Below are 70,752 nucleotides of genomic sequence, written 5' to 3' on the forward strand. Positions count from 1 at the left end.
CGTCACTTTTCTCTGCAAACCTGAGCGGAGTTTAAAAACACAGGTGCACTGTGAACCCAGGGGGTGAGCTGAGGACAGGTCAGAACCCTCTGTTCTCTTGCTGACCTCTCCTACTCTCCCAACAGGGCCACCACTAGGCACAGGGCAGACTGACAGGGAAAGAGGAACCTGGTGCAACCTCCGGTTTCACAGAGAGGCGTTTCCTCCTAAGCTTCGTGCACATTAGCCGGCACCTCATCCCGAAGGGCTGGCCAGTCTCAGTTCCAATTACACCATCCAATCAGCAAGTCAAGTAGTCTGATTTTTACTTTTGACAGTGTAACTCCCACAGTACTAATTTCTAGCGACCTACTTTGTGTTTTTTAAAGTATTGATCCAGAGACATTTGGAGTCACTTTCTGGAGGGGTTCTCCTGACCACTTCCATCTCAACCTGCAGCTACTTCAGAGTTTTCAGAATTTTCCCCAGGACAATCTCATAAAGAGCGAGTCCTGATTTTCTTCCCCTCTCCTTCCTCTCTGCCCATCCCCACCCCTGCTCATGTCCTGTGAATGTGGACACTGATTTAGCTTTGCTGCTGCTAGAAAATAATTCTTTCTCTTCAGGAAGCCAGCAGAATTGGGCTGGCCATCAAGGAGATTCCAGCCAGAAGCAAGGACCACCACCTCGTGCCTGTTTGTCAGATGTCAGAACTTCCTGCAGAAACAACTCCAATTTTTATTGTCCAGTTTTCAATACTCCTGAAAAAAGATAAGATTTTAAATATTATTTAACACTGAAATATGAAATAGAAGGAGAGCTTATTTAGATCATTTTCCATTTATTTGGCCTTTTGGAAGTCTCTGTGAATGAAGAGAGAAGTGACCTCATTTGTGTAGCAAACCTCTGTTAACATGCACTGATGGGACTTCGCAGTAAGAGAGAAAGGAGAGGGAAATATTTTGAAGCGTTGGTTCTATGAGCCAACAGCCAAAACAGGTATGGCATGCTGGGGTGCTTGTCCACTGTCGGCTTTGTGGGTCCCTCCATGTTGCTGTCACTGTCTGGTCTCAACTCTGCGCGAGCTCTGGCAAGGTCAGAACAAAGGCCAGGCTGAGAGCCACCTGCTCCACAAGCACCCCCACATGTTCCAGAACTTGAAACTAAACTCAGACCCAACGACTGCTTTCTTTTTTTTAATAAGGAAATTGTATATTTATTTATTTATTTATTTATTTATTTATTTATTTATTTATTTATTTTTAGAGAGAGGGGAAGGGAAGGAGAAAGAGAGGGAAAGAAATATCAATGTGTGGTTGCCTCTCAAGCGCCCCCTATTGGGAGCCCAACCTGGTGCACAACCCAGGCATGTGCCCTGACTGAAAATTGAACCAATGATCCTTTGGTTTGTAGGCCGGGCCCTCAATCCACTGAGCCACACCAGCCAGGGCAATGATTGCTTTATTTTCAAACACATTAAAATGTACCCGCTCTTAGAATGTGGAAATGAGACTGACGGTGGGGGCCTTTGTGCAGGTCACTCAATTCTGTGGCTCTGGCTAACCATTCTGGCAAACACGCTTCTGAGCACATTTGTTCAAATGCTGCTACTCTGCCCATGGTGCCAGGCAGACAACCGTGGCTGCATGTCAGTGCCCAGCAGGGCTGTCCTAAAGATACTGCCCCAGGACACCTGGCACCAGCTCCTCTCCTGCTCTGCCATCCTTAGTCCCGATAGTCTCAGAGAGCCAGGGCCGGACCCTGATGGACAGGCTGCCAACACAACGGACTTGCCCTGCCACCCTGGGCTCGGTCTAGAAGAGAAGAGAAGCGAACGTGACAGCAGGTGCTAGAGCAAAGGGGAAGTGCACTATGGAGAAGACGAGAGGCACTTGGGGAAGTCACCCTGAAACCAAAGTGGTGGCTAGAGGGGCAAGGGACGGAGCTGGGAGGAGCACTCTGACAGAGGAGCAGATTTGCTGGGTGGCCCAGCATGACAAGTTTTATCAGACAAAATCCAAAAGGCAAGATGGCTCAGGGTGCTGCTTCTAGAGGGACAAGGCACCACAGGCCAGGCTAAGGGAAACGCTGGGGTAAAGAGCATTTTCGAGCCACAAGGGGGGTTCATGGGGAAGTGATCTGACCCAACTGGTACTGAAAAACATCACTGTGTCTGCAGGTGGGACGAGAATGGGGGGTGTGATGAGTGGGGAACTGGAAACAAGGTGTGTAAAACAAGAAAGGTGAGCAAGCCAGAAAAGTGGGTGGTGCTGGAGCTTTCGGTCCGGTGGGCCTCGTGACCTTCCAGGCTTCCTTTGAGATCCTCCCAGCCATTTTTCTAGATTCGTCTGGGGGAGGTGGGTGACTGGAGAGAGAAACTGGGACAGGAACCAGGAGGCAAGGAGGTAGGCCTATCTCTGCCATGAGACCCATATACGCTCCAAGACCAGTCTCAGCCCCCTCTGGGCTTCTCATCTGTTAAACAGGGCATTTGCAGGGCCCCAGCATACATTAATTTCTCTTTAACAAAAAGAAAATGGCCAATGCTAAAAGGAGTAGCAGGTAGAGTGGGCCACAGTGCCACCTAGTGTCCATGAGGGGTGTGCCCCCGGTGCCCTGCAGTCTCAGTTCCCCAGGCTCAGGTCCTCCTTCACTGCTGGTCATTTCCCTCCTTCTTGCACTCTCTCTGACCATGTCTCCAGCTCCCTTCCTCCTCCCACGCCTCTGCCCTTGACCCCCTTTTTCTTCTTTCTCCCCTGTTTGCTATAATCTTCCTGGGAGATCAGCCACACCCATGGGTGAAACTACTCCCATTGTTACTGACTCTTCATTCTCATACCCAGGTCTGCAGTGGGGCCCCTCATCAAGTCTCCAGAGCCCCAGCCCACCATATCTACCTTCTTCGCCCCCTGCTAGCCACTAGCCTAGACCTCAGACTCCAAAGGCAGAAAACGCAGGGCTTCACGCGGAGCCGACACAGCGTTTCCACAGTGCACTTCTGATAGGACCAGCTCACAGGCACCACGACTTCGTTCTGGCAGGTCAGACGATTCTCCCTCTGCAATGTCTCTTACATCCAACTTTTCCACCTATTAAATGGATGGTTGGGAAGAGTGATTCTCCGAAAGCATGGAGCTCTCACAGATGCTGCGGGGCCCTTGACCTTCCTCCACCTGCTGGTCTCTGCCCAGCCACAGCCCCCAACTCCTTGGCCTGCCTTTGAAAACACTACTTGTGTTTTTTCTTTATAGTTAAAATAATACATGTCACTGGAGATACATTTAAACATACATTCTCACAGAAAGACAAAAATAACAAAATGAAAAATCACCCATGTTCCCATCCAGAGGTACCCATTATTAAAAGTTTCATATATTCTCTGAGGGTATTTTTCTATGCATGTGCATACATATAATTTAGACAGAATGATTACATATAGATCAGATTTTACAAATGGAATCATATGGGCTATGTTTGAAATCACCATAATTTATTAAACCAATTTCCTAAGAAAAGACAATTAGATTCTATTAATTTTAATATATGTTTTGGAATTCTTTTAATTTTCTTTTTTAAAAGATTTTATTTACCTATTTTTAGAGAGAGGGGAAGAGAGGGAGAAAGAGAGAAAGAGAAACAGGTGTGAAGGAGAAACATCAATAGACTGCCTCTCACATGCACCCTGCAACCCAGGCATGTGCCCTGACCAGGAATTGAACCAATGACCTTTCGCTTTGTGGTATGATGCCCAGCCAACTGAGCCACACCATCAGGGCTAGATAATTTTCTTAAGAAAAATTTCTTGTAATACAATTATTAGATTAAAGGAATACTTTTTAAAATAAATCTTGGTACATTTATCAAATTGTCCTCCAAAATGGTCATTGTCATTAATACTCCCCTCAACCCTGCAGGAAAGTGTCCCTTTACACGTGGCCTTGACAATGCTGGGTATTGACAACAATTTGATCACAGAAAAATGATACATTCTTTTGCGTTAAATGTATTTGACTCAAATGTTTTTGAGAGACTCAATATGTTTCTATTTTAGTTGACCATTTTTATTGCTTCTAAAGTAAATTGCCTATTGCACTTTGCACAGGTTTTTGTGGGGTGTTTATTTTTTTCCTAATAGTTTTATAAGACCATTTTATATGTTAAAAAAATTATTTGGTTCTACTTCCAAGATGAAAGCATGAGGAGCTCCACAGCCCCTCCCCAGTAAAACAAGCAAAACTGGTGAAAACTATAAAAGATTTTCAAGTGTCTGTCTTGAAATTGTCCTAAGGCAGCGATTTTCAACCAATGCACCACAAGAATTTTTAAAACATGCAGTACCTGACTTTTAGTCAGAGGCACTGATCTCTTTTCCCTTAGATTAACAAATATAAAAAATGACAACAGCCAACACAACAATAGCCATGTGGTGTGAATTAATCAAAATTATACCTATTTTTTTGTCAGATCAACAAAAAGTGTTGTTTTTTTTCTGGTGTGCCACAGAATTTAAGTAATTAGTTTGTGTGCCATGAGATCAAAAAGGTTGAAAATTGCTGTCCTCAAGGCATACAGCAAATGAAGAAACATTTATTCAAGAAAATCTACTAAACTTAGGTAAGGACAGTATAGACCGTGTGGTATTTGAGACACTAACCCGCCCTCAGTCATCTCAGTTTGATGAAAGCTCCATCCAGGTGAGTGAAGCCAAGACAGGTTTCTTCCCCCTCAGCAACTGATCAAGAGTTACTGCATCTCACTAGCAGCGACAGGCTACCAGTGTTTCTCGTCCCCTACAAGGGCAAATTGAAGAGGTGTCACCAGGAGGTTGGGGATTCCTTTCTTCCACCCAACCCCTGCCCATAGAATGGAGGCTGTACCCCCAGACACGGTAGGTGAAGAATACTGGGGCCTCAATCGCCTTCACATGCAGGCTGTAAGAGAGAAATCAGCAGTTCAACAATAGCACCTGGAGACTTTAGTACCCACTTCCAGTCTTGGATAGAAAACTGGGCAGAAGGTCAACAAGGAAATAAGGCTTGCACAACGCTCTACACAGCCTGGTGTAACAGGTGTCTGTAGAATGCTCCACCCAACGAGAGCAAGATATTCATTCTTCTCAAGCCCACATGGAGGATTCTCCAGGATAAAACATATACCGGGTCATAAAACAAATCTTGATAAACTTGAAAGGATTGAATGATACAAAGAATGTTCTCCAATCACAGTGGAATGAAATTAGAAATTAGTAAAAGAAAGAAACTGGGGAAGTTCACAATGATGAGGAAATTAAATAACACTATTGAGTAGCCAAAGAGTCAAAGAAAAAATTATAAGGGAAATTAGAAATACTTAAAATTAATTAAAATGGAGACACATCGTACCAAAACTTGCAGGATGCAACTAAAGCAGTGCATAGAAGATTTATAGCTGTAAATGCCCCCATCAAAACAGGTCTCGAATCAGCAACCTAAACCAAAAAGCAGAAAGAAGGAAATTATGAGAATGAGAGTAGAAATTAATAACACAAAGAATAAAAAAATAATAGAACCAACAAAACCAAAAGATGTTTTTTTGAAACCTAAAACACTATGTTCATTGCAGCATTATTTACAGTAGCCAAGATTTGGAAGCAGCCCAAGTGCCCATCGGCAGATAAGTAGGTAAAAATGTGGTGGTACATTTACACAATGAAATACTACTTGGCTGTGAAAAAGAAATAAATCTTACCCTTTGTGCCGGTATGGATGGACCTGGAGAGCATTATGCTAAGTGAAATAAGCCAGTCAAGTCAGAGAAAGACAAATACAATATGATATCACTTATACATGTAATCTAATGAGCAAAATAAACAAAATAGAAACAGACTCATAGATAGAGAACAGACTGACAGCTGTCAAAGTGGCAGGGGGAGTTGCCCGGCTGGGTGAAAAAATGAAGGGATTAGTCCATGTGCACTTGAAGACAATGAATATTCCGCTGCTCTGGGGTGAATGTTCTGAAGGTATCAATTAAATCCATCTGATCTAGTTTGTCATTGAAGGCCTCCATTACCTTGTTGGTTGTCTGTCTAGAAGATCTATCCATTGATGTCAATGGGGTGTTAAAATCCCTTACTATGACTGTATTACTGCTGCTCTCTCACTTTATGTCCATCAAGATTTGCTTTATATATTTAGGTGCTACTGTGTTTGGTGCATGAATGTTTAAGAGAGTTATATCCTCTTGTTGGGTTACTCCTTTTATCATGATGTAGTGTTCTTCTTTGTCTTTTTCTATAGCCTTTGTTTTAAAGTCTATTAAGTATTGCTATCCCAGCTTTCTTTGTTCATTTTTATGTGCATAAATGTCTTTTTCCATCCCTTTACTTTTAGTCTGCATGTATGTTTTGTTCTGAGGTGGGTCTCTTTTCTTTTTTTTATCCTTACCCAAGGACATGCTTACTGATTTTAAAGAAAGTGGAAGGGAAGGAGAAGAGAAGGAGAAAAACATTGTTGTAAGAGAGAAACATAGATTGGTCCTTTCCTGTATACACCCTGACCAGGTACCGGACCTGCAACCTAGATGTGTTCCCTGACTGGGAATCGAACCTGCTTGCAGGACGACACTCCAACCAACTGAGCCACAATGGCCAGGGCTCAGGTGGGTCTCTTGTAGATAACATATATATGGGTCTATCCACTTTCCTATCTTTCAGCTACCCTATGTTTTTTACCCCATTTATGGTGCATTTAAGCCATTTACATTTAAAGTGATTATTGCTAGGTTTGTATTTATTACCATTTTATTCTTTAAACTATGGTCCTCTGCTTTTTTTGTTTTTGTTTTTGTTTTGCCTTCTTCTTAAAGAAAACCCTTCAACATTTCTTGGAATACTGGCTTGGTGGTAACAAATTCCTTCAGCTTTTCCTTGTCTGGGAAGGTCTTTATTTCTCCTTCAATTTTAAATGATAGTCTTGCTGGGTAAAGTAGCCTTGGTTGTAGGCCCTTGCTCTTCATCACCTTAAATATTTCATACCATTTCCTTCTGGCCTGAAATGTTTCTGTTGAGAAATCAGCTGACAGTCTTTTGATAGCTCTCTTGTAGGTAACTGTCTTTCTTTTGCTGCTTTTAAGATTCTCTCTTTGTATTTAAACTTTGCCACTTTGATTATTTTGTGGCAAATTTGATTATCTTAGTGGGCCTCTTTGGGTTCATCTTGTTTGGGACTCTCTGCACTGCCTGGATGTGTATCTTTTTCCTTCACCAGGCTAGGAAAGTTTTCAGTCATTATTTCTTCAAACAAGTTCTAGATCCCTTGTTCTCTTTCTTCTCCTTCTGGTACCCCTATGGTGTGGATACTGTTACACTTTCTTTATGTTGTCCCAAAGGTCACTTAAGCTATTCTCATTTTTTACTTATTTTTCCTTTTTGCTTCTCTGATTGGTTGTTTTCTGCTACCTTGTCTTTCAAATTTGATATAGTCATATACATAGAAAATCCTACTGAATCCACTTTAAATGATTAAACTCATAGATGAGTTCAGCAAGTTTGCAGGATACAAGATCAATATATCAATGTCAATTGCATTTCAATACAGTAGCTATGAACAAATCAAAAATAAAGAAAACAATTCCATTTATAATAGCATCAACAATAAAAAAAATTTATGAATACAAAAGTACTCTTTTAAGAAAAGAAGGGCAAAACTCACCCTCTTAAACAAAACTTACTTCAAAGTGATGGTAATCATGACAATGTGGTCCTGGCATAAGGACAGACATATAGACCAACGGAATAGAACTTAAAGTCCAGAAATACAGTCGTACATCGACAGCCAACTGACTTTCAATGAGCATTCCAAGTCCATTTAATGGAGCAAGAATAGTCTCTGCAATAAATGGCGTTGGGACAACAAGATTTCCACACGACAAAGAATAAAGTTGGATCCCTATCTCACACTGTGTACAAAAACTAACTCGAAATGAATCAATGGCATAAATATAAGAGTTAAAACTATATAAAACTCTCAAAAGAACACATAAAGGTAAATCTTCATGATCTTGGATTTGGCATTGTCTTCTCAGATATGACACCAAAAGCATAAGCAACAACAACAAATGAATAAACTAGACATCATAATTCAAAAGTTCTGTGCTTCAAAGGACACCGTCAAGAAAGTGAGAACACAACCCACAGGATGGGAGAAGATTTTTGCAAATCACGTATTTGAAAATGGACTTACATCTAAAATATATAAAGAACTATTACAACTAAAAGATGAAAAGACAAATAGCCCAATTTAAAAATAGGCAAAGGATCTGAATAGATACTTCTCAAGAAGATATGCAAATGGCCAATAAGCACATGAAGAGTTGCCCAGTATCATTAGCTATCATAGAAACACAAATCAGAACCATAATGAGATACCCCCTCACGCCTGCTAGGATGGCTATAATAATAATAAAAGGTAACAACAAATGTTGGTGAGGATGTGGAGAAACTGGAGCCCATGTACAGTGCTGGTGGGAATATAAAATGGTGCATCTCGTTTTGAAAACAATCTGGTAGTTCCTCAAATGGTTACACAGAGGGTTACCATATAATCAGCAATTCCATTAGAACTATATAACCAAAAGAAATGAAAACATTTCCACAACAAACTTCCATATATATGTTTATAGAAGCAATATCCATAATAGCCAGAACATGGAAACAACCCAAATTCTCTCAACTGATGAACAGATAAATAAAATGTGGCATTTCCATCCAATGGACTATTCTGTAGCTGTAAAAAGGAATGGAGTACTGATACAACATGGGTGAACCCTGGAAACATTGTGCTAAGTATAAGAAGCCAGTCAAAAAGGACCTTATACTTCACATAAATTATATGATTCAACTTATGTGAAATGTCTAGAATACACAAACCTAGAGAGACAAAAAGTAGATGAATGCTTCCCAGGGCTGGGGGTGATGGGAAGATTGGGGGTGATAGCTAAAGGGTACTGAGTTTTGTTTTGTTTTTGGAGCAGTGAAAATGCTCTATAATTAATTGTTATGATGAAGGAATACACAAATCTGTGAATATACTACCATTGAATTGTACACTCTAAATGGATGAAGTATAGGGTATGTGAATTATATCTCAGTAAAGATGTTCAAAATATGGTTCATGTTTTCTTCATCCTTCTTTTGGCTCAGTAGCCTCCTCAGAATACAGAGCAGCCGTTCATGGCGACTTAGGTGCTGCAGGCCAAAGAGCAGTGATACTCAGCCTCCTTTGCATCCAGCTGAAGCCAATCTCCCAGCCTCACACCCACCTCACCCCAAGGACGGGTCCAGCTGTTCTTTCTGCTGCCTGGATCAGACGGCACTTCTAAAAAGTATCCTGGAACCTCAAAGATTGCAAACAGCTAACCTTGCAGCTGTCACCACACAGCTGCCCATGGAAGACACTGGGAATGGCCTCCAATCTGGCCCAATGTTGTTGCTCTGAGACTCAGGGCACACTTCCCTACAGGCTGAAGAAGTCCAAAAGGTCAGTGGAGGTTACATCATCTCCGTAACCCATAAAAGGGCTCCAACACCTGCCTGTGTGGGGCTTCCAAGGCCAGAGGAAAGACTCTGATGCCTCCCCAGGACAACCCATGAGCCACGTTTCCACTTCTCTGCTTTCCTTGCTACAGAAATCTCCTGTTACCAGGTCACAGCCTTGGCTGGGCCCTGGAGGCTGGGTCAGCTGCCTCATTAGAGGCGGGGGGGTTGCAAAGGTCAGTCACACACAGACAGGCTGATCAGTCTTGCCTGAAGGGGGTCATCAGCAGAAGCAGACTTGCCTGAAGCCAGTGGAGCTTAAGCTCCAGGGGCCTCCAGGAGGCTCTTTCCAATTCCACTGTAGTCTTGTGAATTTATTTTATTGTTATTCTATTTTAGTTGTCCCAATTTTCCCCACTCTGTCCTCCTCCTTCCAGCCCACCTCCCCTCCCACAGTCAATCCCCACACTGTTGTCCGTGTCCATGAGTCATCCATACATGTTCTTTGACTAGGTCCTTCCCCTTCTTTCCACCATTATCCCCTTCCCCTCTGGCCACTGTCAGTCTGTTTCATGTTTCCATGCCTCTGGATCTATTTTTCTTGTTAGTTTATTTTGTTCATTAGATTCCTCTTACAAGTGAGATCATATGGTATTTGTCTTTCACCAACTGGCTTATTTCACTTAGCATAATTGTCTGCAGTTCCATCCATGCTGTCACAAAAGCTAAGAGTTCTTTCTTTCTGCTGAGTAGTATTCCATTGTGTAAATGTACCAGTTTTTGATCCACTCATTTACTGATGGGCACTTAGGCTGTTTCCAGCACTTGGCTATTGTAAATAATGCTGCCATGAACATAGGGGCACACAGGCTCTTTTGAACTGGTGATTTGGGATTCTTAGGGCATATTCCCAGCAGTGGAAATGCTGGGTCAAAAGGCAGTTCCATTTTTCATTTTTTGAGGAAATTTCATATTGCTTTCCACAGTGGCTGCACCAGTCTGCTTTCCCACCAACAGTGCACTAGGGTTCCCTTTTCTATACATCCTCACTAGCACTTGTTGATTTATTAATGATGGCCATTCTGATTAGTGTGAGGTGACATCTCATTGTGGTTTTAATTTGCACCTCTCTAATGGCTAGTGATGTTGAGCATCTTTTCGTATGTCTATGGGTCTCCTTATATGTCCTCCTTGGAGGAGTATTTATTCAGGTCCTTTGCCCATATTTGAACTGGATTGTTTGTCTTCCTTGTGTTGAGTCATTTGAGTTATTTATATATTTTAGAAATTAAACCTTGTCCGATATGTTCTCCCATACAGTCAATTCCTTTTTCATTTTGATGATGGTTTCTTTAGCTATGCAGAAGCTTTTTAATTTGTTGTAGTCCCATTTGTTTATTTTTTCCTTTATTTTCCTTGCCCTAGGAGACATATCAGCAAAAACATTGCTACATGGGATGTCTGAAATTTTCCTGCCTATGTTTTCCTCTAGGACTTTTAGTGTATCATGACTTATGTTTAAATCTTTTATCCATTTTGAGTTTATTCTGGTGTATGGTGAAAGTCAGTGGTCTAGTTTCTTTTTTTCTTTTTTGGCATGGACCAGTCCAGTCCTCCCAACACCATTTGCTGAAGAGGCTATTTTTACTCCATTTTATGATTCTGCCCCCTTTGTCGAATATTAATTGACCATAGAGACATGACCTTATTTCTGGGCTCTCTATTCTGTTCCATTGGTCTATGTGTCTGTTCTTATGTTATTACCAGACTGTTTTGATTACAGGGGCCTTGTAGTATAGTTTGATATCAGGTATTGTGATCCATCTTGCTATGTTTTTCTTTCTCAAGCTTGCTGAGGCTATTTGGGGTCTTTTTTGTTCCATATACATTTTAGAAATATTTGTTCTAGACCTGTGAAATATGGCGTTAAAACTATGGAACACTTCACGAATTTGCATGTCATCCTTGCACCACGGCCCTGCTAATCTTCTCCGTATTGTTCCTATTACAGTATATGTGCCGCTGAAGTGAGCACAATTCCACTGTAGTCTTAAGCTACGTTTTTATGGTTTCTATTTTGTTTTCACTTATTAAGGTGTGTTTTATTGCTCAGAATGTGTCTTGGTGTTCTAGTCTATGTGGGCTATTATAACAGAATGTCATAAATTTAATGACTTTAAGAAACAAAATTTATTTTTTCACAGTTCTGGAGACAGGAAGTCCAAGATCAAAGTGCCAGCAGAATGAGCGTCTGGTGTGGGCGGTCCCCTGGGCCTGCAGGCGGCTGTCTTCTTGCTGTGTGCTCACATGCTGTCTCTTATTATAAAGACACAAATTATATCAGATCAGGGCCCCACTGCTATGACCTCATTTAACCTTAATTACTTCCTTAGAGACCCCATCTCCAAATACAACTACACTGGGGTTAGGACTTCAACATATGAATTTGGAAGGACAGAGGCACTTGAAGAGGGTTCTGTGTGAGCTTGAGTAGAATGTGTGTGTTCAGTCCTCCTGTGTAATTCCTGATTTTCTGCCCTCTGGATCTGCCCATTTGCTCAGCTTTTCTCTTGTGAAGATGAGAGAAATCACCTCTAACATCTTTACATGTTGGAGCTGAAATACCCCTGATTTCCTTTTTTGAGCCAAAGGGAGTTACAAAGGTGAGAAAGTGTAGACGGCCCCTCCCGGCGCCCTTGAGAATGTATGCAGGTGCAATGTCTTCATCCATGTGTGTTGGAGAGGAAAACAGTTGCCTTTGGAATGTGAAAAATAAAGATAAGATGGTAGTAGGGATAGAGAAGAAGAAAGAAATTTCTATGGGGATCATGGGCCTGTGGCCTTGTAATCCACACTACCATTCTTTTAACATTGTTTCTGTAAATAATGACCTATTGACTAATATGTGACTGCAGATAAACAGCCTGTTTTCTTAAGAATTCTAGGAACTAACTTCAAACGTAACAGACTCAAACTTTCAGACATTCTGGCTCTGGGAGATTTGCTGACATTCGACCAGTTGCCTGAACAGACAGTGCTGACTTGCATGTAGTCCCCTCAGTGGAGAACTCTGAATCTCCTTTTGATTCCTTTGTTCTGGGTTTTGTTCTTCCTCCTCCCTCCTTATAAAAATCCCTGCCTGCATCAAATTGTTAAGATGATCCTTGTGACATTATTCCACTCTATTCTCAGACTTGCTAGCTCTTGAATAAACCTATTTTCCTTCCACCAGCTCTTGATTGTCTCTAAATTATTGACTTAAGTGGCTGGCAGCTGAACCTGGGTTTATTGGCCTCAGGACCAGGGACAGAAGGCAGCCTAGTGTTCCCACAAGGCATCCTGAAAGAGGATTTACAAACTCAGAGACTCTGGAGCATCAGCATCAAGGGCTATTGGGCCCTTATGTTCAGTGTGCAGGTTAGATGCCAACCAGTCAGAATTCATAGGGTATTTATAAGATCAGGCAGACAGAATACTCAGTATTGAACTTGTGCCTTATCAGACATAAAAATCTCTACCAGGCACTGGGCCAAGCAATTTGCAAACATCACTAATCCTTACAATAAACCTATAAAGGTGCGTGATATTCCCCACTTCACAGATAAGAAAACTCAGCCCCCAAGAAGAAAGATGACTTACCTAAGCCACACTGCTGACAAGTCTAGAAGCCAGGATTCGTTTCACAGGTGAGGCAACAAAGGTTCAAAGAGGTGACATGATTGCACAAGATCACACAACATGGCAAAGCCCTGGGATTTGATGCTGTCCCTCATGGCATGCAACTTTGCACATGCCCTCCCTCACCTGACCTGTGGTTGGCTCTCCGAGTCTCACCATCCTCAGGGAAGGACCTTGGATCTGCAGAAATCAGGAAATCACAGGAAGGGGGCTCCCAGCCACTGGCCTTGACCACACAGCGATGAGGCAGCCTGGAGAGATCCTATTACTTCCATAGAGATCCACCTGTCCCAAACCAAAAGTTTGTTGAATCTAAGCTGGAATTTGCTGCCAGAACATTAGTGCAGTAATCAGGCAGTCTGTTAAGAATCCCAAAATTGGATGGTAAATTTAATGTTATGTGTTTTTTACAACAACAACAACAATAATAATAAAAGAATTGGGACTTGCAGCCAAGATGGAGGCATAGGTAAATACACTTTGCCTCCTTGCACAACCAAAAGAAGGACAACAACAAATTTAAAAACAAAAAATAACCAGAACTGTCAGAAAACTGAACTGTATGGAGGCCCAACAACCAAGGAGTTAAAGAAGAAACATTCATCAAGACTGGTAGGAGGGGTGCAGATGGGCAGCCAGGGTGGAAAGGACTATGGCAAAGTGGCAGCTGGTGCACATTTGTGTGCAGATAAACTGGAGAACAACTGAGGAGCCAGACAGACCACTCAGGGTTTTAGCCTGGGGAAATAAAGCCTCAAAAACCTCTGCCTGAAAACACCTGTGGAGGTTGAGGCAGCAGCGGGAGAAACTCCCAGCCTCACAGGAGAATTTGTTGGAGAGACCCACGGGGTCCCAGAATGTATACAAACCCACCCACCTGGGAATCAGCACCAGAAAGGCCCGCTTTGCTTGTGGGTAGTGGGGGAAGTGACTGAAAGCTGGCAGAGTAAGCAGCACTGTTCCCTCTGGGATGCTTCCCCCACATACAGTGCCACAAAGCTACCACATGGGTTGCCCCGCCTTGGTGAACACTGAAGGCTCTGCCTCTTACTATGTAACAGGTGCGCTGAGACGAAGAAATATGGAAAGAACAGATCAAAGCTCCAAAAATAGAACTGAGTGAGGAAGAGATAGCCAACCTATCAGACGTACAGTTCAAAACACTGGTAATCAGCATGCTCACAGAAATGGTTGAGTATGGTCGCAAAATAGAGGAAAAAGTGAAGGCTATGAAAAGTGAAATAAAGGAAAATGTACAGAGAACAAACAGTGAAGGGACGGAAACCAGGACTCAAATCAACGATTTGAAATAGAAGGAAGAAATAAACATTCAACCATAATAGAATGAAGAATTCAAAAAAAATGAGGAGAGGCTTAGGAACCTCCAGGACAACTTTAAACATTCCAACATCTGAATCATAGGGGTGCCAGAAGGGGAAGAGGAAGAGCAAGAAATTGAAAATTATTTGAAAACATAATGTAGAACTTCCCCAATCTGGTGAAGGAAATAGACTTCCAGGAAGTCCAGGAAGCTCAGAGTCCCAAAAAAGTTGGACCCAAGGAAGCACACACCAAGGCACATCATAATTACATTCCCCAAGATGAAAGATAAGGAGAGAATCTTAAAAGCAGCAAGAGAAAAGGAGACACTTACCTAGAAAGGAGTTCCCATAAGACTATCAGTTGACTTCTCAAAAGAAACCTTGCGGGCAAGAAGGGGCTGGAAAGAATTATTTGAAGTCATGAAAGGCAAGGACCTACATCCAAGATTACTCTATCCAGCAAAGCTCTATCCAGCAAAGCTCTATCCAGCAAAGCACTTTATCTGCCCTTCCATTCCATTCATTTAGAATGGAAGGGCAGATAAAGTACTTCCAAGATAAGGTAAGGTTCAAGAAGTTCATCACCACCAAGCTCTTATTATATGAAAAGTTAAAGGGACTCATCTAAGAAAAAGAAGGTCAAAGATATGAACAGTGAAATGACAACAAACTCACAACTATCAACAACCAAACTTAAAAAATCAAAAACAAAAACAAACTAAGAAAACAACTAGAACAAGAACAGAATCACAGAAATGGAGATCACATGGAGGGTTATCAGCAGCAGTGGCCAGGGTGGGGAAGAATGGGGAAAAGGGTCAGGGAACAAGAAGCATAAATGGTAGATACAAAATAGACAGGGGGAGGCTAAGAATAGTATGGGAAATGGAGAAGCCAAAGAACTTATATGTATGGCCCATGGGCATTAACTAAGGTAGGGGAATGCTGGTGGGAGGGGGGGGTGCAAGGTGGAGGGGAATAAAGGGAAGGGAAAAAATGGGACAACTGTCATAGTATAATCAATAAAATATATTTAAAAATAAAAGAATTGTGAACTTCATTGCAGCATTGTTGGAAAATGGGGGTGGGGGGGAATTACCTAAATGTCAAAAAATAATAATAGCCAGTGTTCCTTGTATTCTTGCTAAATGACAGGAAATAATCTGAACATTTTTGAGCATTATCTCGCTTAATTCTCTAACATCCTAATGAGGTAGGTACTATTATTATGTCCATTTTTAAATGGGTAAACTGAGGCATGGGGAGGTTAAGCAACTGTCCCAAAGTCACACAGCTAGTGCACAGCAAAGCTGTGATTTGCAGTCTCATTCCAGAACCTGTTTTCCTAAACACTGAGTTGTTTTACTAGGAGTGGGTTATAGATCATGCCTTAAATTTTTTAAAAATTTACCACAGTTGGAATCGTAAAAGGTTTTGTCTTATGTAAAACGGGAGAAATCCAGTTACAAAACGGCATGTGTAAAATTACATTTCATGGAGGTGCAGCTATTCAGGAGCACAACCTTAGAGCACTTAGTCAGATGTGGTATGGGCATGCCTGTGGTCTATGGCGAACAACTTCACTCCTGAACATATATTTTTATCGCAGAGAAATTCTCACACAGGTGTGAAAGGGAGACGTGCATAAGAATGTTTAACACAGCACGGCGTGCGGTCCAGAAAGGACTACTTACAGTTACTTGGGTTTCCTTGACTCTGGCTGCAGTGTGGCCGATGCGCACCCTTTAGCGCGCTGGGCAGTCGTTCTAAGTGGCCGACCTAGTGTAGATGCTACAACAGGGATCTGTCTTAAAATCAAAGAGCTGAGCACAAAAAGCAAATGAAAGAATGAGATCTGTGTCAGCCAGTGTCTAAGGAACAAAGCGGAAAGCACTTTGTTAATTGTAAACATTTCAAACAGAGAGTTTAACACAGAGCATTAGTGATACAGGAGTTGGGATTGCTGTAGGAGCAAACGTGGAAGGTCAGGATGCCTACAGGTTTGTACCTGCAGGAAACAAAAAGGAACCTGAGTTACGAAGAGCCCACACTCTCCAGCTGTTGGCGGCTGTGGTCACTGCTGCCACCACTGCTACCATTGTAATGCAGAGAGTTGCTACCACATGCCCCGTCCCCCCAAAAAGCTTCTTCCATATCCCCCTTCCAAACTCCCACCTTTGCCTCTCATTGGCAGAACCTAAGAGGTCAAAGTCTAGGAATATAGTTTTCAGACTTGCAACCCCCACTTCAGAGGATGGTGTAGATGGGCAAGTGGGAGACACAGGCATGACCCAGCACAGTCCACAGCTTTAACTCCTCAGCATCCATGCCACGCATATTTAAACTTCCAAGTGACAGCCATCACTATGCCCCACGCTTCTGCCTAGCAAGAAGCAGCCATTGCTCTTATGAATGAGAACACACTCACCTTCTCCAAAAACATTGCACACAAATCCCACTAGTCCCTGCCTCTGTCTCTGGGCAATGTTAATTCCTCTTCTAGTTCAGTCGCCAATCCCACCCGAACTTTCTGTTACCTAGAAACCATATTGTTACATTATACACCATTAACGTTTCTTATGTAAATGATTAGGGAAAGACAGGAGGAAAAATAATTAAGGTATACAACAAGGAAGGAAATGTGCACACCTGTAACCGGTCACTAGGCCTCCTTGGATGTCAGAATTTCTGTGTTTGTAGGACACAGATATGTGGCAGTTCTACACATGTTACTTTGGGGCTCAGATCCAGACACTCCAGTCCCCCCCATTGCTGTTGAGAACCAAAGCTACGGGGCAGGTGGGCGTGCAACAAGACATCACTCACTGGTAGAATCAGGGAAACTGCAGTCCACTCCGCAGGGGCCTAAGTGCAGAAACCCAAGCCCCACACATCACCCAACACTGTGGTTAACGCCGTAGCTTCTGGAGCCAACGAGCCAACCCAAGTCCAGCTTGTCCTTCTTCCTAGAGGTGTGGGCCTGGCCAAGTTCCTGACCCCCCAGTGTCTCGCCTCTGTAACAGAGGACTAAAGGAGACCATCAGTGTCAAGCATTCCATAAATGTCAGCTATTAGGGTTAATAGCTGTCACTGTGAATATTTTTTATGTCTGAGGGCAGTCCAGAAAAGACTACTTACAGTTACTTGGGTTTTAAATTAATGTTCAATTCATTAAAATAGAAATAATCTAGTTATTCTTAGGCTGTTACGTCCAGTTCACGAATCTTCTGTTTATAAATATGGCAAGATAAGAACAGTGACCTTCAGTTTTCCTGGACTAATGTCCTATTACTCAACTTGAAGGCCATAAGCTTCAAGAATTATTTGCAAACTTAATTCATTAAATTCCCCTAAACACTTTGAACTGCATTTATAAATGTAATATATTATATTTCCTTTGTAAGTACTTCAGTTGCCTAACAAAGCAAACATTTGACTCTAACAAGCATATAATAAGATGTAACAATATCTCCAAGTAATAAATTCTTATTAGCCTAAGAAATAAAATGTGTTAAAGCGCCAGTTTTCTTTAAAATCCCATTAATATTCACTAAAAAAATGGAGTCAAATTTCTTTTTCTTCGTCCAACTTGAAGTCATAATATTAAATTCTACTATATATTTCAAACTAGAAGCATCAGGCTGAGCTGTTCGTCTTTAATATGTTAAATTCTCTTGACTACTACAATATTTTAAAAATACAAATATACACAGGGTACTCCTATACTTTTAACATAAAAGTTTGATCCTTAGAGCTTAATTTGTTTTGTCACCTGCATGTTTAAACCCAAACTTTCCCGGGTTAGAGAAGGGCCCTTGAAGAAGCAGATGCACCCTGTCTAGTAGGCCGAGGGCGCCGCCCTCAGGGGGCTGGGGGCACCAGACTGGCTGCTGATGGCCCGGTATGGATGGTTTGGGCCAGAGCTTCAAGACAGGGCTGAGAGCTCCAGAATCCAGAGAGCTGGACCCTCCAGTTCTTCTTCATTATACTTGGGATGACAACGGGACCCCAGCTTCATTCCTTTCAGATAGGATTGGCTTTGCAACCCATGCTCTGGGAACATTTAGCCCCTAATCCAACTTTCTGTGACTTCTTTGTCAACTTTTATTGATTCAGTTGGAGAGTTAGCATGCCCATTCCCCATGACCACCCCTCTGCTGCCCAACCCTATGCCTCCGCACATGCTGCTGCCTAGCGCAGTGTTTAGAGAAGGAACTTACCCAGAGATAGTCGTTTACTGTTTGATCTTGATTTTCCTCCCCCTGTTCAACCTACTTTCTTCCTTTTATTTTCAGGATCTTCGGCAATTTAAGGAGATTAGGATGGGGGTTGGTGAGAGGAGAAAGACGTGGTTTGGGGACAACTCAGTGGCCAGGAGTAGCAATGCCCACCAAGAAGGGGACAAGGCCTCAGGTGCAGGGCTGGGCTGGGGGCATCAGGGGAGGGAGTGGACCTGGCCCAAGGCCAGGGCTGCCAATCTTGACCAGGCGGCGGCAAAGCCCCTGACGCTTGGATGCGGAGCTCTCACAGTGGCCTTGACGCAGTGAGAATTTAAACAGCCTGCCCCCCACCCCAATTTTCTAGCATCACATTAGACTCCGGGGCTCTTGCACAGACCCAGGGAAGAAGAGCCCCACTCCCACCTCCAAGAGCAAGAAAGAATAAATTTTTCCACAGTCCTGGCAGAGGTGGGATCAGATCTAATCTGATTTTAGTGAAATAAAGAAGAGTGCTATTTCCAGTACACCCGACTTCTGTTATATTTGCATGAAGTGCTTCTGTCTGGAGGAGGAGGAAGAGCCCTGCAGGATGGGTCTGGCTCAGCCATTCAGTAGCTGCGGGACTCTGAGCAACTTCATTTCTCTGGCCTTCAGCTTTCTCATTTGTAAAATAGGATTGAGCTTTCCATCTACCAGGCTCCTTCCCAGTCTGGGCCCGGCTCTCTAGCCTGAGTCCAGGGCTGTGGAGGAGGGCTCCCCATGGGAATGTTAGAGTCACTCTCGCTCTGTGCGAAGGAGCAGCCTGTGCTGGCCCAGCATGGCCAGCAGAGGGCACTGCCACACCGTGCAGACTGCTCCCGACTGGGACTGAAGGAACAGGGCTGTATGGAAGCAGGATGTGGCATCCATCCCTCTTTCAGTGGAGCGGTCTAGATACCCAGACTCTCAGGTCTGGCCAGCCTGTAGGCATACAGTGACATGTCTCCAGGTTTCCTGTCCCCTGAGGCTCCCACTCACAGGTCCTCAAACCCCTCAGCTCTGTGACCTGTTTGGAAGTCTCTGGGGTCTCTCCCACGTGGTCACAAACCAGTCTTCACTTACAGGACCCCACTGCAGCTCTGCCTAGCATGTGGGGTGTTTCATATGGCACCTGTGGCACCCCAGACTTAAAGCATCTTCTACCTATACAAATGGTCCCCTCCCCCAGGGGTCAAAGTTGACAAATGGTCAAGGCAGAAAACACCCTCCCCCTCTGGGAGAAGGGTGAGCACTCAGCTCTGAGTCCTGTAGGGGCCGGACCAGGAAATGCTGGCCTTCTCATCATTAATTCCCGCCTGCTCGCAGCTGGGACTGAGTCACTGGGTCATTCCCGCAGGCCCAGCTCTCAAATGATCTCAAGAATCCAGGTCACCCCCAGTGTGTGACTCCCACGTAATGAAATGACACTTCAGCTCTGACAGTGTTCCAGGGCCTCTCGTGCCTCTCATGTCACTTAACCTTGAGAAAATGAGACAGCATCACCCCTGTGGGGAAACAGGCTCAGGAGCGGCTGAGTGACTGGCCCGAGACCTCACAGAACTGCAGTGTGAGGCCTCAAACCCAGACCCCCGTTTCCAAAAGCCGTGTGATTCCTACAATACTATCAAGTCCCTCGAGTGTGGGCACTGGGGGGTCGAGCTGCTTGGGGGAAGCCAGATGGGGGTGCTAACTACCCAGCAGAAGTTTGGAGGGTCCCCCCACACAGGTACAAGCTGGCACAGCTCAAGCTGAGGTTGGTGTCTGGTAGAGCACAGACAGGCCTGGAGAACAGATGCCCCCCGCAGGCTGCTGGTTTGAGGCAGCCCAGCCAGAAGGAGCTCATCCCTGTGAGGTGTCTGTCCTTCCCTGAGACTCAGCAAGGCTCCTGGGAGGCCCTGATGACAGGGCCACTAAGTGGGAGTTGGAGGCAGGGGCTGGCAGGGCCCCACAAGCACCCATGAGTGAGGGAGCCAAGGTAACATCTCACTGCGCTGGCTTTTTCCTGGGCTGGCAGCAGGTGTCAGGAACACCGGGCCGATGCCCACTTTGTCACCCAATTCCTTCAAGCAAGCTGGCGGGAGCCCCTCTTCTGCCTCCTTCACACAGGGATGTCACCCAACGCCCTAGATTTGTCATCAGTGAAAATTAATTTCCCCCAAGTCAGGGGTCCTGCCCTGCACAAGAGACTGGGCCAGACCTTCAGGGATCTTGATGAGGGACCAGAATGAGCAGGACAGACACATCCACAGACCAGAGTGGCCCAAGATCAAGGAGTTGGAAGACCTGAAGTTGCAGGGGGTGGGGAAGGTGTTGCAGCTCAGAGAAGAAATGAGCCTCCTTGGAGGGGGTGGCAAAGAAGGACCTAACGAACAAATAGTCAGAAGGCAGAGCTTTGCACCAAGGGAAGGGGCTGAGCCAAAGCCAAGAGGTGGGAGTGGGGATAGCAACTCAGACCCAGGGAGATGCACTGCTGGCTGCAGTAGGGTGTGCTTGGAGACACTGGCAGGAATGAAGCTGGGAAGGCAGGCTGGGGGCTGGGTGTGCGGATGCCACGGGCACATACAGCTGACCAGCAGTTCAGTGCCAGCAAAGCACCTAAGACTCTGAAACAGAGTACACGGGTTCAAATTCTGCCCCAGCCAATCACCACCTGTGTGACCTTGAGTAAGTCAGTCAATTTCTGTTGTTTTAGCTTCTCATCCATAAAATGTGGTTAAAGTACTACCTCATGGGGCTACTGTGAGGATTAAATAAATTAAGATGTATGCAGCACGGAGCATGCGCCTAGCATACACTGGTGCTATGGCTACTACTTCATAGGAATAATAGGAACAGCCATCATTTGGTGAGCACCTATGATGTGCCAGATTCAGAGCTGGTTCCCTCCCTACATCATCTCTTTAATGTTCCCAGAAAACCTGTGAAGTGGCTTTCCATTATTACACCCATTTTACAGACGCCCACAGTCACAGGGATGCACAGTAGTGAGTGGGGTCCCACCAGTCCTGCTCCGCTCCAAAGGCCGGGGCTTCTGACCCCTAAGTCACCGGAGATCCTGAGCCGCAGCTGTCTGTGGGGAGGAGGAGCCTAGGCCTGGGGGGCGTGAGGTTTATGGAGTATCGGGACCCTGCCCCAGCTTTGTGGGGGGAGGGGGGTCTGTTCCCCACACTCCTCCCTGTGTCCACACCCTGGACACTTGGTTTTGGGCGACACATCAATGTTTAAAACAGAGCCAGGCGAAAGGAGTGGAACCCTTAACAGTACAAACGTGTCCCTCGCCGCTCCCGACTCTCTGGCAGGCGCCCGCGCACAGACAGAAGTTGTGTACACAGGATTTTAGTGTTTCCTCTCCGGCTCCAGCCCCAATTTGAGGGCCTGTAAAAGCTTGAATGGCGTCCAGTGCGGCGTGGTTTGCCTGAGCGCGGCTCCAGCGCAGCCGGAGCGGCCCACACAGGGCCAGGCGCCCGCGGGGGCGCTGGGGGAGGGGCTCAGGGGGTGGGGAACGGGGTGGGAGGCGGAATTCGATGACCGCCTGACCCTGTCCTCCCCCTGTGCCCCGAGATAGAAAGGGTGGGCTGGAACCCTCTATCACTTTGGGTGGGGGGCGGGGAGCTCGGAGCACTCCCGGTACCCCCTGAGGCTTTTCTAGTTTGAGTTTCAAACGTGCCCTCAGCACCGCGGCCCCTGTCTGCAATCACCCAGTCTTGGTTCCCTGACTAGCGGCGTGAGTCTGTGCAGCTCACCCTCTTTGGTTCTCAGTCCCCTCATCTGCAAAAAGGGGTCGCTGGGGCTCCATCTCGGGCCCCCACTGGCTCCAGCTTCAGCTGCAGCTCCAGCTCTTACATCTTGGAGTCCAAGGAGACTGCGCCTGGGGCTGCCGGGCAGGGTTCTCTCGGAGGGAGGGAGGCCTGGCTGTCCGCACCAGTCAGTAAGGAGAGAAGTGTTTCAGGGCCAGGAACCTAGACCAGGGGAACCCTGTGTGCAAGGGACTGGTCAGGGCCTTCCAGGGGTCACCCACACTCCCAGCACAGCGCCCTCGGTGGAGACAGCTCAGGTCACACAGGGCCTGGGTCTCACACAGGGAAGTCACGGTAACCATATTCAACCTGAACTTGATACAATCGCTGCTCTGCAAACCCCAAAGCTCCAGAGACCAACCATGTGTGTCCACGCACGAGTGTCATTTTTGGGGGCTAAATCTGTCGTGAGCAGAACTCATTTGGTGACTTGAACTGACACTTAATTTGTGTTTATCCCTTTGACAGGGACTATTCATACATTGCATTAATAAATACTATTAATATTAATGTGTTTGATTACAGGGGACTGCCCTCCACACTACTGGTGAGGAGTTACATAATAAACACAATAGCACTATATTACTCTTCTAACGTGCCTTACAAAAAAAAAAAAAAAAAACACTTTAAAAGCTTCTAGCCCCAAGGGTTTCAGGTAAAAAATACTATGGATCACTGAAAACCACAAACCAAAAAGACAGAGTGAGAGAGAAATGGCAATAGCAATAATTCAAGTGGTTCTGTGATGCATTCCAAACAGTGACACACCCATCTCAGTTCCTGGAGGCCATGATATTGGGAACATCTTGTAAATGTAAGAATGACTTTGGTATTTAAACATATGGATGCTTAGGAAGTCTAAGCCACAGCAATCAGACAAGAAAAAGAAATAAAAGGCATCTAAATTGGAAAGGAAGAAGTAAAACCATCATTATTTATAGATGACATGATACTATATAGAGAGAAATCTAAAGATTCCAGAAAAAAAAATTATTGGAACCAATAGATGAATTCAGTAAAGTAGCAGGATATAAAATTAGTATTCAGAAATTGGTTGCATTTTCATATACCAATAACAAACTATCAGAAAGAGAAATTAAGAAAATAACTGCATTTACAATTGCATGAGAAAATGCCTAGGAATAAATTGGAATAAATTTAACTAAGGAGGTAAAAGACCTGTACTCAGAAAATTATAAGACATAAAAAAAGAAGAAATTGAAGAAGATACAAATGAATGAAGCACATACCATGCTCATGGTAAGAAGAACTAACATTGTTAAGCTGTCCATACCGCCCAAAGCAATCTATAGATTCAATGCAATCCTTTTCATTATACCAGTGGCATTTTTCACAGAACTAGAACTAAAATTTATACAGAACCACAAAAGACCCTGAATAGCCACAGCAATCTTGAGAAACAAGAACAAAGTAGGAGTTATTATGTTACCTAATATCAGACTATGCTACAAAGCTATAGTAATAAGAACAGCATGGTACTGGCATAAAAACAGACACATAGATCAATGCAACAGAATAGAGACACTAGAAAAAACATAAACCCATACCTATACAGTCAATTAATCTGTGACAAAGGAGGCAAGACTATGCAACGGGAATAAAAACAGTGTCTTCAACAAGTGATGCTGGGAAAACTGGTCAGATACATACAAAAAAAATGAAATGAGACTATTTTGTTATACCATATACAAGGATAAACTCAAAATGGATTAAAAGCTTAAATGTAAGACCCAAGACCATAATACTTCTACAAGAAAACATAGACAGTAAACCCTCTGACTTTGCTTTTATTTATATTTCTTTTAGCTATGTTTATTTGGGCAAAGGGTAGAAAAAGTTAAAACTAAACTGAACAAATGGGACTACATCACACTAAGAAGATTTTGCACAGCAAAGGAAGCCATCAACAAAATGAAAAGACAGCCTACCAATGGGAGAAGATATTCACCAATGGTACATCCGATATACCCAAAATATATGAAGAATTCATACAAGTTAACACCAAAAAGGCAATTCAATTTAAAAACAGGAAGAAGACCTGAATAGATATTTATCCAAAAAAAAAAAAAGACATGCAGATGGCCAATAGACATATGAAAAAATGCTCACTGTCACTAATCATCAGAGAAATGCAAGTTAAAACCACAATGAGGTATCACCTCACACGTCAGAACAGCTTTCACCAATAAATCAACAAACAACAAGTGTTGGTGAGGATGTGGAGAAAAGGGAGCCCCATGCACTGTGGGTGAGACTGCAAAGTAGTGCAGCCACTATAGAAAACAGTGTGGAGTTACCTCAAAACACTAAAAACAGAACAGCCTTATAACCCAGTTTAACTGCCTTAAAATTCTGCTTTTGGATATTTATCGGAAGAAGTCTAAAACACTAATTTGAAAAGATATATGCATCTCTATGTGTATTGTAGCTTTATTTACAATAGCCAAGGTGTGGTAGCAACCTGAGTATCCACTCACAGACAAATGAATAAAGAAGATGAGGTGCATGTATACAACAGAACAGTACTCGGCCATAAAAAGAACGAAATCTTACCATTTGCAACAAAATGGATAGACTAGATGATATTATGCTCAGTGAAATAAGTCATACAGAGAAAGACAAATACCATATGATTTCTCTTGTGTGTAGAATCTAAAGGACAAAATAAACAAACAAACAAAACAGAAATAGAGTCATAGGTACAGAGAACAAACTGACGGTTGCTCAAGGGGATGGGGATGGGGGGACAGGTAAAAAGGTGAAGGGATTAAGAAGTACAAACTGGCAGTTACAAAATAGTCAAGGGGATGGAAAGCACAGCTTAAGGAATACAATCAATAATGTTGTAAAACTATATATGGTGTCAGGTGGGCACTAGACTCATTGAGGTATCACTTTGTAAGTTGTATAAATGCCTGAACATTAGGCTGTACACCTGAAACAAATATATTGGATGCCAGCTGTAATTGAAAAATAAAAATAAACATAAAGCCACATTTTAAAAAAACAAATGATGTTAACCAAGCTTACAGAACATGGGAGTGGAGTGTAACAGTGAGTGCTTCTGCGCATCACCAAAGAGAAGGCTTTTTGTGCGTATCATTGGTGCCACTTCATCGGAGGACCCCTTCAGCCGATTACCTGGGTCAGGTGAACCTTACTAAGGTACCAAAATTGAGATTCTGCTGTTCTGAGTGGGTGAAAACAGGAAAGCCCCAGTCCCTTCCCTCTGAGTAGCCTTCTGTCCAAGTGAGGCCTGGTTCTGTCTGCATGTGTGACCATGGCTGTCTTCAGGGAGAAATGACATCATTAAACAGCATAGGACAAGATGATATGTGTCCATCTCAGCTCTGTTGCCACCTCTGTTCCTGAGGCGGGCAGATCCCAAGAAGGAAGGGAAGTTCAGGTTTGGACACAGCTTACGGGGGGAGGAGTAGGAGTCGAAGGCATCTAGATTGAAAGCAGCTCTGCTTCTCTGATGCTGGAGTAAAGAGCTCATCCCTGTTGTTTGCAGTCAGCCCGCTGTGCAGCAGGGTGAGTGAGGACCAGCGAGGCGGGGCCTCTTGGATGTGGGAAAATTCTGACCACCTGCAACACGCGCTAGCTTCATCCTGCCAAGCTCTGACAAACTCCTTCTGGGCATAACTACCCAGGTACAGTATTAAGGAGAGTAGCATGTGTTAAATTGTACTAAGGAAAATTTCATTTTGCAGGGTATATTTGTTAGGATAAAACTTGGCTGTTGTGACAGAGATCCAAAGCTTCCCGAATGTTCCTCTCATTATGGCACACAGAGAAAATGATAACAATTATATAGCTCACTCCGGTGAAAGCATAAGGCTGCTTGTGTGCACAGGCCACCGGCCCAGGGTTGGAGGTGACCAGTAGCTTCACACACCTGTAACCCATTTACACACACCAGGGAGGCCTAACATTGGCTGGGACGTTCTGCCTTAATTAATACAGATGTTTATTTTCCTCTCATATATTGTAGAAGATTGAGTTGTTAACTGACTCTGCTCCATGAAGCCATCAAGGGCCCAGACCCCACCTAGGTGGTTGCTCCTCCATCTCTAGCATTTTGCCCTCATCTGCAAGATCCATGTTGGCGCACAGCACATCCACCTTAGATCCAGACAGAGGGTAAAGGGGAAAGGCGGTCCCCTTCATCCTGTTAAGGGCATGTATTAGTTGTCTATTGCTGCATAATAAATTACCCCCAAACTTAGTTGCTTAAAATGATAAACATTAATATCTCAGTTTCTGTGAGTCAGGAATTCAGAGGTTGCCTGAAGATGTCAGTTGGGACCACAGCCATCTGAAGCCTAGACTGGGCCTTAAGGATTTGCTTCCAAAACGACACTCCCATGGCTGTTGGCAGAACGCCTCTGTTCCTTGCCATGTGGGCTTCTCCATAGGGCTTCTTCATTGTCTTCATGTATGGCAGCTGGCTTTCCCAGACTGGATGACAGGTTGAGAGAGAGAGAGAGAGCGAGAGAGAGCGAGGAGGAAGCCAACTCTTTCTTCTGCCCTAATCTCGGATGTCACACACAATGACATCATTCTATTCATGAGAAGCAAGGCACTAAATACAGTGCACACTTAAGGGGAAGGGAATTAGGCTTCACCATTAATGAAAGGAGTGTCAAAGACTCTGTGGAGCTACATAAAACACCACAGTGCATATATACCCAGGAGGTTCAATACTTACCTCTTTTGCTCACAGCCCATTGGCTAGAACTCAGTCACATGACCACAGAGTCCATGGAGAGCTGGGATATATTGTCTTTATTGTCCGTGGCTATGCACCCAACTGAAAATTGTTGATCTATTACTAGGAGACAGAATGAAGTCCCTGTCTCAGTAGAAGTAAAAATGAAGATATACTAGGAGAAAAAAAAATCCTGTGGAATATAATTTACGTTTTAGGAGAGGAAAAACATGTTTTTCATCATTGGCATTATTTAAGATGCTCATGACATGTGGGTGAGTGAACAACTCAGGTTGAATAACAGCATGATCACATTTAAGACCATTTGTAATGCACGTATCTCAATGGGTGTGGAGGCAGAGTGTGGAAGGATGTTCGCCAGCACAGTAAGTGCTGAAGTCAGGTTGTTGAATTAATGACAATATTTTCATACATTTCTATGTCATTTCCTATATCATCTACAGTTTTTACAAAAACGGAAAAAGCTATAGAAATATCTCTTTGTGTTCTTTCTAATCAACCCACCTCCCCAAGCTGGTCTAGAGAAGGTGGGTCTGTGAGGAATTCCTGAGCGTCCTACAGTGAGTCTCGCTGGTGAATCTGTCAGCTCTGAGACAAGCCAAGTACAAGGCAGGTAGGAGGGGCAGGGCCAGGGCCCTGGTCGGGCAGTCAGGACGTGCCGGTGGGTACCACACCCTGGCATGAAGTCACAGCTGGGACCGTGGGTTGGGGAGGGTCATGCCAGGAATCATGAGAGTAAAAGTCGGAGGCTAGAGAGTCAGGCCAGGGGGTGGTGCCTGAGGGGGTGCACCAGCATCTGGACACAGGCACACCTGGGCTGAGGACCGTGTTCCTGGTCCCGACAAGCCCCAAGGTCCAAGAAGAAAAGAGATTCCAGAAAGGGATGAGAGCCAGTGCAGGTTGAAAGGCCCCAGGTGCCCAGCCAGAGCACACTGCTAGGCAGGAGCACTAAGCATTCCAAGCGGAATGCAGCTGCAATGCAGCCACAACACAGCTGGGAAGCATGTCACTGCCCCAACAAGAGAGGCCTCTGCGGGGCCCACGCTGACAGCACTGCTTTCTGCCCATGGAGGATGGGTGATCTTGCCAGCCAGCTCTGATCTGTGACTAGTAGCTCCCTGGGCTACTTGGTTGAGAAAGGCTGAGTCTGGGCTTTGGCGTGATGGATTAGTGATGTCTGCCAAGGCACAGAGGCAAGGGTTGTAACCCGAGTGCCATTATCCCAACAGCTCATCCTTTTCCATTAGGGCTTCACAGTCACCTTCCTTGCCTGCCTCCCATAATACGAAAAAATTACCCACAATCCTCTCCCTGTGTTTTGTTTGATTCACTGCTAGAGTTTCTAGATACAGAGAGCCTTTTTATGTAGCTGTCATCAAAAGTACATCCGAACTGTAAATGCTTTTTCCATTGGGCATTACAGCACAAAGATTTTCTTATGATTGTTTTTAATATCTTTTCTTTTTTTAAATAACACCAGTTTATCATAGAAAATACAGAGAACCAACATTTTTCCTGGGGAAAAAACATTAAAATAGCTTTAGTTCTAAAACACGTGGGGGAACCCCAGGGCATGTCAGGCAGTGGCAAACCAAGAGTGTGCTCACTCTGGAGCAAGAGCTTTGGACCCGCCATAACTCTGAGAACTATCTGGGATTTTTGGTTAAGAAATGTAGATGCCCTGTGCACACTTGTAAGAAAAGCTCAGCTGTCCCACCCAACTCCCCCCAAAAGACCAAAACAAATTCACAGAAATAGAAATTCAAGTGGTCAATAAACAAGAAGCATGCTCTTCTCTAATTAGTCGGGGAAATGAGAATGAAAACAATGAGATGCCCTCCCCTTCCCCCAGCACACTGGCAAGGCTCCATGGGCCACGGCATCCAGCACAAGTGGGAAATGCGCATAAATTACTACAACTTCTGGAAAAACAATCTTGGAAAACAATCTAGAGTTGTTTATTAAAGTTAAAAACACTTTGTATGAACATTTGAAAGAACAACCTGACTTCCAGAACCTACTCTACAAAAGTGAAAACACCAGAACATGAAAATCTGTGTACAAGGACATCTATTGAAGAACCCATTCATTTGTTCAACAAATACTTGTTGATCAGCTACTAAGCCAGGCACTGTTCTAGACACCAGAGAGACAGTGAAAAATACAAACAAAAGCCTCTGATCCCGTGCAGCTTACCTTCCAGAGGAAAGACATAATCAATAAACAAATATATTTAAAAGACATAGCATGTCAGTGGATGATGAGTACTACAGAGAAAAATAAAGCAAGGAAGAGAGAATGCCGAGACAGTGGGGTGGGGTGCGGGTTGCAATTTAAAGGACAGTCATCAGGGAAGGCCTCACTGAGAAAGTGGCATTAGATCAAAGAACTGAATACATGCGGGACCAGCCATGGGATACTTATGGGCGGATGGAGGGAACAGGCAATGCAAAAGCCCAGAGGCAGCCTGGGTCTGGGTGTCAATGAACCACAAAGAGGACTATAGGAGACAGCGAGGTCACAGAGGTAACAGGGGCAGGGGATGCAGGCCTTGGAGGTCGTTGTAAGGACTTGGCTTTGCTCTGAGTGGGATCTAGCCATCTCTCAGCTGCAAATATGCATTTGTAAATCAACAGCCTACAAGGAGCATGACACCATGAGTGAGGAAAGAGACAGAACAGAGTCCTGAGGGCTGAGCCCCGGGGCATGCCAGCAAGCAAAGGAGGCTGAGGTGGAGCAGCCCTCCTTAGGAGCAACTAGGAGTAACCCAGAGAGATTGAATTCTAGTTGAGGGAGGGGGATGGGCTGTGCCAATTGTGCCGATAGGTCAAGTCTGATGAGAACCCTGATGGCCGTGGACTTGGCATCGTAGACCTCCTGAAGGAGAATGACTGAAAGATGCCAGCCCTGGGAAGGACTTCGATCATTGAGGGTGGATACGTGGACAAGCCCGCAAGGAGGGAAGTGCAAGGCCACTGAGAGTGAGGAGGAGCAAGAGGGCAGCAGCTGACAGACCCTGAGGAGCAGTTGCAGTGGGCAGCTGCGTTTCTCCAGAGAACAATAGAGTACCCTGTGTCCTTGAGCTCTGAGGAGGCGCCTCTCACCAGGGCCAGGAGGAAAGCAGATTCCTACCTTAATTAAGTCTCATCAACAGCAAGTAGGTGCTTGCCAAGCTGATCCAGGCCTGCCTCTGAGGAAGCATCCAGGCAGCAGGAACAGGCGCTGGCTCCTTGGGAAAGTGCTCAGACCCAGAGGAGGAAATGAGTCCCTGACCAAGCGCCGGGCCAGAGGAAGGCCACAGCCCTGGGAGGGGCCCCGAGGGCCTGGAGAGAGGACAGGCTGGCCAAGGTCAGTCCTGAGTGGAAAAGCAGATGGAATGAAATGCCTCTTCTCACTGTGGGTGATGCCTAGTGGGGCAGGGCAGCCTTAAAATGGTGAATCAAGAGTAGAAGTTAAGCAGATTTTTCACTCAGCCTGGTGTTGAGTAATATTTTCTAGAGAGAGAGAATTATGTAGCTAGAAGAGGCTTTAGTCATCACATCCTCCAACTACATATTTTTCAAATGGAGAAACTGAGGCTCAGAGAGGGGAGTGATTTATCCTGGGTCACACAGCCAGTGAGGACCAGGGCTGAGAACCAGCATGTAGGACCCTAGCACCCGTGATGACCTGCCTGCCAGGGGGTGCCTGGGAAATGTTGCTGCCACCTGAATCCATACCCTGAGGACACCAGGGTGGGGAGGGGAAGCAGAACCCAGGAGAGGCAAAATGGGCTCAGAGAGAGGAAAGAGAGGAGCAGAGAGAGGCCTGGCTGGGAGCAGTAGTGGGCTCTGTGAGCAGGGAAGAGAGGCCCTGAGAAGAGGCCTGGCCAGGTAGGAGAGGGAGAGGGAGCTCTCCCTCTGTGAGAAGGCAGGTCTCAAGGTGGGCTCAGCACCTGGGGGAGAGGTGCAGACAGGCCTAGCAGGAATGAGCACCTGCACCTTGTCCTGGGGGTGAGGCAATTCCACTTCAGTCCTGGGCACAGCTTTGGGCCAGAGAAACTCGGCACTCATGGGGTTGCCTCTGAGTGTTCCATCTGGCTTCCACTCCTGATTCATTTCACAGACTGTGACCACTCATCTACTTAATACTTTCCTCCCTCACCTGTATCTCTACTGGGCCCTGCAGGACTACCTCTGGGCTGGAGTGGGATGGGCAGGGCACTCGCCCTGCAGCCCCTCACCAGGGCAGAGAACCCCCAGGTGCCCTCCTGGCCCAGGCCAGCAGCACTGTGCATCCTCAGGTCCCCAGGACTACCCCTACACTGGGCGACAACCAGCCATGCACACCAGCCTCCAGGAGTGCACGACTGAGGCAGGAAGGTGAATGGGGAGGAAGGTAACACTGCCCTTAGGTGAAAAGGGGTGTCCTGGGAAGCCCAAAGTGTATGGAGTTTGGACAAATGTTAAAGGCCCTTTAGTTGAAAGGCACATCTGGGGCCTGGGGAGGAGATCTGTAACCAGATTAGAAGGATGAACACTCATTTATTTGTAATTTCTCTAAAGATGCTCTGTTGTTTTGTTTTGTTTAACAACTTCAGAAGGTTTTTGCACCCTCAAATAATTATCTGGCTCCAAAGATAACCCTCAGGAGGAGAAATAAGCTGTTCTAGCAAGAACAAGGTTCAGGCCCCACGTGGCGTCAGAGCTCCTGTGGGGACCTGTAATCTGAGCCCTGAGCCCAGCAAGCAGGCAGGACAAGGCAGTTTGGGGCCCGGGTTGGAACTTGCTGTGAGGGGTCTTGGAGGTCACAGAGCCACTGTCAGGAGGGGTCACACACGGAGTTGAAGGTCAGGCCAAGCTGGCCCAGGCCTCCAGGTTCCCAGAGGGCCCATGTCCCCTCCCCACCACCCCAGTCACAGGACTCTGAGCATTTCCTCACTTGCTGCTCCCAGTCACTCCCCATGGGAGAGGAGGGTTGTGGCAGAGGCCCTCTGAAAGGGGGGTTGCACCTGGGGTGCAGGTCTGCCTGCTAGAAAGGGGTGTCTGTGGGAAGTGCTGACAGGGAAGGGCAGGGAGGGGGCAGCGGTTCGGAACAGCCCGTCCAGCGCCCTGGAGGAGCAGGACAGGGTGCACCTGTGGGGCTGCCAAAAGGGGGCCAGGGCCTCTCAGGCAACTGCTCCCCTCAAGCTTGGCTTCTCTCCAGTCCTGTCATCAAAGCCAGGGAAGGCATCCCCGACAGATGTCAGGGTTGCCTGAGCTGTCAGTCATCCCAGCAGGTCCCCACAGCACAGCAGGGTCATGTGTCCTGTGAGGGTTAGAGGACAGGCTCTCCCTTTCTCCCCCTCCCCCCAGGACAGATCAATGACCACCCCTCCTGAGTGCTTTCCACATGACTTCACCTCTCAGGGCTTTAACCTCTGCCTTGAGTTTGGAGACCAAGCAGACCAGAGCCTTTCTGGCAATGCCTGGGCCAGCTGGGTGCAGGAGAAAATCCTGGCCTATCCCAAACCCAAACATTCTAGGGGCTCCATACACTAGTGGTCCCCAGACTGTGTTCCAGAGACCCTCCTTGGTGTCCCATGACAGAGATCAGGGCATGAAATAAAGAATAAGTGCCTTCCATCAACAGATGAATAAACCAAATGTTTACCCATGCAATGAAACATTATTCGGTCATAAAAATGAACAAAGTTCTGATACATGCTTCAACATGCATAGACCCTGAAAACCTGCCTAGTGAAAAAAACTCAACAGAGAAGGACAAATACTCTATGAGTCCATTTACATGAGGTGTGGAGAACAGGCAAACTCATAGGGACAGAAAGTGGAGTAGAGGCTGCCAGGGGCTGGATGGAGATGGGAGGGGGAGTTATTGTTTGCTGGGTACAGAGTTTTTATTGGGGATGATGAAAAAGTTTGGGACATGGTGGTGAAGGTCACACAACATTGTGAATGCATTTAATGCCAGTGAACTGTATACTTAAAAATGGATGAAATTATAAATGTTATATTAGGTATATTTTACCACAATAAGAAAATTACTAGACAAAGCAGAACTTCTGGCTGAGATGGACGTGTAGGTAAATATACTTTGCCTCCTCATACAACCAAAAGAAGGACAACAACAAATTTAAAAACAAAAAATAACCAGAACTGCCAGAAAATCAAACTGTATGGAAGTCTGACAACCAAGGAGATAAAGAAGAAACATTCATCCAGACTGGTAGAAGGAGTGGAGATGGGCAGCCAGGCAGAGAGGACTCAAGGCAAGGTGGCCACTGGCAGACCAGGGCAGTCCCACATTGGCATGCAGATAAGCCAGGAGGAACAACTGGGGAGCAAGACAAACGAGCAACCCAGGGTTCCAGCATGGGGAAATAAAGCCTCAGAACCTCTGCCTGAAAAACCTGTGGGTGTTGAGGCAGCAGGAGAAACTCCCAGCCTCACAGGAGAGGTTATTGGAGAGACCCACAGGGTCCTAGAACATACACAAACCCACCTACTCAGGAACCAGCGCCAGAAGGCCTAAATTTGCTTGTGGGTAGTGGAAGAAGTGACTGAAAGCCACCAAGAGCTGAGCAAGGGGCATTGTTCCCTCTTGGACTCCCCACACATACGCAGAGGACCCACAGCACAGCAACATGGGTTGCCCTGCCCTGGGGAATACCTAAGGCTCCACCTCTTACTATGCAAAATGCACACTGAGACAAAGAAATACGGAATGGACAGATCAAATGAAGAACAGATCAAAGCTCCAAAAATAGAACTGAGCGAGGAAGAGATAACCAACCTATCAGATGCACAGTTCAAAACACTCGTGATCAGGATGCTCACAGAAATGGTTGAGCATGGTCACAATAAAGGAAGAAGTGAAGGTTATGAGAAGTGAAATAAGGGAAAATGTACAGAGAACAAACTGTGACAGGAAGGGAACAGGGACTCAAATCAACAGTTGGAGCAGAAGGAAGAAAGAAACATTCCACCAGAACAGAATGAAGAAACAACAATTCAAAAATATGAGGAGAGCCTTAGGAACCTCCAGGACAACTTTAAACATTCCAACATCCAAATCATAGGGGTGCCAGGAGAACAGAAAGAGCAAGAAATGGAAAATTTATTTGAAAAAATAATGAAGGAGAAATTCCCTAATCTGTCAAAGGAAATAGACTTCCAGGAAGTCCAGGAAGCTCAGAGAGTCCCAAAAAAGTTCGACCCAAGGAAGCACACACCAAGGCACATCATAATTACATTCCCCAAGATGAAAGATAAGGAGAGAATCTTAAAAGCAGCAAGAGAAAAGGACACAGTTACCTACAAAGGAGTTCCCATAAGACCATCAGCTGATTTCTCAAAAGAAACCTTACAGGCAAGAAGGGGCTGGAAAGAAGTATTCCAAGTCATGAAAGGCAAGGACCTACATCCAAGATTACTCTATCCAGCAAAGCTATCATTTAGAATGGAAGGGCAGATAAAGTGCTTCCCAGATAAGGTCAAGTCAAAGGAGTTCATCATCACCAAGCCCTTATTATATGAAATGTCAAAGGGACTTATCTAAGAAAAAGAAGATCAAAAACATGAACAGTAAAATGACAACAAACTCACAACTATCAACAACTGAACCTAAAAAAACAAAAACAAACTAAGCAAACAACTAGAAGAGAAACAGAATCACAGAAATGGAGATCACATGGAAGGTTATCAGCAGTGGTGGCCAGAGTGGGGAGAGAATGGGGGAAAAGATACAGGGAATAAGAAGCATAATTGATAGGTACAAAATAGACAGGGGGAGGCTAAAAATAGTATGGGAAATGGAGAAGCCAAAGATCTTATATGTACAACCCATGGACATGAACTAAGGGAGGGAGGGGGAATGCTGGTGGGAGGGTGGGTACAGGGCAGAAGGGAATAAGGGGGAGGAAATAAATGGGACAACTGTAATAGCATAATCAGTACAATATATTGAAAAAAATTTTTAAGCATTAAGTGCTCAAATAGGTTTGGGAGACTCAAACTTAAGTGTTTTGTTTTGGGGGGTTTTTTACTGCAGAACTTTGCAGAGCGTTTCCGAAAGGGATACATTATGCTGTGGCTCCAGTGGAGAAGCTCACTGAACCCTTTGTTCTTTGAAAGCTAGTCCTGTTAGTCTTTAGAGCTTCACCAGGGCACAATATCTGGCTTCCAAGGCTGCCTCTCACACATGGAAGAGGCATGAAAATCTTTGTCAAACCCCTTGCCCTGATTTTTATTTAGATAATAGAAGTTAGCCCAGCTATTCCAAAGTATCCAAAACTTGATTTTTATTCTATTTTATTCTCCAAAAAACTGAAGATTTTGTTCCTGGGACTTGGAAACATTTTGAGTTCCTTATTTATTTTTTTTTTCAAAAGTGTGTGTGTTGCATGCATGTGTGTGTGCAAAGGGAAATGCCCTAGAAACCCCTGGGCGTGGAGGTGGGAGTGAAACCCCAGAAGATGAATGCATGCTGTCTGTGGGCCAGACAGCTTTGAAAGTTGCTTGGGGTATGGGCTTGGAACAGGCTAAGCTCAGGGCTCTGTGAGGGTGGGGGAGATGTGGCTGGTCCAGGGCCTGAGTCTCTCCCTCCAAAGGGGAGATCTTGGACAACTGCTCAGCTGAGGGTGGGGCGTGCCCCAGCCATTGCTCAAGACCTTTCCATTGGGCACCATATTTCATGTCTCCTGTGTTCAGGCCTCGGTTTGATGGTGACCTGGAGTTGAGGGGGGTGGGTTAGATTGAAGGAAAGAGACTGGACTCAAGCCCCAGCTGTGGGACAACTTCATGTGAGTCACAGCCCAGAAATGTAGTGTCAGGAAGTGAAGCCAGAGGGGAAAATATTTTTAACTGCTTGAAACACGATGAACCTGTCAAAAATAAATGAAATCAGCTAAATAAATTAGGGGGGAAATGGCAAGGTCTTGTTTATTTCTCTGTGTGTGTGAGTGTAAACATCTTTTTAAAAATCATTAATAAGGAGGAAAATAATTCCTGTACACACAACTGCCTGTGTGAGTGATATTTTAGGGGAGTCAAGGAAAGGTAGCTGGGTCCCATTAAGATGAAGCAGGGTAGAGAGAAGGCATCAGCCAGAGGCAGTGGAGAGAGAGAGAGAGAGAGATGATGAATTCAAAGGACCCAAGGGATCAAAGTCAGGGAAAAGCATGGGGATATAAGCCCCTGAGAATCCTGAGACCTGGGGCAATGTTGGGCTTCCCACTGAAGATGGGGGGGATGTTTTTATTTACATACAAACAAGAGCAGTTACAATGGGGGACAGGCACGTAGGCCTCTGCTGTTAGGGAAAGTAGGATCTCTGTCTGTCCAGGTTCTGTGATTGAGAGAACTAGAGTTCCAGGGACACCAAACGGCCTGGGTGGATGTGCTGCTGGGGCAAGTTAGATGATAAAGGACCTCTTTCCTCTTTTTTTGTGGCACGTTGGAGGTGGTCGGCTGCGTCAGGATAAAGCTGAACGTCTTTCCCAGCTACTGGCTGCCAGAAACTCAGTGAAGTGGACGATGAACACAAACTTTGTACCCTTTGTGAGAAACAAATGGCCACAGTAGTTGGGGCTGACGCTGTGGGTGAAGGATAGAAAAGTAATGTGGTTTGGATCAGTGGTGGGAACGACAAACAAGTTTCCCCAGGAAACGGGGTGCCTTGAGCCATGGTCGAGTCTGCCTGCTGCTGAGTAAGGGGCACTCCTGTCGTAGGCCAAGGAGGACTGGAGAGAGAAAACGCAAATCTGTTCGGGGTTGCCCTGTGGATGCCAAACTCAGTGTTCTCATCTGGCTCATTGGAAAGCAATAGGCGCAGTCCCTGCAAGCTGAGCAATGAGCAAGCTGAGAACAACTTTAGAGGAGAAAGATATTCCTGGTCTCACCGATAAAACTCGTCACTGGAGCCCAGAAGAGCTAGCAGAATCGACAAATTTTTCAATCTCTCTGAATAAGATGATGCCACCGATATATTGTGAGAGCCAATATATCTCTGAGACCCTCTACTTCTAAGTCCAGTTAATAAGGAGGTTTTCTAAGAGTAACAAAAAAATATAAAGAGACATTAAAAAAAAAACCTATTTCATTGCAGCAAACAGTGGGATTTAGAAAGAGTCTTGCTTCGTGGGAAGCCAGAGAAGTGGAACCTGGGACATGACTGAGAAAGAGGGGCTCTTAGGGTGTCAGGTCAAGTTCAGCCAGTGCCCCCAGGAGGTCAAATGGAGGGTCATGGAGACTGGGAAGCTGTGGAAGACAGAGAAGAGGATGGGACCACCCGTGACAGGTCCAATGGGCAGCTACGGAGCCTGCACTTGGACCTAGAGGTGATGTACCCAGGGGAGGGACTTCAGAAATAAACCCTTCTATCAGCCACAGTGGAGGAAGGGGCAGCCAGGAACTCATCACGGATAGGGGGCAGGTAGCCCCACAGCCCCATGAGCGATAATGAAGGGGACGTCCTAACGTAGCCTCAGTCACAGCACCCTGGTGGTGCCTCAGGAGGCCGACCCGAGGGTGTCCCCACTGTAACTTACTCCAGGACAGCCCTGAGACCAGGAAGGCAAAGAGAGCACAACTCTTCAATTGATTAATAGTGACTGCCTAGAGCTACCAGGGGCTCAGGTAGCTTCAGGCCCCCCCACCCCACCCTGCTCAAGAAAAAAAACACCACTGATTAGTGATGTCTGAGGTGAGGAGTAAGGAAGCGTGGCAGCATTTTTTCATCCACGCATACACATTCAATGTTTATTCAGCACCTACTATGTGCCAGGTACAAGTGCTATGAAGCCATCTTCTTTTTAGGAGTTCAGTTCTGAAAGGCTCAGCCACAGAAAGAGCAAAAAGCCCCAAGCCCAGACTCCTCTCTGCTCTGGACCTTCTCCCTCTGAGCTTCTTTGAGGAAAGCTTCCTTGGAAAAGGCCTGTGTCCCATTCCAGGGGACCAGGGAGGAGGTGCACAACCTGTGGGGCAAAGGGTGAGGTCAGCTGCCGCCATGCTCTGCCAGACCCAGCCCAGGCAGGGCCCCCTCCATGCCCCCCTGTGCCCTGGAGCCCAGGAACAGAACACAGCTGTGCAAGTGGGGTGGCAGCAAGAGGTCCGAGTGTGAATGGCAATACAGACCCCCTTAAAGGGAACACTCGGAGATATCAGAGTCTTGCTCCGAAAAGGCCAGGCTGCTTGTCGATCTGGCTGTTGGCAGTGACCATTTTGTAGCTCAGGACACAGCATGGAAGGAGGAAGGCAAGTGCATTCCCAGCCCCAGCCCCCTAGCAGGCTTACCGTGGCTGACCTCAGCACAACACCCACATCAGCGGGTCAGCCCACATCTGTGCCCTTATCACGGGCACAGGGGGGTCCTGTCTCTTCCTCCAGTCCCCAGCACAGTCTCTGCACATGGCTGGGCTGCCCACTTCTCAGGCCCTGGGACCCGCCCACTCCTGTCTCACTGGCTTGTGAGAAAGGGGACTGGGAGAGGTGGCAATCAGGAAAAGAAATAGGGCAGCACAGGGCCTTGGAGGAGGACATGGTGAGGTGGAGGGAGGGAATGGGGAGGTCCCAGGACAGAGGGGTGGTCCATGGGGATAGGAAGGAGTACAGTGTGGGCAGATGGAATCCAGCTGCGGCCACAGCCAAGCCGTGAGCCCAGAAAGGGACCCAGGGACGTGTGGAAGCCCCTGCCCAGAACTTAAGCCTCTCTTCTGGGACAGTCTGAGACCAGAATCAGGAAGCAGCGCAGCCCACATGCACAGAGTTTTTGAAGAGCCTCGAAAGGCTCGGCCTTCGAGCTGGGGAGATCTCTGACTCTGGGGCCATCCTTTGCAGTTTCGGCCTGCCGAGAGGAGGAAGCATTCGGGCTGCAGGAACAAAGTGTGCACACACGTGGAAGTACAGGTGTGGGCCTCTTACACAGGTCCCCACGGTCCCTGGAGAGGGTCCCCGTGTTCCTCTGTGGCTGGTGGCTGATGAGCCATCACTGGCATTCAGGGTCAGGACCCAGAACAAATGGCAAAGCAAGGGGGGTGCGCCGAAAACAAATCTGCAGATGGCTCAGGGGCCTGGGAACGCTCTCACAAGGCCCCAGAGGGGTGCTTCGCTCTTCAAAATGTTTTTTTGGTGACGGTCTTCTTTTATGGTTGCTTACAGAAAACTGTTTAGAGTCTGATGATGAAATCTGAATCTCTCTGAAATGGAATTCCCTTAACTGGGAATGTACACAAGCGTGTGCCTCGAGGTGCATGTGGACATAAGAAGGGGTGTGTGTGTGCGCACAAGAACAGGAGCTGCTGTACTGGGGAAGAAGCCAGAATAGAAAAGAATGGCATGGACACTTAATCCGTCATATGCATATGTGTGCATGCGTGCACGCATGCCCCCTCCACATTTTTGGCACAGCCCGTACCCCATATCCATGATTCCAGATCACTTCTTTGTCAGAGAACTAAGCCTGCTTAACCCAGTGGCTCTCAACCTTGCCTGCATGTTAGAATCGCTTGGGAAGCTTTTACAAATCCCTATGCCCAGCTACACTGCAGACCAATACATCAGAATTTCCGGAGACGGGACTTTGGCATTAACACTTAGTATCAACATTTCATAATCTCTTCAGGTGATTCCAGCGTCCTGCGAGGGCTTAGTAGTCCTCTGCACAGAAGACTTCGACTCGTCCTTCAAGACCCAGCTCCCCTGGCCCTTTCCTAGGAAAGGCCTTCTTGATACCTCCCTAGGGAGAGTTAGTTTTTTCTTTCTTGAAGCTCCCAACAATATTTTACCCACCTGCCTGTATCATAGTTATTTTCATGTCTGTCTGTCCATGCAGAGCTCTGAGTTCTGGGAAGACAGACACTACGTGGGACCCATTTCTGCACTACCAGCTCCCAGCTTAGTGTCGACGGGCAGCTGGCGGTCAATGGATGCTTTGAATGAAAGGGAGGTGTGCAAGAAGGGCCATCAACAGGAGAGAAGAGGGGAGTGGAGGCATGGGCCGTCTCTGGGTGGTAAGGCCATGGGTCTGGTCCCCTGGCCGGGAGATGGGGTACTCCCCTCCCCACCCTTTAGTAACAGAAGGGGTCCTCCAGTGCCAACAAGTTTGATGCCAACTGGTCCACATTTCCTGCTTCACTAGGAAGTGTCACAAGTGTGAAACAGAGGTTCAGAGGGACAACTGAGTGGGGCCGTGACCTGTGTGTCTGGAGTCCCAGGATGACTGACCCTTCCTAACTGTCCCCTCTCAACCCCCATTCCAAGTCCACACTGTCTGGTTGGCTTCCGGAAGCTTATGAAATTGGAATCTATCTGAAATGGAATTCCCTTACCTGGGAATGCACACAGGTGTGTGTCCGGAGGTGCGTGTGTACACAAGCAGGTGTGTGTGTGTGCTCTGAGGAGTGCTCTGAGCAATCTTGGTCCCCTGGTCCTGGTCCAGATCTTGGCCCTTGGCAAAGGGCCACGCAGGGGAAACGTGAGCACAAGAAGAGGAGGCTTCTTACGGCCAGTTCCACCCACAGACACCCCAGCCCAGCCCAGAAGCCTACGGAGCCGACAGGAGAGGACGACATTGGGAGGAACAAGGGACAGATGAGCATCCTGCATGAGTACACCCTTCCTTCCTTACCACCTCCCCTCTGCTTGGGCTGCCCTGCCTCACCTACACAGCCCTTCCACACAATCCTCTCCTAGTTCCTACTACCCCGCCAGTTGAGGCCATGGTGAGGGCACCCCTTACACACACGGACACACTTACACACTGCCCGCTTCCTGAAGAGCTCCCAACCTCTAGGCAGAGACCAACCTCTCTCCTCCCCCAGAGCACCCGCCCAAATGACCAGCCAAAGTTCTGGTCACCCACAGAGTACACTCAGTATACTCCACACAAGCATTCTCTTTACATGTTGGGACTTTTACTTCAATTTGAAGCAGATGGTTGAGCACAGATGTGAACAGCTTTGGCCTTTTGAGCAAAGAAAGGAGCAGGCCTTGGCTTTGAACATGCCCCACTCCCCCACATACTGGCCCATTCCCCTGGTCCCTTCCTCCCTTCTGCCCCCTGCATAACTAGTAAGAGAACACTGGCCTCCAAGCAGGGTGCCATCCTGTTTTCCCAGCCAGAAGGGCGGGCCATGGGCAAGGAGGGGCTGGTGGGGAGCAAAGACCCTTAGGGAGGTTGCCTTACCCCCTTGCCATGATGCTCAGGGCCCAGGAAGAAGCCTGGGCCCAGGGAAAATTGAGAATCAGGATCAGAGGCCTGGGCAGCCAATGGGAGGGCAAAAAAGGGGGCTGGGATCGCAGATCCCACTCCTTACAGGCTCTCCCAGCCTGCCTCTCACAGCCCCCAGGAGGCTTATCTTGAACCCAGCCAGCTCAGGGTCCAGTGCAGAAAGAGAGATCCAGGTCAGAAGGTCAGGTGCTTCCAATGGTGACCAACGTCCATCCTTTCTGTGAGTTTCTGGTGGAACTGCTGGCTCGTCTTTGGCTTGAGATGGAACTCAGGCAACAGGAGGAGCAAAAGTCTTAGGGCAACACTGTAGGGTTTTCTCACCCATTTTGTTCAGTGTCTATGTGGTGTCTTTGGCAATGAATTTCTGCAGCCAGAGGCTGGGCCTAGGGCCCCAGGCAAGAGGAAGGCTGAGCTCTCTCCTTCCCACCAGGCAGAGGGCAAAGTGCAAAGTCCTGTGGAGTGGCTGGGGGAGGGCGGAGGGTGTGAGGGAGGCAGGCATGCCTCTGTCTGCCCTGAGAGACAGTGGTCTGAGTTTCTGGCGGCATCTTGAAGAAGAAGATGAGGCTGGACTTGGTGAGCTCACCTTCTCCTCCGGCTCTGCTGAAAGGAGGGCACACAGAAGTGTTCTTGGTCTAGGCCAGGGCCAGTCACTCCTGAAAGAAACAACCAGCCGTCAGAAGCTGTCCCTACTCACCCTGACTCTTGTTTCCAGAGGTCAACGGGTACCAGGCGCCAGCACCCTCGCACTTCCTTTCACTTAATCACCACAGCGGCCCTGGGAGGGGGGACCCGTCCTGCTCAGGCAGGGCCCTGTGTCTGGAAGGCTTCAGAGAGTAGTCAAGCCAGCATTTGGACACAGGACCGGCTGCCTCCAGGGCCTACACTGTCCCCTTACCATCCCCCTTTGGCATTTCAGAGCCACTGCCGGTGTGTTGGTTTCGGGGAATGGGAAGGGCTGCAGGAGGTAGAGGGAGCTCAGGGACTGGTCCTGAGACGGAAATGCCCCATAAGGCCTCTGAGGGATGTGACTCCCACAGGAATGGCCACCCGCAGCTCCCTCCCCTGCGCTGTTGGACTGGAGCACTACACCGGGTGTCAAGAGGCCGGCTAGTCGCAGCCCATCCACCTGACAGCTGGATGACCTGAGCTGTGGCTAGATGAGACAAGCCACTTAACTTTCTGTACCACAGTGTCCCCATCTGTAAAACGACACAACTGGAACAGGTCGATAATGTTCAGACTTTCCTTTAAGCATTGGAAATGAAGTCTGAGTTGTGGATCTAACACAGAAAACGTGGTTCTGGTCTACTTGGAGCATCAGGGCGACGGGGGGCACACCGAGAGGGGGACCCAGCATCCCGTTACATTCCCTCCAGCGCTGCATTCCCTGGGGCATCTTGAAAACCCCAGGCTCTAAGAAGCACAACTGGAAAATCCCTAGGCAGACCACCCTTAGGTTCCTCGCAGTTGTGACCTTCAGAAACTTCACTCTGGCAGCTGAACGTGGCGTTGCTAGTGAGAAAACTGACCAAAGGGGGTGACCTGCTACCAGGAAGGACCATCAGATGGGGGCTGCTCATGGGGGCTGCTGGGGTTGGAGCTTTTGGGGCAGGTCGGAGCTGGTGGGGAGGCTCTTCGAGGGCTGCAAGTCCACCCCAAACACGCGAATGAGTAGCAGCAGTCCCTTAACCCGGCTTACACACCCCTAATGAAGCAGCTCCTGATGCTTGCAACAACCCTGAGCAAACGGCCAAGCACTTACTTTTGAAATACATCTGTTGGGCACTTCCCACATGCCAGGGAGCTGCCTCACACCTCCACCTCAGAGGTGAGCCATCCTGGGCTCAGGCTCAGGGAAAGAAGCACTAGAAGTTGGCAGCATCAGGATTTGAATCCAGATCGGCAGGCTTGCTCCTGCTGAAATGGAGGCCACAGGGAGCCTGGATGGAGCCAGACCACGAGGCCGGAGCGCCTATGAGCCACAGACCTGGAGCGGCCCGCCAAGGTGGGAGGCCAGGGCAAGGCTGAAAGCGGGGTCCAAAGAGGGCAAGAGAGCTGGGCCAGGAGGAGGGTGTGTCCTCCAGCTAATAGAGGCTAAGGAGCAGAAAGGGAAAAGGGGAAAGAGGGAGCACCTTGATGTGGTGAGACCAGACTCATTCTCCCAGCCCACTGTGGTGCGTGGCTGGCCCCAGCAGGAATCTGCTTTTTGTTACCGAGTCTGAGGAGGAGGATTAAGAAGCAGGAAAGGAAGCCCGTGGGGATGGCACTGGGTCTGTGGTCCACGCGGTGATTTACAGCCCACGTCATCCTGGCGCTGGATGCCTGGGGGGCCCTGACAAGGACAGCTGAGCTCCTTTTTGGTTCAGCTTGCCTGTGGTCTGGGGGAAGGTGTAAAAGGCTGGGTCAGCTGGAGTGGCCCCAGGAAGCCAGGGCCCAGCTGCAAGACCTCTATCGGCTCTCAAACCCTACTGAAGCCATGGCTACCACCCACGAGCCAGGGAGATGGGGTTTCTCTTGCCAGGGGTGGACCTTCAAATTCTTGACCCCACCTTTCCTCTCAAGTCCACACTGGACCTGTGTCCCCACCACCCACCTGGGCTTAGGAATCCTGGCACATGCATCACACATCCAAGGAACCTTAAATCCATTAGGGCGTGGTGGGAAGAACACTGGGAGGTCTTAGGTGCCAGGACCTTCTTTGTGATTAGCCACCTGTGTGACCTTGGGGAACTCTCTCCTTCTCTGTGCTTTAATTCCCTCACTTGTACAGTAAGGGGGTTGTGCATGGACTCCCCAAAAAGGTGCCCTGCAGACTCCAGTCAGGTGGGACATATCTCATAAGTTTGGGAAACACCACAGACCTTGGTCCCATCCTGCAAAGTCACTCTAGCTATTAAAGGCTCTGTAAAGTCCTGCAGTAAAGACATTCCCGTGGCTTTATTTACCCAGTATTTTCCGAACCCATGTGATTGATGATGTGATTGCAACATCATGAGTAGAAACTCATTCAACCTTCTGGTACAGTGAAGCTTACTTAAGGCTACCCAAGGGCCAGTGGGAAGTCGCAGGAAAGGCAGCAAAGGGCCTGCAAACTTCCGTAGGGGCCATCTGTGGCCCTCCCCTCCAGGTGCCAACCAAAAGCAGCATGAGGCAACTTTCAGGAATCTGCTTCTTTCTTGCCTGACTACCAGCTGGCCCAGTCTCTCAGCATCCCAACCCCAAACGCCTAGTGGAGACCCCGATTGGTCCAGCCTCAGTCATACTTCTTCCCTTGAACCAATCAGCTGTGACCAAGGAATGGGAGACAAACCTGCCTATGCCATCTCCTCACAAGGAGCTTTGTGAGAGTGTGTGGGGGTCTGGAGGGGGGATAAGTGCATGTGCATAATTGAAAATACAGAGGGGGAGCTGACAAGTACTCCCCACTGTCACAACTACACCACAGATACCCGGCAACATCACCTCTGTATGGGAAGCACAACTTGGGAGGGCCTCGGGCGTCTCTCCCACTCTGGCCTTTTGTGGGCGTTATTTCTGCTGGAGGCCAAGGCACTGGGTACGGCTGGGTAAGGCTCTTGGCTCATTGTCCTAAAGAGCCTCCTGCATCACAGCCCCTCACCACAGAAGATGCCCTTTCACCGCAGGTTCTGCTGCTAACACAAACTCTGGGAACTAGACAAGACAGCCTCTCCAGTCCTTTCAGCTGGTCTGATGTGCTGAGTCCGACAGACATGATTTGGTCGGGTGGCAAAATGGTTGAGTTGATCACATGCAGACATCATCTCTTCCTTTGTTCACTCGCTCGGAGTCTGATCGTCAGCTCCATGAGAACAGGGACGTGGCCCATTTTGTTCGCCGCAGTAGTTCCGGTGCCGAGAACAGTGCTGGACACGCAGCAGTGTCTCCACATGTATTTGTTGGATGAGTGAATAAATATTTCCAGTTTCAGGGATTTTATTTACTGGAGCTTTTACATGTCACAGGATATGTTCTCTATTTCAAATGTAACATTTGAGCGTTTCTGTAAATGTACCTGTGCTTTAGGGGAACTTTTAGTATTTATTGTAAACTCTGGAACAATTTTGCATCTTTTTTGCTTGGTTCACTTCCAGTGTTTTATTCCTAATTACACATCCTTTACTTACCAAGTTTGCCTCTGGCTGTAAGTGGGCTGAGCTCCTCTCTGATCGCCTCTGCGTGCTGCAAGGTAATTTCACCACACTGGGGGCATTTTAAAAAAATTACCTGCCTTCCAAATTACTTTATCCTTTAAATTCATTTTCAGTTGCTGATGTCCATTTTACCTACTGAAGTATTTTTCACTATTTTCACATTAGACATTTTATTATATTTAAGCAATTCGGATACAGCCTTCTACCTGCAGAAAAAGTTATCCAACAGGATTTAAATTAGAAAGATTTTTAAATTGCTTTGTCCTAAAAAGGGAAGTCAGATTTCAAGTGTTATTTTAAAACTAAAATATGAAAGACAGGCAAGGAGAGCACAGGAGAAGTACTTCTCAAGACCCACACTATTAAACACTATTTTACCTTTCACTTTGAAATACACCAACACGTGGGCTGGAAAGGGGGCTTCACGTCCCATTCTGAATGCTGAACGCTGGGGTTCGTTCATCTTGGCCACAAAGTCAGTGGGCTGTGGGGCCCTGGGCAGGCTGGTTAATCTTTCCAGGCCTCAGTTTCCTCATTTTTAAAACGAGCACAGTAACAGCACCCACCTTCCAGATCATTAACAAAGAATCAGGGAGACAATGGAGCCGTGCCCCTGGCAGGGCCCGGAGCGCGGGCGTGGGAGCGCTGGAACGTGCAGGCTCTTGTTCCCACAAAGGGCTGGGTCCTCAGTTTGACTAACTGGGATTTGAAAACACAGAATAAACAGCCTAAAAAGTCTCAGAACAAATAACCAGAAATAGTCACTTTGAACTAACTGTCATCTTGACTGATTGGATTTCAATGCATTCTTTTTTAAAAATAAACACAATTTTTAAAATTACATATGTCTATCAATCTGATGAACAGATAAGCAAAGTATGGTGTGTCTACACAATGGAATATTATTTAGCCAGAAAAAGAAATGGAGCACCAACATGCATGATAAAACATGGATAAATCTGGAAAGTATGCTAAGTGAAAGAAGCCAGACACAAAAGACCACGTGTCATCCAATTCCATTCACATGAAATGTGTGGAAAAGGAAGTCTATAGATTAGTGGTTGCCTAGGGCCGGGGAGGAGGGGTCCGGGAGGAGGGGCCGGGGTAGGAAGTGACAGCTAAAGCACATGCATGGGGTCTCTTTTCAGACTGATGAACATGTTCGGAAATTGACTGTGGCTATGGTTGCACGTATGTGTGAAAATACTAAAAACCAATGAGTGCGTGAACTATAATCTTGATAAAGTTGTTAAAAATTTAAAATTTTGCATAAGTAGTGCATGTTAATTATAGAAAAATTACAAAATACAGAAGAGTGAACAGAAAAAAAAATTAAATCACTTCAACTTCCCCACCTAGAGAAAACCCCTAATAACTCTGGGTGACTATTTCCCTGTGCTTAAGTACACCTATACGGTATTTTATGAAAGTAGACTTATGTTGTACAAACTGCACCGTAAGCTGCTGTTTGTATTTTCTCTAACAGCCAATACATCTTTGCATTTGGCAGATCTGCTTCCACATCTTCTCGTTAGGGCCAGGCTTTGCCGAGGTTATTCTGGGCACAAGCGCAGGCTCGGGCTTCCAGCCTCCAAACTTCCCAGGGAACTGGAAGCAGGTATGACCAGGCCACCCCCAGCGCCTCCCGCCCCGCCTGGCCTGGGCGCCATGGGTGACAGGCAGGAAATTTATGAGCAGCTGGAGTTGGCTGCTATTTGCCGAGGGCAGGAACGTGGCGTGAATCAAGGACCACACTGTGTCCAGGCTGGGAGGGCCCTCAGAGGTCTCAGGCATCTAAGAGTTGAGAAGTTATGGCCAGAGCCCCTCATGAGCCAGAAGAATCTCCCTGGAGACCATGAATTGGGAGAAAAATTCATTTACTCAAAAAAAGATTTATTGAGCTCCTGCTGGGTGCCAGCTGTTTGACAGACACTGGGGTTATAGTCCCTGTCCCGGAGCAGCTTACAGTCCGAACAAACCCAGGGTAAAACTGAAAACCACTGCTGTCCTAACTGCTGTTGGTCCCGCCCATCCCCTGTTCTGTTCCTCAGGCTGCTGACCAGCACAGCGGCTGAGCTGGCTGGGACCCCAGCTGCGGTGTGCGAACAGAGGCCTGTGCCCAGCTGCCTGCACCGCTAAGAGGCTGCCCTGCCCCACAGGCCTCAGATCCCCAGGATGGGGCATGGGTGGGTCCGGCAGGCCAAACCCCTCATTTACTGAGGTCAATGAGTAAGTTCAAACCTCAGAGTCAGCCAACGACATGCAGAAGAACTTTCTGACCAGTGAGAAACAACCATGGCGTCAGACAACGTTGAGGATGAGAGCAGGTAACCCTGAGGACCCCTCCTGTGCTAAGGTGCCAGGGTGGAGCTGGGTCTCAGGTTTCCTGTCCACGCACTGTCCACATACCCGACACTATCCTAGAGCCTTACGTGGAGTTACTCCCACCCACTGGAACAAAAGCTCTGGAGGAGGAGTTTTGTTGGCTGTGTCCCTGCTGCCCCCGCCCCTCGCCCCAGTCCAGGACAGTGAGGGCCAATTCCAGTCCAGCCTCTTAATGCCCTGGCTCCCACCTCCACTGCAGGCTGGGGAAAGGTGTTCCTGCTCTGAGCTCCTGAAGTGCTTCATACCAACTCCTCCTACATCCCTCTGTGCCACAAATTAGTGTTGGTGCGAGTGCTAACCTTCCCTCGCTCACCCCACACATCTCCGCCAGACCTCTCAAGGGAAGGGGCCACATCGTCTTCCACACCTCTGCCCTTGCAGGCCTGGGAACAGTTGAGTGGCTCAGTGCTCAGGGGTACCATCATCCAGGTGCACTCGGGCCAGGCACCTCCCTGCACTCCTTTGCATGTGTTATCTCACACAGTCCCTTGGGGAGGGGGGCGCTGCTGCTTTCCTTTTGCAGCTTAGGAGATGGGGGCCTAAGCAGTGTCCTCGCTTGCCCTAGGTCATGCTGCTAGGATGGAGCAGAGCAAGGCAAACCCCTGACCCTCAGAGAGTTCACTGGCAAGTCCCCAGACCATCCACCCAGCTGCCACCTTCCTTGGTTCTAAGACAATCACAGCCTAAGAGAAGGTGGGTGGCCATAGAAGTCCTGGCACTCCCGGAGCCAGGGCTTGAGCTCATAAGGAGTCCACTGGGCCTGCAAGGGACGGCCAGGGAGACCCGAGGCCACCGCCACGCTGACTCCTTCTTGGGCTGCATGCCACTCTCTCTGGCTGCCAATCTCTCTGTTTCTCTCCCCATGTTCTGCCTATATGTCTCCGTGCCAACTCTCTCTTGCCCTCTCCTGTGTTTATCTCTCCATGTCCGTCAGCCTATCTGTCTTTCTTGGCCCCCAACCCACCCACAGTACAGGAAACTGTGAGGGTCGAGCTGGCCTGGTGGTGCCTGAGTCCCAGCTGCTGCAGCTTCCCATCTGCTTCCCATCCTGTGATGTTGTCCAGCCAATTCCACTTGGCTTCAATGCTGCTCTTCCAGACCCAGAAGCTCAAGGAATCATGACCTTGCCCTACAGCCAGAGGAGGCACCCCCGCTGGAGGGGATCAGACGGCTGGACAGATAGATGGACCAGCCAGGTGAGGAGGGCCCTGCTCCCTCGCAGCTTCCTAGCAGGCCCTGCCCTGTGACTCCCACACTGCACACCACCCCCAACCACAGTGTCGAGGGGCTCCTGTCAGGCCTGCCTCCGCAGGGCCAAGGATGGCTCCCCATCGCCTGCCTCTCTCAGCCCTCCCCTCCCCAATCCTCACCACAGAGTGACAGCAGGAGTGATGGGGCGCCAGGCAGACAAGCCAATTCATGCCACAGTGCTGGCCGGCCAGCCTGTGCACAGACCACAGCGTGTCCCCCGGGAAGGAGTCTAGCTCTGGATACTGCAGGGCCAGCGGCAGCAACAATGGGGTGGCTGGGAGAGGCCACGAGGCCCCTGGACAGCCCAAACATCAAATGATTCTAAAATAACAGTGTGAAAATGCAGTTTTGAGCTGAGAAAACCCCCTCCCCCATCCCTTCCCAGCATCCCTAAGCCCTTCATAGATGGATTCAGGGAGGAATGGGACATCTCTGATCAGGGCTCTTTACTCACTACCCCGACCATTAGTGACAACACCGAAGTAGCTCCCAGCTGCCTAAGGGAGAGGCCAAGACTGGGAAGGGCTTTCACCCACACTCATGTATATACACCTACACTCATGTATGCACACCCACACTCATGCATGCACACCCACACACATGTATGCACACCCACACTCATATATTCATGCATGCACACCCGCACTCGCGTATGCACACCCACACTCACACATGCACACCCACACTCACACTCATGTATGCACACCCACACTCGTGCACGCACACCTGCACTCATGTATGTACACCCGCACTCATGCATGCACATCCGCACTCACGTATGCACACCCACACTCATATATGCACACCCACACTCGTGCACGCACACCCACACACATGCATGCACACCCACACTCATATATGTACACCCACACTCATGTGTGCACACCCGCACTCGTGCATGCACACCCACACTCACACTCATGCGTGCACACCCACACTCACGTATGCACACCCGCACTCGTGCATGCACACCCGCACTCATACATGCACACCTGCACTTGCGTATGCACACCCACACCCACACTCATGCACGCACACCCGCACTCATGTATGTACACCCGCATCCACACATGTACACCCACACTCATGTATGCACACCCACACCCACGTATGCACACCCACACTCATGTATATACACCCACACTCATGTGTGTACACCCGCACTCGTGTATGCACACCAACATGCAAGTGGACACACACACTCCCCCAAGTACACCCACTGATATGCAATGCGCCAGCTAGGCATCAGACAGCCTCTGTCCGAATCCTGATTTCCCTATTCTGCCAGCTGTATGACTTTAATGAAATTACTTAAGCTCTCTGTGCCTCAGTTTCTTCACCTATAAAATGGTAATAACAATAATCTGCTGCATGAGGAAGCAGGCAGGATTAAAGAACACAATGGCTACAAAGCCAAGCACTCAGCATTAGGCAGTCACATGCCAGAGCACACACATGTGTGGGTCTACATTTACATGTGTCTTCCCCCATTTGCTCATCAGTTCAAGGCAGGAACTGTGTCTCTACTTCAGACTGCCAGGGCCCACTCAGTACTGGGCATGACGGAGATGCCCATTAGCTGCTGTGGAAGACAACCAGAAACACCGTATTTCCTCGTGCTTCCATTCTTCCTTTCATCTGGCAAATATTTTCTGAGTGTTTAGATCAAGCCAGGCTGCATTCGAAGCACTGGGGATCATGCAGTGAGCAAAACAGACAAGGAGCCCTGCACTCCGCACGCTGACATCCTAGGAGGAGCAGCTCCTATGCAGAAGCAAGTTTCCCTAAAGAAAGGAAGCCTCTTGCTTTCTGTGCCAAACAGCTTGGGCAGGTCCTTTCCCCATAACTGATGCACTTCCTCGAATTCTCAGCCAGATGTTACTGGATGTACTTTAGCTTCCTCTTGACAACTTAGGTCAAGCCCACCCCGGTTCTTGAGACTTCTGGGGCCGTTTGCCCCGACGCTACACGGCCCCAAGCCTCTTGGCTCTTCTCAGCCTCTGGCATTGATCCTCTTGTTTTCCTGTTTCTTCCCAGACGATTAGGCCACTGGCTGTGATTCTTGGTCTGTCAATGCACCTGCTCCAGGAGCTGGCCTCCCACTTCAATAGGTCGTTTCTGTTCAGCTTCTCTGATTTGAGACACCTGGGGGGGGGGGGTGTCAAGCTTGTAAGAACAGACTGTAAGTAGTAGACTCTGGGCCTAGTAGGAGGTCCAGACCGGGCTCTCCTGTGAGCTTCTATGCGTGGCCTTTGTGTCATTGAGCTCTGTGTTCCAAAGGGTGGGGTCTTTGTCTGTTTTGTTCTCCAAAGGACCCAGCCAGCACCTAGAACAATGCCTGGCACACAGTAAACACTCAAAACTATTTATTCTTAAAGAAATGTGCCGGACCTTCATGCTTTCTTCATCCTTCTCTGCTCAAGTAACTAAAGAGATTGAACAAGTGAAGAATCACTGTGTGTACGTGTAGACGGGGTCAGCTTGCAAATAACCACACAGGCTGCGCACCCACGTCCTGTGTGTGCATGGAGGTGGGGTCAGGGTGGCAAGAGCACCCTGTCATGGAGGGGGCAGGTAATTCTCAACAATGCTTTGTGGCTTTTCTACCTCTTCTGGGGGTGGGGGCAGCTCATGGGGCTGCCGCCATGGGCCCAGCTGCCTGGCTCTGCCCTGCATGCTACCGAAGAACCATCCCTAAGGGCTACTGACCCCTGCAGGAAAGGAGCAAGTTCTGAAACTCTCCAAGACCTTCAGTCGTCTCCCAATGGGCACCCCCTTCCCACCTGGTCAGGGACTTGGCCCACCACAGGGGAGGCCCTCCATCGGATCCCGGCAGGCGGCGCCCACAGATGCGCCAGCGGACGCGTGCAGGGGTGTGAGTGCACACCCCATACAGTCACAGCAGGTGGCAGAGAGACAGACCTGGTGTCCTCTGCCTGGCAGTGGAATCAAGTCCTCGGTGGGCAGCCAGGCTGGTGCCCATTCTCTGTCACTGGGTGGGGAGGGGACCCTTGGGGTCCCTCTGCCCACCTTCCTGATGAACCAGGAAGCAGTGTCCTCCAGGAACCCCTGGACAGCGCTGCACTTCTAGCTGACAAGCCCTGTCGTGGCCATTGTTTCCACGAACACTCCTCACCCACGAACATTTTTACTCGTGTTTCATGAGGAAAGTGGGGCTTGGAGAAGGCAAGTGATCGAAGTTACAAAGCTCATGAGTGACTGGGCTGGGAAGCAGACCCACTTCTCCCCGCTCCAGGCCCTGCACTGCCAGACATGCCCTGCAGCTCAGCCCTTCCCCTCGCTGGGAGCGGAGGACAGTGATGGCCTGGGTTCAGGAGCACTTATTTCATGGGCCAGATGAGCCTGCCTGGGCCCCGTCCAGCCCTGCCAGCTTTGTGGCTCTGGGTGACTTCACCTCTCTGGGTCCCAGCCTCTTCACCTAGCCCCCACGGTTAATGCTGTGGCCCTCAGGAGGCTCGAAAGAATAACAGGCATGAAAGGTTCTGCAAACTGTAAAGCGCTGTGCCAAGGCACCAGGTTGCTGGGCTCCCTGAGCCTCAGTGAACAGAAAATGGGGCTAATTGGGCTACTGGCACCCACTTGGCAGGGCTGCAGTAAGAAGTGGGCAAGCTCAAGAGACTAGGTTTCTGCCATCGTGATGAAGGTTAACACACTGGTTAGTCCCACTGGGAAGAAAATCACCTGGTCACACATCAGGGTCAACCCTCCAGGGATGAGCCATGTGACTGTCTTTCTCAGTTCGGGAGGAGCACCCGGTAGGGGATGTCTGGGCAGGACTAACTGAGCTGGTGAAGAGTAGTGTTCTTTGAGGTGAGGCCCCTGCCCTACCTCAAGATAGCATGAGGATGAAGAGTTCAGCGCTAAGGCAGCCATTGTGTAGCCATGAGGCGAAGACCAAAACAAGCCTGCCGCCCGACGTCACCAGAGCCTTCCGAACGGTGTGAAACAGGGGCCCCTGGTGGTTTAAGCTGCTGCTTGAGGGTTTTCTGTGGCCTGAAATAGCTTTCGTCAGGGATTCAGGGGGAAAAGCACAAGCTCCCAGAGGTCTGGGGGAGCCCTGGCCTTTCTCTAGCTGTGTCCTGAAGCCCCTAGTTGATCCTTCCCTGGAGTTTTTGCCTTCAGCTCAGGAATATTCAGCCCTACAGTGTGGATTTCAGTGGGAGGAACAGTGTGTAATTATTTGGGGGCCTGCTATGTGACAGGAGCTGGGACACAAACGTGACAAGGCTCACGGCCTAGCTCGAGAGGTAAGCACCAAACAAACACTCTCACTGAGGTATCGCATTGGCTATATCCCATAATATTCCATGTAACACGTCACCCACAAACATAATGTAATGCAATGACACAAAATGAACTCTAATATATCACATAATGGAGCACCTCGTAATAGAACATTTTCTATCATTACTTCATAGCATATCATATGTCGCTTTCCTGAATGAGATTGCACACCCCTGTGGTGGGGGCAGGGGGGTGGCCATGCCATGGGCCCAGACAGGAGGCTGGGGCAGGGGTCAGAGAGGGCTTCCAGGAGGAGCCAAGCCTTCCAGAATGACAGGAGGTAGGCAGACAGAGGGGAGGAGGGCGCGCCAGACAGCAGGGATGGCATGAGCACAGAGGTCACAAATAGCCCCTTTGGGAGAGGAGTTCCGTGTCATTGGAGTGTAAATTGGGACACAGGGAGTGACCGGCTGGAGCCAAGTCACTTGCAGGGGAGGGTCAGGTGTCCTATAAGGGAGGCCAGCCTCTACCCTCGGCCTGTGGGGAGCCCCCAAGGGTCCTGAGCGGGGAAGTCAGGTGGTGAGATCTGGCTTTCAGCAGAGCCACCGGCAGGGGCTCAGGTGGGGACAGACTGAGTGGGGGAGCAACTAGGGGCCGGTCCAGGCCCCAGGTGGCTGTGAATTCTGGGCAGAGAATGTAGGGCCTTGAAGGAGGGACTGGTTCCTATTCTGACTTCTAAAACATTTGTACTGGGAGCTCACGGAAGGTAAGGATTCGTATTTCCTCTGAAACCCGCTTTCTGGTTCACTGGAGCACGTAGAAAGGGGACAACCTGCTCCAGGACAGGTGGGGAACTGGGTCCTGCTGGTGCCCTTCTGTTCCAGGCCTCCCACCGTGCTGGGTGCAGGGGCTTAAGACTGGGCAAAGGGCAGAGCAGGCCCCGTCACCCCTGTCTCCCTGCCTTCTTCCCCTTCTCAATTTCTGGCCCCTAGGCCAACTCCATATCATCGCCAGGGGCTGGGCCAGTGGACAATCCCCCTTCCCCAGGTCGTCCTCACCATGAAGACCAACCTCTCAAGCAGGGACATGGGAGGGAACTCATAAAACGATTCCATATCCCTTTGTGCCATTGATCCCCCCATAGATCTGAGAGGCAGGATGGGCATCTCCCAGATAACACGCTTCAGTAAGGCCACCTAGTCACACAGCCCCTGGGGCGGAGCTGAGACCTGCCGCAGAGCCCAGACACCTGCCCAGCGAGGCTGCTGTGGGGAGGGTGGGTCTCACCAGCCTGCACTGAGCCCTTCGGAGTAATGGCCCTGAAATTGCGATAAACATAAATATTTGGTCCTGCTGGAGCTGCCATCTCTCCAACTGAAACTGGAGGAGAGAGGGTTGCAAGAGAAACGAAGAACGGGGGCCTGAGAAAAGTGTACATGAAATGCACAAATATCCTGTAAAGCCCAGAACTTTTGCTTGTGAAAAACTGGCCACCCACAGCAGCATGGGCGACAGGCTTTTTCCACTGCCGGGGTGAGGGGCTGCCGGAACTTCTGGGTCTCATAGAACAGTGGGGCTGGGGGGAATGCAGGCAGTGTAACCAGGGTACAGGGAATGGAGAAAGTAAAGGGGAAACCCCCAGTCCCCTGCCCCTGGCCTGTGCTTCCCACTGTACTGACACGTGGGAGGCAACTCCTCACTTCTACCTGGCAGCCCAGGCTGACTCCCAGCTCCTCCTCGGGGGCCAGGGGGTGTGAGGAAGGCAGCCAGGCCTTGCCCTCTTCCTTTCTTCAGCAGTGCTGGCCTTCCAGCTGCCCTGCCCCAGCACCTCATGGGCCCCCAATAGGCCACCCGGTGACTGCTCCTGGGAGGTGCCCAGATTCCAGGCAAACGTCTCGCAGAAGTTTCTGGCAGCGGCGGCAGCCAGTTCTTTAAAAAGGCTTCATGTCATACGGCAATCAGCTGAGGGGCCCAGGCCCTGGGGTGTGTATTAATACCACGGTTCTCCCAAAGCATCCTGTGTTGCTCTCGGATGAGCAGATGGCGGTCTCCCTGCTCTCTCTGCCCCCCACCCTCCCTCTGCATGGACACTGTCCACATCGTTCTGCTCAGTGGATGACTGCACTCACTTTCTGCTGACCGCTGATGGGCCGGGCCCCACCCTCACTGTGCCCCCCCAGGCACCTCCTTCTCCCCCGTCCCCTCCAGCCAAGGTGTTCTGAAAACAGTCACTGCCAACCATCCCCAATTTTAACAGCTTTGACAAATAAAAGTTAGGCAGCATCCAGGGGCACTAATTAGGTGGCCTTCAGGCACCTTAGAGGAAGAAGAAAAGTCACAACTGGTGTAAGAGGAAGAAACAACATGAAAAGAAAACAAGGGGGAACAAAATAAAAACCAGAGATAAAAAGTCAAGAGAAAACAGCGGCGCCTGAGAAACAAGAATTCCAGCCGCCAACTTTTACGGCGTCCAGCCCTGTTATTCATAAGCGAGTTTCCTCTCTCACAAAGGACCTTTTGCACGGTTTTCCCTGCTGCCTCCAAACCAGCTGCTCGCGCTGTTGTATCCTGAGTGATGATGAGGCTCTGAAAGGGTTTTTTGGGAACAGATGGCCAGGGGAGAGCTGGGGAATGTGCCAGCAGAGGGCTGGGCGGGCTGCCAAGGCCTGCGGTGACTGAGTGCCTGGGCTTCCAGCTCGCGTGCTTTCCCTGCCCTCTGCCCTCAGTGGCGCCAGCAGGCCTTCCCAGCGAGAGCTCGGAACATCTGGAGTCTGGGGCTGCCAGGAGGGGGGGCCGCAGCGGCGGCGGCAGGCGGGGGACCCTCTGTTCCAGCGGAGCTCCCATGGACTCACCACCAGGCCCGCCTCACAGAACAGCTAATCAAAACCACAGCGCCCGAATGGGAACCAGGCGTGCTCCCAGCTGCAGCCAGAGGCCGCCAGGCGACTTAACCTGGTGTCAGACCTCGCTGGTGGCACCCCCTAGCCCACCCCACCCTTACCACCCCCGGGGTCACCCCCAGCGGGCTATTGGCTCCCCGCAGCTTAATGAAGCCTCCATGTGCTGCAGCCTGGCTGCTCACAGAAGGGCTGTCGCTCTGAACAAGGCCCTGCACCGGGCATTTGCTGGGCGCCCCCTGGGCACAGGCCACCCTGCCAAGCAGTGCATTAGCTTCAGGGCTGGACAGGCCTCAGGAGTTGACCAGCTCAGACTTCGGAACCCAGAGACACAGACTGGAAGCAGCTCCACCACTTCTAGTCCCATGGCCTTGGGCAAGTGCCTTTCTCTTAGCCTCAGTGTCCCTTCTGTGCTATGGGGGAAGGGGTCGGTGTTATGAGGCGCAAAGATAATGTGTGTGAGGTGCCTGGCACACAGGGCTCCTCACCACGCGGTCACTGTGACTGTTGGTGGTAATCTGCTTGCCGGTGTTAGTACTGTGTACCACCAACGCCACGCATGGGTTTTGGCGTAAGTCCATGAACTTTAGAAGCCGAGGGATTTCTGGTTTGGTTGCACACTTGCCCCCTTCAAGGGTGTAGGAGCAGGGTTTTGCCCTGAAGTGCTAAAGAGAACTATTTGCCCTCACCTGCATTTTGGCTGGTGAGTCATTCACCCAGCCCTGGGGACTGCCCTTTTCTGAGAGGTTCCTTCCTGGGGTTCCATATGAAGTTGTTGTCTCGTATGCAAATTCATGAGATTTCCTTTCTGGCACTCACTGAGTAAAATGCCAGCCCATAAGGGAAGGATCTTGTTTAATCCTTCCAGCAAGGTGGCAGGGAAAGTCTGCAGGTTCTCACTTGAGTGGTGAGAGAACTGGGGATCAGAGAGGTTAGGTAACATGCCCAAGGTCACACAGCTAGGAAGTGCCAGAACCAGGACTCCAACGCAGGCCTCCGGCCCCAAAGCCCCGCACTTCGCCTACTTCACGGCCTTACCGAGGGTCCCCCATTGGTTGCATTTTTGTGTGTCTTCAAGTTAAATGACAGCACCACAGGGAACTGAAAAGAACTGCAGTGTTCTCTCAACTTAACCCCCAACTACAGACACTCTTTCTCCAGGTTCCAGGAGGGAGGGCACACAGCCTCGGCAGCGCTTTCCAGAGGGGCACCTTGGCTGGAAGAAGGACTCTTACAGGGTGTTCCGAACAGTCTCTGTGTTCCAAGGGGTGATCGGCTGGAGCAATAGAGGGGGCCTCCCGTGTCTCATGAGTGGTTACTTCTGGTTCACCATGCCCGAGACCCCCAGTTTTCATTCATGCACACCATGTTGGGAGAAGAGCGGGATCTGTGAGCACATGTGGTAGGGGTGGGGGCAATTTGAAAAAGGAGCAGGGGTGGGGGGGGTGAACGAATGTGAAAGAGGAGAGGAGAGCAGCCCCCGCAGCCCCTACCCCACCTTGGGACCACCCGGGGACGTCAGAGGACAGCAGGAAAGCCGGCTCTGAGCTCACCTGTGAGGCTCCCCAGCCAGCGATCCCTCCAGCCCCGTCCCTGCCAGACTTGTGGACCAACGGTGTCGAATGAAGAGGAGAAGCAGCAGCTGAGAGAACACTCTGTGTTAGAACAAACAGCTGGTGACAAACGTCTATGTAATTGGAATGCCAGAAAAAATAAATTGCATCCATTTTTATGACAAGAAGGAAATTTGATGGTGATTTCCCACCCACCCTCCTTTTTCTCCCCAGCAAATGGCCTCTGTGGGCTTTGAAAGCAAATGGTATTTAACTCAATTGCTTGGCCGGCAGACTTGGAAACAGAACCTCCTCTCACCCAGTGCACTCCCACTGCGGCGGGCAGGACAGGAAGTGGTAAGAGCCCAGATACACCTCTCTTACTGGCTGGGTGTCCCTGGGCAAGGTCCTCAGGCCCTCAGCCTCGCTTCCATTATTTGTGCAGCGGGACAACACCAGCACCTACCTTGCAGAGGGGGCAGGAGCGGTCGATGAGGTGATGTGTCAGAAACACTAAGCACCACGCCTGGCACATAATCCAGGCTCTGAGAACGTCAGGTGTTATCAGTGACCCCAGGGCGCACTGAGCTGGGGTCTCAAGGGTCTCTGAGAGTGACTTTCATATCTGTGGGAAGTGCCGTGACGGGCAGAGGGGCGAGCGAGAGTAACGCATTTCATCATTTAGACAGAAAAAGGGGCTGAGGTGACCTCAGCTCAGCAGTCAAACGGAAATCACTTCCATCAACAACTCACTTTATAGAAGTGGAGACTGAGGAGGCCCTCATGAGGGTGACTAAGAACACAGCAGGTGTGGACAATGCCAGGACAGGGGGCACTCTGGGGGCATGAGAGGCTCTGTACCCTGGAGGCTGGATCCTGCCAGAGCAAGAGCTCTCAAGACTCTGCCTCGCACACTTGGGCGCGGGAACAGCCCACTGAAAGAGCAGGTGCCACTGGGTCCTGTTGGAGGCCTGGGCTCAGCCACTTGGCCAGTAAGGAGCCCTTCAGACCACTCTCAGCTCCCGCTGACCCCTGACCCAAAACCAACGTGCCTCCTCAGCTTGTCGCCAGCACTGAAGCTACAGACAATAGCACCCGAGACATTCTTCCCAAGAGGAGTCGGACCATCCTCAGACTTGCCATCCCCAAGGAAAGCCTCCCCTGCCCAGAAATCAGCAGGAAAAGGAAGACATAGGTGGGAGGGAGCTGTGCCAGCCTCATGCCTGCTCTGGCTCCAGGCCACCCACAGCGTGAGGAGCAGCCCCTGGTCTTGCAGAGCCAGCCCTCCCGGACTATGCGAGCAGGCTGCAGTCACATGAGTGCAGGAACTGACTGGACATTTACCACCAGGGCTTAAACTACTCCGTCCCTGTTAGTAGTGGTGGTAGTTGCTGTTGTTGTTGATGTTATTCATACTCAATAGCTTAAAATCCCTGGAGGGGTCTGCCCTAGATGGTGGGAAATGGGTCCTTCCCTACTTCTCAGGTCTGGCAAGGCCCGCCCAAGTGCAGGTGTACAATAGTTCTTCTGCTCTTCCTCCTCCTCCCCCTCCTACTCCTGTCCTCTCGCCCCTCTTCCTCTTCATCCTCCTCCTCATTTTTCTCCTCCTCCTCCTTAGCTTTCAGGAGTTGCTGCTTTAAAAACAGGAGCTGCGGAAACCTGGCCCAGAGCCAGGTGCTTAACGTGCATTATCTCCGGCTGCAGCAGGAGTCAGAACTGAGCTCTCCAGAGCCCCTCAACTCCTCCCGCCTGTCCCTCTGCTGGGCGGCCTCCGACATGGCCTCTGCACTACTGGGACTTCCAAACAGGGCTCTGCATCCCCGAAATCACATCCTGCAACGTCCAAAGATGGAAGACTCACCAGTCAAGAGATGCGGGTGCCCCACCCTGGTAGGAAAGACCTGAGATGGGTAAGAGGATGTGCCTGGAGCCTGGGGGGCAAGCAGGGGCCACTGTAAATCCCATGCTTCACACAGGTCTGGAGAGACATGGCCACTCATCAGAACCGCAAGGGATCTCGGGGAACCTCAGGCAGCCTCTCAAGGAGGTGACCTGAAAAAGGGTCACCCAGCCTTTCAGGGCACATTAACTGTGAGGGAGCCACCTTCAAGTGGGACAGCTCAAACCATCCTCAGTCACATCGGTGACCAGACCATCCCAGCTGCCATTTATCAAGGACTTCCTTGTTTTCTAGTTTCTTCCTTTCTTTGCTTTCTGTCTCCCTAACCCTTAGGCCGTGCTCAGTGGCTGCAAGGGAGGGGTAATGGGGGCTTGACCTGGGCCCCAAACCCATACCCTCTGTCTACAGGGACTATGGAAGGTCAAGCCCACCCCACTGTTAACACCCCATCACAGTGCCCATGTGCTCAGCATGGAGTTCCCCAATGTGGAACTTGCTTTAGGTGCTCAATAAACATTGAATGAATGAATGAGTGAATAAATGAAAGAATCTCTAGAGACACCGTACCCCTTGGTTCTAGTTAACAAGACAGAGGCCTACCGCAGCCACTCATGTCTGCTGGGCAGGTCACTGGAGACCATCCCTGAGGACACTCTGCAACTCTCATGCCTGCACGGTGCCAGAGTTGCAGGAAGGCACAGCAGCAGGAATGGGGCAGTCCTGTGAGCTCCCACCCTGCCAGGAAGAATGCCAGGCCCAGGGAAGCCCTCAGAGGTCCCAGCAGCTCCAGGACCTTGTCCTGTCCCTCCATCTAAGTCCTCTTGGCAGTGGTGACTAGCACCTGGGAGATGGCAGTCACAGGGCAGCCTGCTTGGTAGGAGGGTGACGCAGAATACAAGCTGCTCAGTGCCCTTCTGAGGTGGCAAGACCCCCTCATGGAGAGTCAGAGTGGAAAGGACCTTAGAAATCACTGACGATTTACCGTCACCATCCCTGTTTATCGATGAGAAAACCGAGGCTCAAAGAGGTGGAGAAATAGGTCCAAGATGACACAGCTGGTACGTAGCAGGCCAGGACTTTGAAATCAGGGCTGTCTGACACTCTTCACCATAAGCTTCCACTCAGCCTCCCGATCTGGACAACGGGAGGTTGGTCCAGATGGTCTCTAAAGTATCTTAGATTTGGTGACTTCAGGGGAAACCAAAAGCTCATCTCCACTGGGCATCTTCACTCCACTCTCCCTTCTTTCTTCAGCTCACAGGTGTCAGCCTCCTCCCCAGCCCAGGACACTGTGTGTGCCCATCAAGGACCATGGACTCCTGTCCAATGTGAGTGAGGGGAGGAATCAGAAAGAGAGGCACCGAGGAGCAGAGATGGAGAAAATGGTGCCTGCCCACTCTGCCCATCCAGACCTCCAGACCGCCCGAGTGCCAGGGGAAGTTCACAGAGAGTTTACAAACCCCCTTTGTCACAGAGAGCCGCATGGAGCCATCAATCACGCCCTTAATTTACCCGTGTCACTTTCCAGTGGAAAGCTGCCCCGTGAGCAGCCACTGGCGCTTCCTCTCACCCACTTGATGAAGATCTCATCTAACTGGTCCACGTTAATCACTCCCAGAACGCAATGTGCAATTATCACAGCAGCAGCAGCTGGCTGGCTGTGAGGACATGCCAGGGCCCTCCCTGGTACATGCGGGAGAGGCCACGGACAGCTTTTCTGGCAGGGGCCCCGGGGCCCCTGGGAAACCTGAAGAACCCTAAAGGGCCTGCTGGGAAGGAGGAGGGAGGCAGAGTGAGTGTCAGGGACAGGGGGAGGGGCAGGCCAGGAAGGAAGAAACCTGTGGAGGGTGCCAGTTAGCTGGCTCCCCGCCCTCCCCATGGCTGAACGCCCAGGGGAACCAACCACCCCCCTCGCGGATATGGACTGGGTCCCACCCTCTGTCACCCTCCCTCAAGCCTTGTGGGAACTGAGATCCAGAGGGTTGCCACAGGCCTTGCTTAACACTGCCTAGTACTGGTCCCCAACTGGAAATGCTGAAGCACAGGCCATCTGGGAACCGTAGTTATGCTCAACACCTTTCCTCCTGCACATATTTCTCTAAATACATCAGGCTTTCTACAGGCTGTTCCTTCTGCCTCATCTGCCTGGTGATCTCTTGGTTGTCCTGCTGGTCCCAGCTCAACCACCACTTACATTAAGATACCCTTTGAAAATCCCCTGGGTAGGAAAGGTATCTGTCCCTCCTCTGCCTGGCCTTCCACAGCCCCTAGCACAGGCCTCGGGGAGATCCTCACTACACTGTCCTGCCCTTCTATACTGGCAAGAGGGTCTCTCTAACCATCTGTAAGGTGCATGGGGTCTGGGACCATGTGTTTATCAGCCTGATAGTCCAGCCCAGCATGCTCAGGTTGGGGGTCAGCAAATCCCTCCAAGAATGAATGAGTGAGTGAATGAATGAATATCATCCACCTTAATGCATGGCCTCAGATAACCCACAGGCCAAGTCACATTCCCAAAACTTGCCCAACAGTTCTCTGGGCTTTCATCTGCTCAGGGGATCCCATCCTGATAGGACATCTATGAGGGCCCACGTGGGGAATTCAGCCCCAGAGCACAGAAGACTGGAAAGAGCTTCAGAGACGAGCTGTTCCCGTTCCAGTGATGAGCAAACCCAGGCCCAGAGGCCTTGGGTGACTGTCGAAGGTCCCCAGCAGCCCCATTACCAGAACTAGGGTCATGTCCATGATCCCAGGACTGTGAGGGGCTCTGAAGCTGGGGTGACCCCAGCAAAGCTCCAAGAGGCTAACCTCACTGGCCGTTTGGAAGCCTGAGTGAGTGTAGGACACCCCAAGTTCTGTCCCCACCTCCCCGTCCTCTCCCGGAGGCTGCTACCTGAGGGGCTGGCGCATACCTTGCGCTTCTTGGCACGTCCCTCGGCCTGCAGGGTGCGGGTGCAGCGCTGCACACACTCGGAGAAGCTGAGGTTGCTGCGGTCGGCGCTGTAGTCGAGGTCAGCCAGCCGCGCCAGGGACAGGATGTAGTTGCAGGCAATCCTCAGGATGGCCAGTTTGGATAGCTTCTGCCCATACGAGTAACACGGCACCTGGTGGGTGAGAAGGCGTCAGGAGGAGCTGCTGGGGTCTCTGTGCCGAGTACGACCCCGCGGGCACCCTGGCCAGACTGGCATGGGGCTGCTCACAGTGACATCGCACGACCTGAGAGGGGCTGCTGGGCAGCAGAGGTGGCCTGTCTAAGCCCGTGACTGGGTTTCATTGTCTGTTCTAAACAATAACACCCGCTGTTTCCTCACACACACCTCAGCTCACGCACTCACAAACCTGGGGAGCCATACAAACCTCCACTCGGTACAGGAAGAAACTGAGACTCAGTCCTTGCCTGCGAGTCAGTCTGAACGAAGCACAGTGCGCTCCCACCCCATCCCCAGCCCGCCCTGAGAACAATTTTAGCAGCTCTGATAGTCTATTCATTCACTCACTCATTCAGTGAGGCTTGTTTTGCTAGGCACTTGAGGTTCTGACAATGAATAATGTGATTCCTATGCTCATAGCAGAGTTAGGGACCCTGGGAGCACAGGAGAAGGAAAAGTGCCAGCGCTCAGTGGGGAGGGCCCACACACGATTGGTTTTCCTTTTCTCTTTTTCTTTATGCTCCTTCTGAACCTGGGCTGCTGCCGGGCATACAATGCATGCATTATAAATATTTGCAGCCCCAACCAGACTTGACACGTCTGTCAGTGGTTCGTCACCAACTCCACACTCACTAACTGCACGAGGATTTGTAGCAGGTGAAGAGATGGGGGCTCTAATTTTTGAACCTTGTCCACCAACGTTTGCACCACATGAGCAAAAACCTACGAAGCCTGCGGCACAGTAACGTGTTGGAATGTGGAAAGGCTACCACCAGGTCCCTCTGACAGGGGCTCATCACCACAGCCGTTGCTGCCATGAGGCATCCTTCACCCAGATGGCTGAAATGTGCTCCACCAGCCACCAAGGCTCCAGGTTTCCTCCTCTCTCTGGCTCTCCAGGAACTATACACAGCAGATCTATCTGCCACCAATATCTGGTACTAATTAACCCTCATCCCATAGAGTGGGACCCCCAGGGCACAGCTGTTCAACAGGTGAGCACCCGCCCCATATGCCAGGTACTATTCTAGGTCAGTGGTTCTCTACCAGGGACAACTTTGTTGCTCTGCAGACAGTTAACAATGTCTTCAGACATCCTTGATCATCACTACTGGGAGCAGGGGGAAGATACGGGCCTGTAGTAGGTAGGGGCCAAGGATGCTGCTGAATATCCTACCCCACGCAGGACCCTATGATGCCCCCACCGCGAATAAATGCCCGGCCCAAAATGTCCAAGATGCTGAGGTTGAGAAGCACTATTCCAGGCCCTGGGAATAAAGCATGAACAGTGTGAGCATCCCAGGCGAGGACCCTAAATGTAACAGCCACTTTGATCTCACTTTGAACCTCACTTTGTCCAAAAGCTTCCCCTGACTGCCCCACCCCAACCCTAGACCAGGAGGCTGAAGGTAAGGCGGCAGGTGCCTGCCCTTGGTAGTGCTCCAACAGCGCCCACCCATCGGACCTTAACTCCTGCTGATTGAGACTCATTTAGTGGCCAGTCTCCCTGTACGCTGCAGGGAGAGGCCCCCGTCTGCAGGGCCCAGCACAGGTCCTGCCCGTAACAGGCACTCAGAGGGTTTGTGGAATAAGAAAAATGAATGAGAAAAATGAATGATCTCCCTCCACATTCACCACGTGACTCCAGAATGTTTAGAACTGGGTTCAAAACCTTTCCTCATCCTAAGGATGAAGATTTAGCTACTGGGCCTGGAGCTTAAGCACACAAACCTTTTGGTCACCTGGTTCGACTGCTGGCTCTAGTCTTTCCTAGCTATGAGGCCTTGGGCAGTCTCGTCATATCGCTAACAGGACTGACCTCACGGCATGGTAGGGATTAAATGAGATGACATATGTATGCACTGCTCGGAGTAAGGCCTGATACAAGTCAGCAAAATGGTACAGTCGGTGTTGCAGATCTCCCAGGAGCGGTTCCAGAGAGGGCGGGAAGCGGGAAATCTAGAGCCAAGACAGTGACTGCTGAGCCCCTACCCCAGGGGGGTCCTGAGGTACACCCACACCAGAAGCAAGGTTTGCTGTCACTTTTTAAAATGCTCCAGCAGCCAAGGAGTTGTCCCTTACCAGGCTAGGAAACCCAGGGAGGGGCAGGGAGGTGACAGAGAGAATGCCAACCTCCAATGCATTTCCCCTTCCTACCTCCCACTCCCAGCCTGGCCACAGCTCCAAACCCATCCAAGAAAAGCCAGCAGAACAATGCACTTTGCCTGCTCCCAACCAGAGGCCAGAGGATCCTGCTTTATCAGCATGAACAAATAAACAAGGTCTGTGGGACCGAAAGGCTCCTGATAATCCTAGGACAGAGGATCCCAGGAAGGGAGTGCCCGCCTGGTGGAGGCCCTGGACATGGGACACAGCTCTGTGACACGGGCCCTAGTGTTGTTTCCACCCAGAGGTCACGCTGGGAGTCGTTCAGCTCTGTGAGCCCTTGGCCCCTGAACAGCTGGCTGCCCTGCCAGTCGGGAGCAGGGCTCCCAGGAGGGTGCTGCTCCTGGGGATCCAAGATGACTGCGGTAATACAGAGAAACAGATGAGGTCAAGGCCAACCTAGGGGCACCTATTCCAGGTTCTGGGCCAGTTCTGCCCCAGATTTGTCACTGTCTCACTGCTCCTGTCAAAGTCCAGGTCTAACAAGAAAACTATCTATTGAGTGCTGGTTGTATAAGCTATTTACAAGTAACTTTATCCCATTTAAAACCTCCCCCCTGCACACACACAAAAAGGTTCTTATCCCATTTGTACATATGGAAACGGAGAGGTGACATCCTGGGCCCCAGGTCACACAGCTAAGACCTGTTTGGGACCAGAAGTTTGTCTGGCTGGTGTCCAAGGAAGGCACGTGGCCACTGGGCTCTCCCTGCTCCCACCACCAGAGGTGGCCATATATGGGACACCAAGAGCAACTTTTGATCATATCACTCCTCCTTCCCCCACCCTAAGGAGGGTGTGCTCCTCAGCCCACCTGGCTAATTCCAGATCCTCCTAGTGCCCAAGCTGCAGGACAGAGCACCTGGGCCCCAACAGCCCAGCTCAGAGACACCTCAGCCTGGGCCACTAGTGCAAAGTGAGAATCCAATGGCAGGTACCAATTCTGGGAGGCCAAGGTGTGGGGAAAGAGCTGGTCTGAATCCCAGCCAGTTACCAGCAGTGTGACTTTGGACAAGTGTCTTTCACCTCTGAGCCTCAATTTCCTCATCTGGAGAATGGAGCCAGCAACCCCTGACCACCCTCCATGACCACTTGGACCAGGCCCCAGCTTGCTGTTCGTTGCGGTCTGCTCAGGCAGGCGGAGGGCTGAGTATTTTGCACACCAGGCCTACCTTCATCCTAAAACAGCTCCAAGAGGTAGAAAGTATCACTTGTACCTGACAGGAGCATTGGATGGTGGGTGTGTAAGAACTTTCTACAGCTCTGAAATGTTTGGGGTTTTGAACTTCCACCTTAGCTGGGCTTTTTCCAGTTAGCCAAAAGCAACTGCTTGGGGATTTGCATGGGCCCCTATCGCCTAAGATGGGGAGGTGGACAGGCCACCCTTCCAAGCTGCAGATGGAGAGTTCTAGACTGATCCCATGGGACCCCAATTTTGTGCATTACCTCTCTGAGCATGCATATAGGGAGACCCAGAGCCCAGCCACCCCACGGCCTGCAGCAGACCCCGCGGCAGCTGTCTGTGCACTCTGGTGGGGGACACAGGCCCACAGAAGCAGCAGGGTCACTTGGCTCCAACTCCTGAGAGACTGCCCAACTTCTGGGAAAGTAAAAGGACCTGCTTTGTGCTGCCCCCATGAAGATTTTTCAGCTTCAGAAGAGCAAATTTGGGGAGTGTCATGAGGTCCCATATGCCCCCAGAATATCCATCCCACCCACCCCAAGTTGGACCCTCTCCAGGTCCCAGGAAGCAGGAAAATGAGAAAAGGCACTGGCCTGGTAGCCCGAGGACCTGGCTCTACCCCTGGCCATCCACATGACCTCAGGGAGGTTCATAACCTTAGGGGGCCTCAGTCTCCCCACCAATAAAATGGGCATCAGTATACCTGCTACCTCAGAATGGGATCACTGTGGACAGATGCAGGAAGGTCCTACAGAGAAACCAAGCCAAGGACCTACCAGCCAATGCAGGAGAGTCCTGGAAGCCCTCGCCCCTCTGGCCTCTGTGCCAGCTCCTATCCACCCTTCACACCCAGCCCAAGGCACCCTCCTGGAAGCCCACTGAGACTGCTGGACCCACAGAGCTCCAACACTGCCCATTAAACACAGCTCAGCACTTGATTCCACTTGAAATTACTGTTAAAATTACTATGTCAGCGAGCGCAGACTTCCTGAGACAAAGACTACGCAGAGCTGTTCCAGGTCCTTGACAAGTTCTACACAGCACAGGCTAGACCCTGAGAACCTGAGTTTTAATAATTAGGAGCCATGCCCCTGGGTCAGATAGGCCTGGGTGCAAATCCTGGTCACTTGATTAATCTCTCTGTAAGTGACCTCATCTGAAACACGGGAGGTAGCACTACAGATACGCAGCCATGGGCCCGTTCAGTGAGGCTCCTGAGCAGCCGCCCTGGTGACTGCAGACATGAGGGAGCAGGATAGAGGGGTCTGAGGCTGAGAGAGGAGCAGGGGTAGCAGCACTACCCCTGCAGCCATCCTGAGCCACCCTGAGCCCCTGCAGTGAGGATCCCCTAGGAGATGCCAGGGACAGCCAAGGAGGGACCCAGGCCCCACCTACTTGGCACCTCCTTCATGAAGAGGCACCTCAGCAGATCCTGAGCGCTCCTCACTGACGCCTCCGGCCTCTGTCTACAAGGCTGCCATTCCTCCATCAAGGCTAAGTGGCCTCCCACTTTCAGGGGAGAAAGGCAATCTGCACACACACCAGATGCCCCAAGAGTGAGCACAGTCTGTGAGCCAGAAGGTTCTGCCAGGAGCCTGAGGCCCAGAGCTCTGGCCCCTCTTTGCCCACCCAGCAAGGCCAGGCTTCCCCTTCGAACCCCTCCCACCTGGTCCTGGAGCAGCCCCGCACAGGGGCCAGGCACAGCTGTGCACACATGGCCTTCATATGAGGGGGTGGGAGGGCCCTGTGCAGCTGGGCTGGTGGCATGTGCTAAGGCCTGACCATCTGCCCCACACACCCACCAACCTGGCCTTGCTGTCACGCACCCCCAGCCCAGACGGCCTGTCCCTGATTTGCACTTCCGTGGCTAAGCAGCCCCTCCCCACTAACTCCCTTCCCGGTTGAGAGGATAGTAGGATGCACAAAACAGGAGGCTGCCTGGCTTCCTCAGTGCTGAGGGTGGACAGCTCTGGAGTATTCAACAAGCCGAGGAACAGAGCTATCAAGAGCCTGGGCATTGAAGTGACTCACTGACACCGATTCGAAGCTGGGCTCGGCAATGACAGTGGTACACAGCTATGCAGGCTGTGACTGAACCATGCCAAGAAGGCACCAGTACACTGGAGACTAGTGAGTAGCATGCCAAGGAGGTGTGTGGTGCAAAACCCACAAAGCTTCAATCACCTGACATAAGCTCTCTGAACCTGTCTCACCATCTGTGAAGTATTTTCTACATGCTGAAAGAGGGAGCCAGAGGGGGTAGAAAGGGCCTTGAACTGGCACTTGAAGGACCTGGGTCCCAGGCCTGCCCTGCTACTTATCAGCTGTGATGCCCTGAGTATGTGGCCTTCCTAGTCCGGGAAGAGTCTCCCTACCTGCAAAGCAAGCAGGTGGACAGACCTTCTGCCATCCTTCTTTCCTGGGGGGGGGGGGGGTGTTGCAGCGTACTCTATAGGCTGTCGCCCTCCACAGGCATCCAGACGCTGAATGCTCCACTGAGCCCACTGCCCCTGTCCCAATGGACATTGCTAAGGTCAGTGCCTGGCCTGGTCTGTGTCAGCTACTTGACCCCTCCACTTCAACTCGCTGAACAAACATCTTACCAAAACCCAAGCAAGACACTTTGGCTCAAAAGTCATAGGGGTTCTTTTCCCCAGTTCAATTCCCTTCCCATGGATGGACACAGGCACCACTGCCCACCCCATCCACAGGAGGAAGGGCAGAGTGTGATCCAAAAAGAAGATCATGTTTTCTGAACTGTTTTGTTGCTGGCTAAAGCCCAGAGAGGGTGAGTAACTTCCCTGGAGTCACACAGGAAGTCAGCTGCTGAGCAAGAAAAAAACCTCACTACAGTAGCATCCACCCCCTGCTCTTCTCCATTCCCTGTGTGGGTGGGAGCAAGGGACACTTACCACCCCATCTTAGGTCTCCCTTCTCTCTGAGAAAAGGAGAAGCCTAGAACCCCAAGGCAATCTTGTCTAAAGTGGTATTGTAAAATTGCCCCTCCCCACCCATTCCCCCCTTCTCTGCCCAAGACACTGTGGGGTGAGGACAACTCCCGCCAGCCCCAAACTGAGTAGCTCCTGACCCACCCCAGAACCAGGCTCTGAAAGATCTCCCAACTAACCAGCCCCCTCAGCAGACCTGCCTGCTTCACCACGGAAGGAAGAGCAGCGGTAAAGGGGATCTCCTGGGAGGGCTCTCACCGGCCAATTCCTGAGGCCATCCCTGGGGAGGAGGAGTAGGCTTACAACCCGGGTCAGTAAGGACACCAAGGGAAGGGGCGTAGAGCACAGAAGGAACCTGAGTGTGGGGCATACCTACTGGGAGCTAGGGACTGAAGAGGGAATGCGGGACCCTTATATTCTGGCAACCCCAGGACCCGGACCATGCCAAATGCCTGAAAGGAAGGTCTTCTCCCCTTCCCCGCCAGAGACAGATTCCCACATTCCCCCTTTCCACTCCCCACCGCTCCCAAGGAACTCCAGGAGACAAATACGCACTGCCATAAAAGTTAACTGTGAGTGCTGAAGTCAGACACAGACAGGGTCACCCCGTGGTGAGGGGCGGGGAGGACCAGGGCATGCCTTGGGGGGACCTTCACCCTCACTTTGCAAACTAAGATACTTACCAACGCTAGGCAACGGTCACTACTCCAGGAGGCCCCAAACCTGTCAGGATCCTGGGGCCCACCGGGAGGGGACAGCCTGCCTCTCACACACACCCTCACCCTCCTTAAACTCCCCGAGGCACTCACCCACCCACTCTGGCAATTTTTCCCCGGGCGCAATGAGAGTGTGCGGCCGGGAGCCGGTACCTGCTTCCGCAGCGCCTCGAAGGCTGCGCTGATGGTGTGCACCCGCGTCCGCTCCCGGGCGTTCGCCAGGAGCCTCCGGGTCTGCTGCAGGGCTTTGATCTCGGAGGAGGCGGAGGTCGCTTCTCCCGGCCGTTTCCTAGGCGACGCGGAGGAATCCGGGTGGTTATTGTAAATTACGTGTGAAATTGACGAGTAGGAACTTTCCCCCGGGCGCGCGGGGGCCGCAGGGGGCGCAGGGCGCACTGAGGTCTCCGGTGGCGCTGGGGGCGCAGAAGGCACTGGGCGGGCAGGCGGTGCGCACAGCAAGATGCGGGGACGCATGACGGGTTCCCGGAAAGGCTGTACCTCGGAACTCCCAGGTATCTGGCCCTGGGGTGCTGGCGGCGGCGTGGAGAGTCCGGGTGCCACAGCGCTCAGGGCGAAGCCGCGTTTCCGCGCATCCAAGACCTCCGGCGCCCGGGTGACCCCGCGATCCCCAGTGGTGTCCGGGCCCGCAACTGAGGGAATGGCCGGGGCCACTGGGACTGACACCGGGGCCGGGACCGGCT

General features: G+C 49.8%; 1 protein-coding gene, 1 long non-coding RNA gene and 1 other non-coding gene across 12 annotated transcripts in view; all 3 read right to left on the bottom strand.

The window, feature by feature from the left end:
- Nucleotides 1–1,136: 1,136 nt before the first annotated feature.
- Nucleotides 1,137–30,615, bottom strand: LOC123479537 (uncharacterized). Of its 2 annotated transcripts, XR_006655175.2 has the most exons (5): nt 30,414–30,615; nt 13,298–13,456; nt 5,361–5,446; nt 4,634–4,769; nt 1,137–3,068 (listed from the first exon to the last, which is right to left on the bottom strand). It is a non-coding gene; the product is annotated as an uncharacterized lncRNA (long non-coding RNA). The 2 variants fall into 2 exon arrangements; XR_006655174.3 differs by lacking the exon at nt 1,137–3,068 and having other exon boundaries at nt 3,090–4,769.
- LOC112303143 (U6 spliceosomal RNA) lies at nt 11,422–11,528 on the bottom strand. The gene has a single exon (XR_002974625.2). It is a non-coding gene; the product is annotated as a U6 spliceosomal RNA (small nuclear RNA).
- Nucleotides 30,616–41,155: 10,540 nt separating the features above from the next.
- The window catches only part of ATOH8 (atonal bHLH transcription factor 8), a 30,216-nt gene continuing 619 nt past the window's right edge, over nt 41,156–70,752 (bottom strand). Inside the window, exons 1-4 of one of the 9 annotated variants that reach the window (XM_071221528.1) lie at nt 70,205–70,752; nt 62,802–62,993; nt 57,990–58,078; nt 41,156–42,139 (exon numbers count right to left, since the gene is read on the bottom strand). The exon at nt 70,205–70,752 is cut by the window's right edge and continues 619 nt beyond it. In XM_071221528.1, coding sequence (XP_071077629.1) covers nt 41,824–42,139; nt 57,990–58,078; nt 62,802–62,993; nt 70,205–70,752 — 1,145 coding nt within the window. In that variant the 3' untranslated portion in view covers nt 41,156–41,823. The other 8 variants (XM_045193846.3, XM_071221529.1, XM_045193844.3 and 5 more) reach the window with 8 other exon arrangements.

The sequence above is a fragment of the Desmodus rotundus genome, chromosome 5 (genome assembly GCF_022682495.2).
Source record: "Desmodus rotundus isolate HL8 chromosome 5, HLdesRot8A.1, whole genome shotgun sequence".
NCBI classification, from domain to species: Eukaryota; Metazoa; Chordata; class Mammalia; order Chiroptera; family Phyllostomidae; genus Desmodus; species Desmodus rotundus.